The sequence below is a fragment of the Phoenix dactylifera genome, unplaced genomic scaffold (genome assembly GCF_009389715.1).
Source record: "Phoenix dactylifera cultivar Barhee BC4 unplaced genomic scaffold, palm_55x_up_171113_PBpolish2nd_filt_p 000975F, whole genome shotgun sequence".
Classification (NCBI taxonomy): Eukaryota; Viridiplantae; Streptophyta; class Magnoliopsida; order Arecales; family Arecaceae; genus Phoenix; species Phoenix dactylifera.
Window position 1 is genome coordinate 81,825 of NW_024068331.1, and position 52,203 is coordinate 134,027.

General features: G+C 43.1%; 2 protein-coding genes across 5 annotated transcripts; one reads left to right on the plus strand and one right to left on the minus strand.

Annotated features, from left to right (window-relative positions):
* Positions 1–4,197: 4,197 nt before the first annotated feature.
* LOC103699077 ((+)-neomenthol dehydrogenase-like) lies at positions 4,198–13,062 on the minus strand. The gene is made up of 5 exons (XM_039121113.1): positions 12,631–13,062; positions 12,313–12,556; positions 10,552–10,596; positions 9,467–9,640; positions 4,198–4,761 (listed from the first exon to the last, which is right to left on the minus strand). Exons 1-5 carry the CDS (start codon positions 12,747–12,749, stop codon positions 4,384–4,386), a joined length of 960 nt encoding a protein of 319 aa, XP_038977041.1. The 5' UTR covers positions 12,750–13,062; the 3' UTR covers positions 4,198–4,383.
* Positions 13,063–20,157: 7,095 nt separating this feature from the next.
* Positions 20,158–42,986, plus strand: LOC120107704 (F-box/LRR-repeat protein At3g48880-like). Of its 4 annotated transcripts, none has more exons than XM_039121110.1 (4): positions 32,462–32,760; positions 33,104–33,189; positions 40,986–41,359; positions 42,130–42,986. In XM_039121110.1, exons 3-4 carry the CDS (start codon positions 41,004–41,006, stop codon positions 42,734–42,736), a joined length of 963 nt encoding a protein of 320 aa, XP_038977038.1. In that variant the 5' UTR covers positions 32,462–32,760; positions 33,104–33,189; positions 40,986–41,003; the 3' UTR covers positions 42,737–42,986. The 4 variants fall into 4 exon arrangements, with proteins under 4 accessions (XP_038977040.1, XP_038977037.1, XP_038977038.1 ...); XM_039121111.1 differs by lacking the exon at positions 33,104–33,189 and having other exon boundaries at positions 32,462–32,634; positions 32,722–32,760; XM_039121112.1 differs by lacking the exons at positions 32,462–32,760; positions 33,104–33,189 and adding an exon at positions 20,158–20,175 and having other exon boundaries at positions 40,984–41,359.
* The last annotated feature ends 9,217 nt before the right edge of the window (positions 42,987–52,203 follow it).

Consider the following 52,203-nt stretch of genomic DNA (forward strand, 5'->3'; position numbering starts at 1 on the left):
TTAAAGGAGGTGAACACTAAATTCCAAAATCAAATTTTAGTATGAAGCAAATCGAAGACCAAATAAAAACAACTAACAAAAATCTTCAAGCTTCTAAAGAAATTATTGGGTTTGAGTGGTTTCTAGACAATCATAATGTCACAATTGATGATAATGTTTTGGGAGCCGCTTTTACTTTAAACGGCTAGTAACTAATGACTTATTTTTTCACCACAGCTCGATGCCAATGAGTGGTTGCCAAAGGTTAGCTTTTAATGACGACCAGTTTGCATTGGCTAGTTGGAATGGTTAATTGCTAATGATTTGTTTCAATAGCTACTTTTTGTGTTTTAGCCACTTTGTAGTGGTTAGCAAATGATTACTTTACAACTAATTTACAACCAATTTGATAGCAGGAATATTTCTTACAAAATTTTCCATGCAATCCAAACAGCTAGAATTTCCAAATTCTAGAGTGTTTTTTCATGGGAGTAATGTCCTGAATCCAAACCAACTTGTCCAGTTCAGTTTGGAAATTTAGAAATATCATCACGTTGCCTGTTACTGCGAGATGACAAATGAGCAAAATGCATTTAAAATTCAGCCATTATTGGGATTTTACAAGAATCTTCGAGTAATCGTGTTCAAAGTTTTTGACTTAATGTCCAATTCCGAGGCTATCTGAAGAGGTGTTTCCCTAGCAAAGTAACCTCATTGTAGAACCACTAGTCTGACACCAATCTGGGGCAGGGATATTACAGGATTGGTCTTACCTCTAACAATAAAACCAAAGGAACATTTACATATTTTGCATCTTCCTCAAGGGGTTATACAAGTATAAAGATGGCCGATCAAGAGGATAATAAAAGTTTCCTTACATGAAAATTTTAAAGAGGCTCCGCATTCACAGGAGGAAAAGATCTACAGGAGGAAGGGCACCTACATGAAGTCAGCAAATACAACAATTTTTCCATGCATTTTACTTGATGTACTGCAATATATGTGTAATTTTTAGGCCTTCTGGCTTATTTCTTGAATACAACTTTGGCAATTTAGTCAATTAGTCTATTAGATGGTTCGAAGACTGTTGCAGATCATTTTGATTGGTTAAAAAGAACTGGAAACAGCTTCCATTAAGGGAAGACATGTATGGAATTGTAGCAACACTAACATAAGAAAAATGTCAAAAAAGATACTCTAATTCTTAACTAGTTCTCTAGGAGAAAAGACTAAACCAAGATTCACCGTCTCAGTACGGGACCCCATACTGGTGTCACACTAGCACCATGTCGGTTTGATAAGGTACGGAATTTTTCGGAATACCGAATGTCGGTACATCTTTCATTTCGATACCGAACCAGTAACGATACGCCTTATACCATCCAGTTTGGGACGTTACGACGAACCATGGACTAAACCATTATTCATTCTTCTCAAATAGCTTTTTTTTTTCGTACAACGGCAGCTCACATGCGTCGGGCATGGATACAGCCAACAGAATTAGAAAAAAAAAAGAAAACAAAGAGACTGAAGAACTGACGCATGGTCGCCCCAAATGAACCCTCCGAGTGGTGGGCCGCAAATGAGGCCACCCAGTCGGCCGTACTGTCGCCTCCCTGTAGACGTGTATGGCCCACGAGAGACCATCCTCATCTAAGAGCTGCGAACATCGCGTAGCAGTAGGCTCGAACTCGTGCCGAGACCCCGGCCCCGTATCGACTCTATCACCATGGTCGAGTCACCCTTAAACAGAATACGGTCCGCACCCAACACCCGCCTCGCATAGGAACTCCCTCCCATGCCGCCTTAAGCTCAGCATAGCATCTGTCGAAGATCCGTCGGCCCTCCGCCGCAACCAGTCTAGCCTCGTGGTCCCTGATGATGAAGCCAACGCCTCCAGTACACCCTTCCTCACCGACACTGACGTCGAAGTTCACTTTGAGAAAGCCAGTGGATGGGGGCTCCCAGGAGTTCTGTATGGTCCTACACGCTATAGGAGGGAAAGAAGAGCCCCAGATTTCTCCGACCGTCCCAACGAGCAACGGCGTGGCAGCGCAAGAGATCTCCTCTGCATGAAGAAGGGCCCTGTCCGCAACCGATTTTGGATGTGCTCTGCTGTCCTCGAAGATCCGGGCATTCTTATCTAGCCAATAATGATAGGCTAGGTAGGCAGTCCTGATCACCGGTCCCTCCAGGCTTGGCCTCTGCATTGAAGTCTCCAGGAAAAGCAGGAAGTCCTCAGTCGACGACCACCCCAGCGTGGATCGTGGGGGCCCCAAGCACACCTCTAGATCTGGGCTGCCCTCGGGCATCCGAAGATAGCATGGAAAATGGACTCCACCTTCGGGCACACCAGGCACTCGGGAGAGACATGCATCCCTTGTTGAGCCAGCATGCCTCTTGTAGGTAAGTACCCCCAAGCCACCTTCCAGACAAACATGGCAACTCGTGGGTGGATGTGAAGCCTCCAGATCTAGCACCCCCTCAATCTATCGGGTCGGGAACCTCCCAAACACCCGGGCCTTCACCTCTGGCCTCCCGGTCATGCTCCACACCCTCCTATCTGCCGCCCCCATAGCAGGAATCGGTATAGATAGGATATGCTCGGCTAGGTGCTCCCCGAAGGTCTATCGAACAAGATCCTCGTTCCATGCCTGCCCCCTCGGGGTGAACAAATCATGAACTCTGCGCCCCTCCAAACAACCAACATCAATCAGGATAGGTCAGTCGTGGAGGGAAACCTTAGAGAACCAGTTGTCCTCCAAGACATCAATACCCCGGCCATCCCCAATCTCCCATCTGATCTCCAGTAAGACTACCGGAGGGCATGGGTGCAAATTTCCCTCTAAACAAAGGAGCTGCGGCGACTACTATAGAAGACAGTCGTGTCAACTAGATCCCCATACTTACCCTGCATTAGGACACCCTAGAAGCTACTCGGCTCCAAGAGAAATATGGCTGCTACTCTAGTCACGAGAACCTCCCGTCGCTCAATTAGGGAGTGGATCCCCAGACCTCCACTCCTAGTCGGGCCGACAGATCGTCTCCCAAGCTAGTAGATCAACACCACTCCTGCCCCCTGTCGCCCCAACAAGAAACTCCTGAACTCTCTCCATACACCGCAGCCCTACCATCGGCATCATGGTATAGGATAACAAGTAAACAGGGATCGAGCTTAGAACTGAACGTACTAGGATAACTCTCCCCAGCATGGAAAGAGCGTCGGCCTCCATCCCTCCAGTCTGCACCTAATGCTCTGCTCCATCTGAGGGCACTCCGCCCTACACAGACGTCTACCAATGACCGGGACCCCTAAGTAGCTCAGAGTATCCTCCTGCTCCCCAATCCTAGGATGCCCGTGATCGCCATCTTCACCCCTAGGTGAGCTTTCGGGCTGAAGCAGATAGTTGACTTTGACAGATTAACCTACTGACCAGAGGCCGCACAATACTCCTTCAAAATCCTCCAATACCCTGAGCCGACCATCTGGACGCCCGTGCCAGCCAGTAAGCAGTCATTAGTAAAAAGCAGGTGCGAAATCTGAGGCGACTCCGGCACTGGTCTATATGCCTCTACCTCCTGCAGCGCTGCGCCCCGCAGAGTGCTCTGGACAAAAAATCGGCACAAATGATAAACAATAGCGGCGATAGGGGCAACCCTGCCTTAGCCCGACTGAAGACTCAAAGAACTGCGAAGGAGAACCATTCACTAAAATGGCAAAGGATGGAGGCTGGATGCACTGCTGAATCCACCTAACCCAAAGAGGGTGAAATCCAAAGCTCACAAGAGAATGAATCACAAACTCCCACCTCATCCTATCATAGGCTCTCTCCATGTCAAGCTTGACTACCATCAAGCTCTGACCTTCGGCGCTCTCTCTCAAATAGCTTTAAACACCATTATTCATATCATTAAATTGTGAAAGTTGTTATTCTTTTCTAGTCCCTCATGCCATATTGTTTCAAATCAAAGTGTCATCTTGACCTCCAATCACTTCACATATTCAAATAGTGTGTATGTTGGCCTCTCGCATCCATTTGCATAAAGCTCTGAATGATAAATATATGATGTTCCATGTAATGAAAATATAGAGTTATATATACAAAATAGAGGCTAAAGAAATTGCCCTTATTTACCCTAAAAAAATTTTATGAAGCATCATATATATTATGTACAGAAATAACATAATAGTATGCTAAAATGTTAAAGACTTGATTGTAATTCAATTCAACTAATCACATAAATAACAATGGCAACACCATACACAAGGAAAAATAGATGGAGCAAAATATATGCTACTCTTACTACACAGTTTTCTGTCCTCTCATGGAGATAATTATTCCGTTTTTTGAGGTACAGAATTGGGCCAAAGCTCAATCCAAGTCTATAAAGATAATTACATAACTAAAAGGATGTCTCTCTAGTTTGATCATAAAAAAGGCCAGAAGGGCTGCCATCAGGAAGCAAAGCCAACATCACGGGGCCTTTAGCACCTTGTTCAACGGTTAAGATCCCAGAATTTCCATTTATGTCAGTTTTGACATAACCAGGATTCACACAGTTGACACAGATTGTGTGGTACCTCCTTGCAAGAATTCTTGTATAAGCATTCAAAGCTACTTTAGAGACTGTGTATGCAGCAAAGCTAGTTGGCCAGCCATTTTTGCTCAACTTTCCTTCCTTGAAATCATTTAGAAAGGAATGGACCAGTTCATCTAATTTCTTTTCGCTGAGCCTATTTACATCACCTATTTCTCTTTGGATGCTTCTATTGGGAATACCCTGAAATGAATATTAAAGAAAAAAAAACAAAGTCAAATTCTTTTAGAATAATTACTATTAGTAACAGAAGATCGGATATGATCAGGAGTTGAATAAATAAGAAGCTTGACATCAAATATCAAGTCATCAGATTTTATTTGATATATGTTGTATTGCATTAAAATATTCAATGATCATGAACAAAGACACGATTTATCTAGATAGAAATTATAACAGCATCACTCTAAAAGTAATGCTTGAGTGTTAAAGTGAGCTATTGACAGATATGCTATACTATCAGCAAAACTTTGGATCCCAGAGAAGTGATACACGAGACATACATATTCTAAATTCAACTTAAGTAGTTCATAGATTTTCGGACTACTAAGTCAAAGAGGTTGATGTGTCTTTTTTCTCACTTCTTTAAACTCACTTATTAAAGGTTGATAAGTCAAGAACTTTGGATTTCTTCATATTTTTCATTTTACTGACGTGCTGAACTTATCTTGGCTCAAGCTTACATGGTCATTGTTTTACTTTTGAAGCAATCATGTAACCTTTGAAGTTATCTAGTTCGAATTCTTTTCCTACATAGAGTGTATTCTATATGTTGGAAAACAAATCCACTAGTTTATATTGTGCAAAGTAAGAATTCTAGAGAAAGACAGAACCAATCTATTTCAAGGTTCTAAGCTTTGACAAAACCAATCTATTTCAGCCAAAATAGATCAGTTTTGACTGACACTGATTTGAAACTGATCCCCCATTTTGGGTGTTGATCAGCTACAGTTGATTTTAGACCAAACTAACCATTTCAGTGGTCTCGACCAGTTTGAGAAGAAACAAACTGGAACCAGCTACAGATCCCCTTTCAAATTTTTATTTACTTATTACTATCATATTGGAGTTTCTTAATTACATAGGTCATGACAACTTTTTGTAGATTTGTCCTTTTAGTTCTAGAATTAAAGAGGGGATGGGTTGATAAACATAACCCATGACTTGATGACCAAGGCCTCAAAGAAAAGGTTGTTATCATAATAACTAATGAAAAAAAATCGAATAAAAGAAACCATTATTCGCCATAATGATATTTTTAATATGCAAATAAATATAACAATGTACAACGACATGCATTCACTTAAATAGTTATTTAACCTTAAATATATGAAAAAGAAGTTATGAAGAAAATATTTGAATACACTAGGTACTTGAAAGCTTCCCACTTTTTAAATATTTTTAAATATTAGCATCTGATCAAGGTTACCAGCAATTCTGAAACTGCTAAAACTGAAATAGATTCAATTGGTATCTCTTTTCTGCATGATTCTAAATATCAGAAGGCACTAAAAAATTACAATTGACAATTTTTATTCACATTTCGATATCCAATTAATTTTCTGTCAAGCTAAGGTGCAATCTTTTAGCAAATTAAGCGCTTAAGTCATTGATTTATATCACTGAGGTCAAAAACCACAAAGACCCAAGTGATTTAGGGGATGAAGGAAAACTTTCTAAAGAAAAATAAATAGAGCCATAAAATAAAAGCATGTTACCAGTGATCACTCATCCAAGTGATAGCTATAAGCATAGTCGGTGGAACCGTCCCGAACCGCCTGGTTCGAGGCATACCGAGCAGTACCAGTGGCGGACCGGGACAGTTCTGGCAACTAAAATGAGAAACTAGGATGGACGGGGAGAAGGAGAAGGAAAAAGGGAAAACAAGAGAGAGAGCAGGCGAGGGAGGGAGAGGGAGAGGGAGGGTGGCGGTCGGCCGGCAGAGGGCTGGAGAGCAGTGCGGAGGAGCAGACGAGGGGTTCCGCCTCCAGTTTTTCTATTTCGTTCGAAAATAAATGGTTCGAAAATAACCGGAGGCGGAACCCCTCCTATGCCCCTCTGCGCGGCTCCCTAGCCCTCTGCCACCCTCCTTCTCTCTCTCCCTCTCCCCCTTCTCTCTCTCTCTTATCCTCTCTCCGGTTCTCTCTCTTTCACACGTCCTCTATTTTGTCAGTATGAGCTTGGCACGGAACAGCACGGGGGCGTACCGACCTGTGCCACTAGGCAAACCGGTCTGGGTCCAAATTTTGGCACAGCAATCCTTGGTTATAAGGAATTGGAAGTAATTATGAAATAATATATTATCACCATTAGGATGGCGATTTTTGTTTAGCCTAAGTCTTCTGACATTTACAAAGTCCATTGAATTAAAAGAAAGGGCAATAAACTAGAGTCCCAATCGATTCCTACATCACTGACTAATTTGTCAAGAAACAACTGAAGCTCTCACTTGTAACCAACACTTATTCGAAATAATGTGTTTGCCTACTCATGTATCAAAACTTGGTATGCCATACCGCCCCGAACCGCCTGGTTCAAGGCATACCAAACCGAACCAGGAGGGAACCAGCATGGTTCCCTCCCACAAAGTGAAAAAAGCATCGAAGCAATGCAAACCGCTCCGAACCATAATTCGGAGGAGAACCGGAGCAAACCGTCCGGTTTGCACCGATTTGGTGTTGTCCCCCCCCCCCCCTCCCCTCTTATAATTGAAGAGAGAGGCCATGAGAAGCTTCCGTTGCATCTCACGGCTCCTCACTTCAAATTTCTCGCAAATTTTCCACAAAATTCAAAAATAAACCCCGATTTCAATAATAAAATGCAAGATCCAAGCCTCTTTCAAGGTGAATCATTCTCCCCCTCTCTATTTCTTCCTTTTTTTCCATTTTTAGGCCAAAAATCGGCAAGAAAAATGAAAAGAATAGAGGTCATGCTCAAGTTTTTAATTTTAGTAAAATTTCATGCTGTAAATCTATAAATGATCTACATAATGACACTAAAATCTTAATTTTTGTTAAATCTATAATTTTTATATTAAAATATTAAATTAAAATTTAAAAAATAAAATAAAATGAAAAATATAATTGTAAAATTAGAAGCTAGTTTAGAGATATGCAAGCTACGGTCAACCTAAATTTAGTATCCATTTATTCAAAGTTGGGCACGATTATGTGCATGGTGGCCTAAGCCCGAGTTTGAATAAAATTGAGAAGGCCTTTGATGCATATCCCAAAGGATGAGAAAAATATACGTAGCACCCATGATAGGATGCTACATGAATCTGAGCTCAAATTAATTCTCTAAAATTTTTATAATCAAAAATATTTTTTTAATTTAAAAAATTATTAAAGATATATAATCAATAAAAAGTATGAAAATTAGTACTACATATTAGATAATTCAAAAGTATTTTCTGAAGTGGAAAATATTTTTTAAATTTCTGATATATAAAATTATTTTTAAATTTAAAAGTTATTAAAAATATATAATTAATAAAAATATAAAAAATAGTACTATACATGGATAATTCAAAAGTCTTTTCTGAAGTAAATAATATATTTTTTCATCATAGCAAAATTTTACTATTTTTAAATAATTAACAAATTGATATCTGCTTGAGTTTGCTCAATTTTACTGCCAGAGTATCTTACGAGTCGCATTTACTACTAGTGTCTTTCAATGGTCTCTCCACGGTCGTATTATTAGATAGATGATATTTCACAGAGCCAAAGCTTTAGTGAGAAATTCTACACCAATTATAACCTAGGGCACGTACCTTATGGGGTTGGGCGTATAGGACTACAATGCCATGTAGATAGAGGGATGAACTGATGTACCTTTTGATTACGTTAATGATCCTGACATTTATGAGACATCGACACTCCATCAAATTTTAGATACGGGTATGTATGCTACACTTAAATACATCTAATTCATTGTATCATTGTATATTTTGTATTTCATTAATTTTTTTTACAAATATACTGCTTGATCTACTTTAATTGAATTTCATGATATAATTATAGTCTATTTAGGATCAAAAGCATCATTTAAGATATACCAAATCGTAAATCATTAAATTAGGATGTTGACCCTAACAAAAACATCAAACGGCATCAAGAAATATCAAATTAGAGTTAAAATTATTCAAAAAACCAAAAAAAATGATTACACTTCATTAAATTTAAAAAAATAAAAAAAATAAAGAATAAAAAAAAGAGTGCTGGTCCACAGCGTACCGTGTGTCGGTACGATACCAAAGCAATACCATACTGAACCAGTGGTTGACCGGTATCGGCACCAGTACCAGTTCAGTCAACCTTGTACCAGATATTTATGACTGCAAAAATTGCAAGAAAATTAAAAAATTATCTCTTTCATATCTTAGTTTGGTCTTTCCTTAAACCTAGATTATTAGAAAATAATTAGTTTAACGTCATATAGGTGATGATACCTTGACAAAAAATAGTTGCAGCTACTTTATGGCATAACGTTCATGTGCAAGTGGATCCAAATTGATTTCTCAGGCCTAGCTTACATCAATTATCCTAAGCTTAAAGTAGTTTAACAGTTATCCCATATATTATGTCTTGGCCTCACGAATCCTCCATTCTCTCCTATGAATGGCTATACCATATGACAAATAGAAGTGCTTTAGAAACCCTCAAATCCCATGAAGCTATGAAGTTCATAGATATAGATAGAATTCTGATTAGGAAACTCTAACAAAAAACTTATCCAGTTCCATGCCATGTCATATCATATGATTAGAACTCTGGTTTCATTCCTTCCATCAAGGTAGAGTAGGCTATAGACTATAATGGTGAATATTTCATTATACATGCATTTATCATGGCTATTTGAAAAGAATCTCATGTTGTATTCATACCTGTAGCTTCCCATAAACTGAAGAAACATTCACTATCCGTGGAGATTGTGATAACTGAAGAAGAGGTAGCAGAGCCTCTGTGACTTTCTTGGCTCCATAATAGTTTGTGTTTAGACATTCTTCTGCCTTCTTATAAGTCTCTCGAGACATAAAGAAGCTTGAACCTCCACCACGCTGCTCTATGTGAAAACAAAGCAATTAATACTTTATTCGCAATTAATACATGCAGATATGAACACCGACAAAAACAAATAAAAATAAAAAGAAATATTTATCAGTGACAAACATAATATAAGCTGCTCCATTAGATCATTAAGACAATATTTACATTATTGAATCAAAACCACAACCATTATTGCCGCCGGAGCATCTAAGGTTAACCTGGGGTTGCACGGGTTTTAGTTCCACATTAGGCGCTACCCCACATTGGGCGCCAATTATCTATTTGGAAAATTTTATGTTAGTAAAATTTAGGAAGTTTTGATATTAGTAAACTTTTCTTTAGAGAACTTTTGATATAATTATAAAATTTTAATAGTTAAAGTTATACTAAACTTGGAGAAAGCCCAACTTGGAAAGGATTCCTAAGGTTCTATTGTATTAAAAATACCCCCATTCTGGAGTAATTGAGTTATTGAATTGGTGAATTATTGCCACCTCTTCTCTCTACTCTCTCTCTCTCTCTCTCCTTCCTTTTGGTAGATTCCTAGGATTTGTAAGTGATTGTTCGTGAGATTTTTATCCTTGGTGTGGCCGTCTTAGGTGGTGATTTGGCCTCAGAAGAGAGAGACCACTGTGCCTCCTCAACAGTCACCCATTGTCATCGGAAGCTAATAGGTGCGTGGATTCACCACTCCTGCCATTTAGGCTTTGACATCGCCGTAATGGAGTTTCTACCTCGCTACAATTGGCTCTGTCAACATCCTCTTCGTTTCATTTATTTTCAAGCTAAGTTCAACACCTCGTGGCATCAATTTTATACAGGAAACACCATAATATACTAGAGTAGGTATTATTATTATACTAGCCAAATCATAGTTTTAAGGAGTTTTAAAAGTGATGCCAAAGAAATTGACTGCACTTACTCTTTGAGAGTCTGATTCTGTTCCAAGAATCCCTGCATTGTTTACCTGAGGGAGTAGAGCAAAAAATACATTGTTTAGGCACAAAACTTTGGTAAAGGAGATCAAGAAGAAACTCAATCATTTGAACTATTTAATACATTGTTTATAAATTCTGTCCTACCATGTCCTGCCATCCTTATATATATCTGTTACGGGGGGTTCCCCGAATTTAGTCCCACATCGGCTAATCAGCGGGAAGGTCTGTGCCATATAATGGGGGGCTCAATCACCCTTCCCTTAGGAGGCGCCTTTTGTGGGGCAAAACCGTGAGGCGCCGTGAGGAGGGCTCCGAGTACGCTCGACCCCCAAATCGGACCCAAAGCGGACAATACCTTCTGAGGGACACTCTCTCTTCCCCTGCTCGGCTGGTGTGTGGGCTCTGCTGGTGACGGGGTGCAAATCCCGCATCAGATGGCGCTAGAAGGAGGGCCTCGGCCCTCCGCCTATCCAGCAAGGAGCCGACCCGGGCACAGGACCTCCCCGCTGGGGGGGCTGTGTTACGGGGGGTTCCCCGAATTTAGTCCCACATCGGCTAATCAGCGGGAAGGTCTGTGCCATATAATGGGGGGCTCAATCACCCTTCCCTTAGGAGGCGCCTTTTGTGGGGCAAAACCGTGAGGCGCCGTGAGGAGGGCTCCGGGTACGCTCGACCCCCAAATCGGACCCAAAGCGGACAATACCTTCTGAGGGACACTCTCTCTTCCCCTGCTCGGCTGGTGTGTGGGCTCTGCTGGTGACGGGGTGCAAATCCCGCATCAATATCCATGCCTTGTTGCCATGCCAAATGATCTTCTAGTACCGATGATACTATGTGGGCCTCACAAAATTAACTAGCAGATAGCAAAAGAAATGGAGCAGCATATTTCATGTTTTGGGTGGCAGAATAAGCAAGAGGTGAGGCAATGCTACTTGGGAAAACAAGGAAGCCTAGATTTCCTTTTTTTACATGTATGATTTTCTTTTATTTTATGATTACCGATCCCTTCATTCATCAGCATAACAAGAACCAAGCATGAAAGACAGATATGAGTTACTTGTAATATCTTGATCATCTCAGCAAAATGGAGATAGAAAAGAAGGTTGAGAGGCAAACTAATAGTAACACAGAATTGATATGTCACATATTCCTACCAAAGCATTATAAATGTCTATTTGACTTCATCTAACCACATACACACAGTTTCTTTTATAAAATAGTGCTCAACAAAATAGATATTTGTCCAAGTACCTTTACATCTTAGTTGTCTTCTTAATGGCTTTTAGCCAAGTCTAATACAACTGTCTGTTGATATTGTGGAATAAAACGCTCTGGTGATGGATAGACAAGCTTGATTAGCTATAGCATGATCAGAAGATATTGTTCCTTTCTCTTCTTCTTTTCTTTGACGGAAAAATGTAAGGTAATTCCATTCAACCTGTAAGAAGGTATCACAGTAGAGGGACAAGAAGAATAGCCCCTAGTTGAGGAACATTCATCATTAGAACTAACAAAATACAAACATATGCAGGAAGAGAATTAGTTCTCATGCAAAAATAAGAGAATATATGATTCGTATAGGCAATTGAAACTTGGAAGTTTTTGTGCCCTTCTAATATGTACTAAAAGGGCCATGGACATGTACCAAAAAAAGGGGAAAAAAGGGAGGGCGGCATGGACAAGCAATAAGCAAATAAATTCAATAGCTTAAGGCCCGGATCATGAGATATAATCTCCAATCTTACCAATATATCAAGCCTGCCAAACTGATTCCTGACAAAATCCGCCAAGGAAGAAGCATTAACTGAGTCAGTAACATCCAGCTGATGGAACACCACATCAGATGCTCCGGAAGCCCGAAGCTTCTCAACAGCTGCAGTCCCCCGCTCTTCATCTCGTGCCGTCAACAGCACCTGGACTCCGTTGGATGATAGCTGCCTGCATATCTCCAGTCCAATTCCTTTGTTGGCCCCTGTCACTACTGCAATCCTACAATGTATAGAAGTTGGGAATCAAAGATTTTGAAGACTGGGTTCAAGGATCATTCAAGAGAGAACTCTTACCTCTTTGGGGTTCCTCTGCCTAGAGCCTTTTCCATCGCAAATGAATTATTTTTGGGTTTAACACCTATCAGGTTCCACAAGAGGTCGAGGAAGGTCCCCAACTTCGCTTGGAAATTCATTTCTGTAGGATTCTCTCGGCTACTTCCTTAGTGGGTAGTGGGAGACCTGAACAACCCACTCCCTCCTTCTCGGAAAGAGATGCTGGCCGACTCGCTTGGCTCGCCTATCTCCATCTCTCGAGGACCAAAGCGTGAGACACCTGGCATCAGGATTGAGGACCACCGTCTCCTCTCCTGGCATCTTCAAAAGGAAGGCTTCAGCTTTACCAAAACAACAGGAGGCTTTCGTCATCGCTTGACGAGAAGAGAGCGATCAGGTGAAGACGAAACTGGTATCCTATCCGATCCACCAGTGCCAAGTCGGCTTGGGAATCGGTTGGAAAACCAGCGTAAGCGGGTCAAGGATGCTAATCGGCGCTGGTGGACTGGGGCTATGTATCGCCCACCCCTAAGGCTACAAATAGGTCAAGGTTTCCGGCCTATTTTAGAGGACCCAGACCCAGACCCGACCTGGTTAGACCCAACTCGATCTATTTTGGAGGACCCACGAGGTTAGATTGGGTTCTAAAATTGGACCAATTCCATTTTTCAAATCAGATTTGAGTTTACTGAATTCAAACCCGACCCGATCCGACCAATCCATTTGAATTTTGGTTGTTAATAACTTATTGACAATCTCAATGCAATATCACTCTACGGCCACTTGCACCAAAGAGTCTTGAGATATGAATAATGAATGGATATGCGCAACTACATCATTTTGCTTTTATCCCTGCTCAAATTTTATTAAGAGCAAAACCCATTAATATATTGCTGGTTAACCGGTTTAAGCCTTTTAAAAGGTCACCAACAAAAGAAAAAGGTATAATAGATAGGTTCCAAGGTAGCCAGTTTTGGAATGTTGCATACTATAATTTGAGACAACAGGAATGAGTCTATCCTTGAGGAAGATCTTAGCTTTCTTGAATGTCATTGGCTTTCCAAAGAGAAACAAGAAGAAGTGGTTTAACTCTGCCGTTATTAAGGAATTTGTACATGTCGCTGGTGAAAAGCTTTAGAATGGAGTTGAATCCCTCCAAGATTACATTTGTAGTGGTCCGTGGTCTAGAATTTGAGAGGAGGACAACTAGTTGGGTTTGTTCTGATTAAGATTGGAATGTCGCTGGTTCCTCAAGTTTGAATTGCCAACTTTTGATATATATATATATACACACACACACATTAGTAATATGTATCTTCATTGAATTTATAATGCTCTAAACACTAGTTTATAGCTTAAATTTAAGGTATTACATTTAGGTTTATACATGCTAGATTTGAAAAAAAAGTGTAATTTAAGATGTGTAATAGATTTTCCAAACTTACAAGATGTATGACATTACAAGAAAAAGTGTGAAACCCAACGGAAATTTGTCGACACTAGAAAGAAGAGTCGTTAAAGGATAAACCGCGCTAAATTTTGCTGACACATCTTATTAGCATCATGTTGTTATTAACTTCTGACGATACTTTAAAGCATCGGCAATCTAGAAAGGCTTATCCCGACGCATTTTTTAAGCATCGTTAAGTTATGACACTTAAAAGCATCGTTGGAAGCTAATAATAATAAGCGTCATCTTATTTTTGACTTCCGGCAATGTTTTCGAGCGTTGGCAAGATAGAACCGATTTTACCAACACTTTCTGTTAAGCACTATTATGTTATGATGCTTAAAAGCATCATCGGAAGCCAATAAAATCTCCTTACTCTAAATCCCTAGCCCGACTTATGTCAGCCCTTTCCTCTCACTCCTACCACCGATCGAGCTCCTCGTCTTACTCTGGTACCTTTGCTGGTTTCGTCTCCTCCTCTGCCTCTTTGCCAGCCCCCTCCCTCCTGGTATTTCCCTTTCTCCAATTAATTAGGGTTTCCTCTTACCCCATGATAATATGAGATTTATGCTGGCCCTTCTTGGTACACATTAAGCTTAATTTGCATTGATGGGATTTTCTACAATCCCTTTATATTGTTTATTTGTATTTTGATTCAGTAAGTCACAGCTTCAGTTATTCTTAACAAACTCTTTAGACAACCATCATTCTTTGTTATAGATTACTTGGGACTTTAATTTCCTCCGGTTCAGATCATAAGGGTGACTGAACCTTAGGATATAATTTAGCCGAGCATCCTTGTATATACTAATGTGAATCCTGCAGAATACCCAGCCAGGAAAGGCTTATTTTAAACCTTACAACAAATGATCTGTCTTAGTTCTTGTGCAATTAGGGAAAAGTTCTGGATCTGCAAGATCTTTATTTTTCTGTGGTCTTAAAATTTAGAAGAATGCTGCGTAGACAACTTGCAGTGCTGGTGATGGCTTTCGAATTTCTAATTCATCAGCTCTATGGTTCTGAAATGTGCAGTGCTTGGCCTTGAAAAGTTGCCAAAGCATATTTCACAGGGAAATTGTGATGTAAGGGCCTGCCAACCTGGATTTGTGGGCCATCTCGTGTGGTTCATTGATGACTTGTCATATTGTGTTAATCATATTATTTTCCTCCAAGATGGCAGGCCCACATCAGAAAATTATGCCTAATGAAGCCTAAATTTTAATATCTAAGATAAATGCATGTGGTTTAGTTTGAACGACAAAGCCATGTTTCAAGGAATGTAGAAGATGTGTTAGTGCATATACAGTCAGTTGCGTTGCATTTGAAACTGGTATTATACTTGTATTATTCTACTTTATAAAAAACTATCCTATCTGATTTTTTTTTAAAATTTGTAATATTAAATGTTTAATATTCACACTTGTAAATTTTTAAATGTTTAATCTAGAAAATGTGTTAGTGTATGTTCACACTTGTAAATTTTTCAAGATTGATACATATGGGCAGGCGTGTTATATATTGAAGGATGGTCCATTCGTTTTTTCATCTTAAGCTCGACAAGTATTTTTTATGCAAGACTCAAAAGATAAAAAAGGATTGTCATCGTTAAGATTAAACATTGGGACTTATATTATATAGGAAAGGGTTGGAACAATAGGATGATGAGACTTATACTCAGTATATGCCTTATAATATTTTTTTAGATTGGTTGCGTCGAAAGGTCAGTTGTGTCTGCTCAAGTATGCTAAGTGGAATGGTGAACTTTCTTCGTATAAGATTGAGCTGCTACAAGCTGTATAGATAAAAACATGAATTTGATATTGTATGTTAATTTGCTTACTATCAAGATTATATAATTTGATTTAACATTTCTAATATTTTTTACTTTGGTGTAGAGTAAGTTTGTGCTCCCTCCAGAGAGCCATGATTGGGTCCTAAAGTCCCTCAATTGTAAATGGAAAGAATTTAAGAAAAAGTTGAAGATGGACTACAAGGATGACAGAGGAGGAGGTTGCTCGTAATTGTCTTTCCGATGTATACCCTCATCACTGGAGAGAGCTTATTCACTACTGATTTTTCGAGAGAGGACAGGTTTTATATACTCTCTCAATTATCTTATATGTTATTTATTACTAATATATATTGCAAATATATACATCGAATATATTACATCGTTTACTTTTTTTGGTAGACATATTCTGATATTGGCAGAGCTGCACGAGCATTTTAGCTGATTTCTCACACATTAGGCTCGAAGAGTTTATGCGAGGCATAGAGATGAATTTGTATGTTTCTTTGAAACTTTGTCATATTTTAAACTACTCAATGAAATACTTATATTGAAACTCTTCTTAGAAGTTACTATTTCTTTTATATTGAAACACTTATACTTCTTAATGAAACTATGTATCGTGTACAATGTATCATTATACTTATGAGTTTTATTAAAACTCTTTGATTTTTTTACTTCAAATTGAAACTTTAATCTTCATATGGAACTATGTATCATGTATCATGTATCATATAATGTGTATCATGAACCGTGTATCTTCTATCATATATGATGTATCATGGATGATGTATTATATAACATATACTTTTTTTGTAAATTTATCAAAGCATGGGTGTTCATTGAATGGATGGGACTAGAGCGTTATAGTCGAGTGAGGAGTTATGTCGCTGGAGTTATCCCCACTTAGTTGTCTGTAGCGAGCAAATATACCCAGAATGCTAAACATAGTAGTAGCACTGTAGAGGTTCGAATGCTGGAGACGATTGTAGAGGACATGAGGCAGAGCCAACAAACAAAGATACAATTTTTGAAAGCTCAGCTTGATTAGATTGCATCCTTGTTGCATAGATTGTCCCTCAGATAAATAACTACATCTATTTAAATATTTTATATAATTATCATGTTGTCAGGATCAAGCGCTACCATTACACCAAAATCCGCAGGTGTTAGTGAAGGCGCAACTTTATTTCCTTAAACTAGCGCAGGGGCACATAGCGCCACGAGTCGACTCCGACCAAGCCTCGCCCAACTCCGGACTCCGACAGGGCCTCGCCAGTGGGTTCAGGGACCCCCTAGTGGTATAACCCACCCTACTCCTCCAGCGCATCCACGTTGGCAGGCGGCAGGACTGACTCGACCCTCCAGGCCTCCGCCAACGTTGACTCGGCCCCTCAGGCCTCCGCCAACAATCCCCCCCCCAACGTGATGCCTGGGTTTCGAACTCGAGACCTATGGCTCTGATACCAATTGTCAGGATCAAGCGCTACCATTACACCAAAACCCGCAGGTGTTAGTGAAGGCGTAACTTTATTTCCTTAAACTAGCGCAGGGGCACATAGCGCCACGAGTCGACTCCGACCAAGCCTCGCCCAACTCCGGACTCCGACAGGGCCTCGCCAGTGGGTTCAGGGACCCTCTAGTGGTATAACCCACCCTACTCCTCCAGCGCATCCACGTTGGCAGGCGGCAGGACTGACTCGACCCTCCAGGCCTCCGCCAACGTTGACTCGGCCCCTCAGGCCTCCGCCAACACATGTATATTTCTATATGAACTTAATAATTTATAATACTTTGTGATTTTTGTATTTTCAACTTCTAAAGTTTCTATCTTTGCCTTATTGGTTTCTAATGCTTCCGAAAGTTATAGAGATGATGATAATACTGCCATAGACCCCGATAGCCCTTAGACTATTTTTTTTAGAAGTTTTATGTATATATTTTTTATGTTTTCTAAAGTAAATTGAGTTGTAATGGACTAAGAATCAGGTTTGACAATATAAATGTAATCATATTTTACAATAATATTTTTTTTTTATGATACATGTATTATTATATGACTTTTGTTATGTATGTATTTGATGTATATATTTGTATACAATTTTTTTTTATTTTTTAAATATTTTTTTAAAAAATATAATTTATACTTACCATGCTATATAGCGTCGCCATATATTAAAGATAATGACACTTTAAAACATTGTTAAAATATAAACAAACAACAAAACTAAGCATCATGGTTGAATATTAGCGACGCTAATTTATTTTATTTATTAGTGATATAAATAAGCGTCGTTAATATAAGACGCTTTATTGCCGATTCTTTTTAAAAGCATCGGCAATTAGCAATGCTTATAAGCATTGTTCGTTATAACTAACGATGATAACCGAAAGCGTTGTAGAATTTTTTCCACATCTGTATTACCAACGTTTTTGCATCGCTTTAAAAAGTATCAGAAAGTTCACACGCCATGCTTTAAAATACGTCGGCAATGTCTCCTGTAGTATTGTTATTAATGCCTTCGAACTATTCTAATATCAGTGTCCTCTTGGTTCACATCAAAAAATATTTTCTTGGATCACCCGCTTATATCTTCTCATAGGTAAGTTACTTCGGATTAGACATCAATCAACATCGGTTTGCTCCATTTATCTTTAATTTGGTTTGTAGTGGAGATTTTTTTTAATAATTATGTATTTTTTGCTAAAAAATAATTATATATTTAACATATTTGGCGAAGAAGAACCAAATGATCGTATATGTTTTATAACATTGTTCATGAAAAATTGAAATATTCTAATTTTAGCTAGTTAATGTAAATCTTATAATATGTATGTTGTTGTATGCTCCATCCAATTTTATAGATTTACTATTAAAATGCTGATGTTATCTTTATAAATTTTAAATCTTTTTCATATAATATTGTAATGTTCCTTTATATTTTCTTATTATATTTAATTACAACTTTTGATTGTCTATCTTCCATTATCAGATGCTTAACACACCCCATTTCTAATCAAGTGAGCAAAGAAACCATACTTTAGAAAGAACAAGTTTTTTAAAGAAAGAAAAAAAGGATAGCAGAGGAGAGAGGATTTTGTTGGCCTACCTATGTAGCCTTCATTCCTGATCTGGCATTGTGTTTTTTAATTCATCAACAAAATAAAAGTTCTTTTTTTTGTTTAGAAGGAAACAAAAGCTTTTAATACATTTAAAAAAACTGTTTTAACACAATGACTATAAGATAAAAGAAATTTATATTAGATAAAACTAATTATATTAAGAGATTGCTTTTATTTATTAAAATATTTAAAGAATTTTATAGTTTATTAATTTAAATTTATAGTACAACTATGAATAGGAAGGGATTATGCTTACACGTCGAAACAACTAACCTTAAATGGAAACCAAAAATGTTCGACGGGAAAGTCTGTGGTGGCATGTAAATCCGACGGTCCTGATTTTTTTTAACCAAAAAGAGCCAAGCGGCCCCGACTCCCTTCCTCCTGTACCACTCGGACGTCACGTGAACGGAACGTCAAACGCCCGTTAAAAACTCCGCAACCGGATCCTATCCGACTGAACTGGGCCATATTCCTATCCGAATCTTGCCTATCTAGCCCAAAATATTTTTGGAACTTGGGATCAAACTTGGGCTTAATAATTTTTAAAAAATTCAAATCCAAGCCTGGCCCGAGCTTAAGCCTAGGCTTGATTTGAATATGATTGGACCGGTCTGAACTTGTGGAGTAGACTATAGTCCATTGAATTACAAATGGCTTTCATATTCATACTTTAGATTTCTAAATAGTTTAAGATGCCTTGAATCACGTCCAACTATTATGTCTTCAGAAGTTTCTATAGAGATCTAAAAATATTAATATTCAACTGTTCTCAGTCTAAAGATTCAAAAAAGGATGATGAAAAGTTTGAGACTTTTTCGGGCCTAAATTTGGCTCAATTTTGGATCTTATTTGAGCTCGAGCTTAGTTGGCCTATCTGAAAAAAAAAAAATAAAAGAGTTCTACATTTAAGCCCAAATTACGTTTGCAATCTCTCAGGCTAGCCTAACATAAAGTTGGCGGGCATGGGCCCATTTCAAGCATTGGGTCAGCCCACTATTGTACATTTACAAAAATACCCCTAATAGCAAACAGAGGACGAGCAACGGAAGGGCATTTTAGTAATACGACTTAGGCGACAGGCCTGCTGCTAACCGACGTTGAACCAAGGGTATTTAAGTAATTTTGGTGGAGCTAAGTCAGCTGAGTCACGTTACTTCCATAAGGGGGGGGGGGGGGCGGATCGAGGAAAGCAAAAATTATAAGTGTTGGGGGAATATAGTTTTTCCCCCAGTGACATAATTACTCTTAAGAAGTCGCACAACCGCCGACCTTGGGCAGCCGAAGTCGGCGTCCGACCTCGGAACGTCCGACCTCGGAACATCCGACCTCGGAACATCCGACCCGGAAAACTCCCGACACTCGAGGTCTATTCTTGTCAACCACCTACTACGGCCGTACCCCTCAGAGGTCCGGCCGAGGGCCATATCCTGCCACTGCCCCGGCATTTATTACGCATGACCCCTGCAAACCCCCAGTTCACTCAACAATTAATGCGGATCTCCGGCTTACTCCATATTTAATGCGGATCTCCAGCTTACTCCACAATTAATGCGCGTGGCTCCTGTTATCTACGGACTCGCAGCTCTCCACGGCAAGTCAGCCCAGCAGAGTCCAATCAACTATGATAAGTCTCTGATCTCGACCATACCTCCGACATCAATGCAATGATTCGCCCGATCGCGTGCCACCTCGGGTCGTACGACGACCTCACCTCCGACATCAATGTAATGATTCGCCTGATCGTGCGCCGATCTGAGCAACATGCCGAGCCGTACAATGGCCTTGCCCCATCACATCACAGGTAAACCGACCCCCCCTATAAAAGGGAGCCCTTGCTTCTCAGAGAGGGGTTGGAGACTGGGCACTCTACAAACACTATTCTTCTTCTTCCCATATAATTTGCCCCCCTTCTGACTTGAGCGTCGGAGGGCCGGCGCCGGAAGACCCGGCCACCGGCTTTTCTGCAGGCACCCGGACGGAGGACGCCGCCCGCCGACAGACCGCCGCTCCCTTGTGAAGACTCGCCGCTCCCTCTTCTCGACCGAAGATCGCCCCCGGGTCCAATTTCCAGCAACAGTTGGCGCTAGAGGAAGGGCCCGAGTAGCGATCATGAAGTTGAGAAGCAAGAGAGCCTCCAACGTCTCCCGGCGTCCCCCGCAAAGTCCTGGACGCTCCGTCCAGAATTCGCCTACTCCGACTGACCCGGTTCCTCAGGTCCAGCCGGAACAGTTCAATGCCCTGGTACAACAAGTCCAGACCCTGGCCGCCGCCGTTCAGGGCCTGCGACGCGAGGAGGCCTTACCAACGCTCCCCCCGCAGGCCCAGGTCTTGCCGGAATTCCCTCCCAACGGCCCAGTTCTCCCAGGCCAGAACTTGCATGGCTCCTCCAGAGCCAACAATGAAGAGCGGACTTCTCCCCGGAGAGAGCTACCGGGGGAAGATTTCAACAGAAGACCCCAACCCTCTGAGGCTGAGTCAGCCCCAGACCACCGTGAGCCGGCGCAGACCACGGTGACAATCCCACGGGCGGGGGAGCTCGACAGGAAAGTTGAGCATTTGGAGCGCCAAATTGCAGCGCTCCACTGTGAGAAGGCAAGGCAGGAGGGAGACTTTGAGTTCACTACCAAGTCCCCCTTTTTCCGCCAAATCGAGGATGAGCCGGTCCCCGCGAGGTTCAAAATGCCTCGGGTGGAGCCCTACAGCGGAATTACCGACCCCCTCGACCATTTGGAGAGTTACCGAGCCCTTATGGCTCTACAAGGGTCCTCGGAGGCCATACTTTGCAAGGCCTTCCCAGCGACTCTTCGAGGGACAGCTCGGCTTTGGTTTTCTGGACTAAAGCCGAACACGGTGTCCTCCTTCGAGCAACTCAGCAGGCAGTTCGCTACCAATTTTGCCGCCAGCCGACGCCACCGACGGACGTCAGACTCCCTCCTGGACATCAAGCAGAAGAAGGGGGAATCCCTCAAGGAATATCTGGACCGTTTTACTGCCGCCACGTGGGAAGTTCGCGAGCTAGACCAGTCAATAGCCATGTCGGCTCTGAAGACTGGGGTTCGCTCCTACCGATTCCTCTTCTCCATTGAGAAGAGCTTCTCGGCCGACTTCACCGAAGTGCTGGCCCGAGCCTGGAAGTACGCCAAGGCCGAGGAGGCAGTTGCCTCCAGGCGGGGTGCGATTGAGCCCGCCTCAAAGAAACAGAAGAAACGCCGCGAGGAGCGCGGCCGGCAGAGAAGTCGATCCCCCCGTCGAGAGAAGAACCTCCCTCGGCTGAGGAGCCCCCCTCGGCAGCAGGGGCGAGCTCAGCGGAGGACCCCACCTCGACCAAGATCTCCACCACGGCCTCGGACGTACCCAGGGAGGTACGAGAACTACACACCTGTCAATGCCCCCCGGGCCGAGATCTTGATGGAAATCGAGGGTCGGGATTTCTTCCGACCCCCGCCTCCTATGCAGAATACGGGAGTTCCCCGCAACCCCAGGAAGTACTGCCGCTTCCACCGAGACCGTGGGCACGATACGGAGGATTGCTTCCAGCTCCGGGACGAGATAGAGGCGCTCATCCGCCGGGGAGTACTCAACCGATTCGTGAGAAACCGACGCGAGGAAAGGAGGCCGGCAGAAAACGCCACGCTGCCCGAAAACCCTGACGACAACAGGCCCATCGTCGGTACCATCAATATGATCGAAGGAGTCTCGGCAGGAGCAGCAGCCCAGGGAGCCCCCCCGAAGCGCCTGCGTGCTGAAGAAGTCATCTCGTTCTCGGACGAGGACTTGGAAGGGGTTGAGACCCCCCACGATGACGCTGTGGTCATCTCCATGATTGTAAATAAGTTTGATGTAAAACGTGTCCTAGTTGACAATGGAAGTTCGGCTAACGTTTTGTACTACCATGCCTACCAAAAAATGGGGTTGCCAGAAGGACGTCTCCGGAAAATTAATGCCCCACTGGTTGGGTTCACCGGAGACTCGGTCCCAGTTGAAGGTGAGGCCAACTTCCTTGTTACAGTTGGCCTCGCTCCTCGGGAGAGCACTGTGAGGACGGACTTCCTTGTGGTCCGTCTGCCCTCAGTCTACAACGCCATCCTTGGGCGGCCAGGGCTAAACGCCCTTCGGGCCGTGGTTTCAACCCGCCATCTGCTCATGCGGTTCCCCACCGGCCGAGGAGTGGGTGAGGTCCACGGAGACCAGTTGGTTGCCAAGCAATGCTACATGGCGGCCCACAGAGTAAGGCAACCGACCGAGGCGCCGATTCAGCCAACAGGCCCCTCACTACCCATAGAAACTCTGGATGCAAGGGACACCCTTTGGAAGAAGCAAGTAGAGCCTGGTGAGCTTCTTGTTCAAGTTCCACTACGAGAAATTTTTTCTGAGCTAACTGTGCAGGTCGGCTCCGGCCTTGGCGCCCGCGAGAGGAATCACCTCATCAGCTTCCTGCGGGACAATGCCGATATCTTCGCCTGGTCGCCCGCGGACGTACCAGGAATTGACCCTGAGGTCATGGTCCATCGACTTCAGGTGAAGCCGACCAGCAGACCAGTAAAGCAGAAAAAAAGAGGCTCCGCCCCGGAACGGCAACGAGCTGCGGCCGAGGAGGTGGATAAGCTCCTTGAAGCCGGCTTCATTCGGGAGGTCTCTTACCCAGACTGGCTCGCCAACGTAGTCCTAGTAAAGAAGGCCAACGGAAAATGGCGCATGTGCGTGGACTACACCGACCTGAACAAGGCTTGCCCAAAAGACAGTTTCCCCCTCCCAAGCATCGACCAGCTCGTCGATTCCACCTCAGGGCACCAGCTGCTGACTTTTATGGACGCCTTTTTAGGGTACAATTAAATCCGAATGGCGCCAGAAGACGAGGAGAAGACGGCCTTCATCACCGATAATGGCACCTACTGCTACAAGGTGATGCCCTTCGGCCTGAAGAACGCTGGAGCCACCTATCAGAGACTGGTCAGCCAAATTTTTAAAGACCAGATCGGCCGAAATATGGAAGTTTACGTGGACGACATGCTGGTGAAGAGTCGAGCGGCGGAGCACCATGTAGCTGACCTCAACGAAACATTCTCCAAGCTCAGGAGATACCTAATGAAGCTCAACCCAGCGAAGTGCGCGTTCGGAGTCACCTCGGGCAAATTCCTGGGCTTCATAGTGACCCAGCGCGGAATTGAAGCCAACCCTGAGAAAATCCGAGCGCTGCAAGAAATGATGCCCCCGAGAACAGTCAAGGAGGTGCAGCGGCTTACCGGGCGAGTTGCCGCCTTGGGGAGGTTTGTCTCCCGGTCGGCCGAGCGCTGCCTCCCATTCTTCAAGATCCTCAAGCGGCCAAAGGACTTCCAGTGGTCAGAAGAATGCCAGCAGGCCTTCGAAGAGCTCAGAAGCCTTCTGGCCTCTCCCCCGCTGCTCACCAAGCCTCAGAGGGACGAAGTCCTTTACTTGTACCTGGCCGTCTCTCCAGTTGCAGTGAGCTCAGTCCTCATCCGGGAAGAGGATAAGCTCCAAAGGCCGGTCTACTACATCAGCCGGGTCCTCAGAGATGCTGAGACCCGATACTCCAAACTTGAAAAGACGATCTTTGCTCTCATTACTTCAGCTCGAAGACTCCGTCCTTATTTCCAAGCCCATACAATAACCATACTGACCGACCAGCCTATGAAGCAAATACTGCAAAGGTCGGATCGTGCGGGAAGGATCGCCAAATGGGCGGTCGAGCTCGGAGAATTCGACCTCGAATATCGGCCCAGGCCGGCTGTCAAAGCTCAAATACTCGCCGACTTCATCGTAGAATGCACCCTGCCGGACGACCCCGAGCTGCCATCTGTATCCATGGAGGAAGCCCCAAGGCTACCATGGGTCCTACACTCGGACGGGTCTTCAACTTCGGGGGGTAGCGGGGCCGAACTCATTCTCACCAGTCCAGACGGGGTGGTGGCCGAGCAAGCCTTGCGCCTCGAGTTCCCGGCCTCAAACAACGAGGCTGAATACGAGGCTCTCATCGCCGGGCTCAAGTTAGCAAAGGAGCTGAAAGTGGAAGACCTGACGGCCTTCAGCGATTTCCAGCTGGTAGTAAGCCAGATCCAGGGAGACTTCGAAGCAAAGGAGCCATCCATGCAGAAATATCTCCAAAAGGTGCGGGAACTCACGTCTACCCTGAACTCTTTCAGTATTCAGCACATTCCTAGAGCGGAGAACCTCAGGGCGGACCAGTTGTCCAAACTGGCGACCTCCCGCATGAGCGAGCTTCCCAAGGGAACAACACTCGAGTACCTTCAGACCTCCAGCACGGAGGAACCCAAGCCCGCCATGTGCATCGACTCCGAGCCAAGCTGGATCGACGGGTTCGTCTGCTACCTCCAGGACGGAACCCTACCCCATGACGAGACAGAGGCTCGCCGAATCAAGCGCCAAGCCCCCCGGTATGTCTTGTATGAGAATAGACTCTATCGTCGATCATTTACTTCTCCTCTTCTCAGATGCCTTCGCCCCTCTGAGGCGGACTATGCCCTCTGAGAGGTCCATGAAGGAATCTGCGGAAATCACCTGGGGGGTCGGGCATTAGCCCATAAGATCCTGCGGCAAGGATATTACTGGCCCACGCTCCAGAAAGATGCAACGGATTTCGTCCGGAAGTGCGACCGGTGTCAACGGAATGCTAATATCCAACGCCGACCTTCGGCCCTGCTGACTTCCATCATCGCCCCCTGGCCGTTTGCCCAATGGGGGATCGACATTCTGGGGCCCTTTCCCCTGGCCACCGGGCAAAGAAAATTTCTGGTCGTCTCAATCGACTACTTCACCAAATGGGTCGAAGCCGAGCCTGTAGCCCGGATCACCGAGCAAAAGATGCGGGACTTCGTGTGGAAGTCCATAATTTGCAGATTCGGACTCCCCCGTATCCTTATATCCGACAATGGCCGGCAGTTCGACAATGCCCACTTCAGGAAATTTTGCTCTGAGCTCGGCATCGACCACCGTTTCACCTCGGTCGCCCACCCCCAGACAAACGGGGAAACTGAGGTAACTAACCGTACCATTTTGCAGGGGCTCAAGGCTAGGCTTGATCGGTCCAAAGGACAGTGGGTCGAGGACTTGTACAACGTCCTCTGGGCGTACCGGACTACGTTCCGACTGCCCACAGGAGAGACCCCCTTCAACCTAGCATACGGCACTAAGGCCGTCATCCCGCTGGAAATCGGCCTCCCTTCTTCAAGGGTGGAGCATTACGACCCCGACACCAATTCCTCCCGGCTCCGGAACAACTTGGACCTTGTTGAAGAGACCCGAGAGGTCGCTAGGGTCCGTATGGCGAGATATCAACAGAGAACGGCCCAATACTACAACTCCAGAGTCAAGCCCAAGCTCTTCAAAGTAGGGGACCTCGTCCTCAGGAGAGCCGAGGCTTCTCAACCGACCGAGCAGGGAAAGCTCGCCCCAAATTGGGAAGGGCCGTATCAAATCGCCCGAGTACAACGACCCAGAGCATACAAATTGAAGTCCCTAGAGGGGACCCTGATTCCGCAAAGCTGGAACTCCGAGAATCTACGGATGTACTACCAATGAAACCCCTAGGGGTTCAAGACGATCAAGAATATGAACTCAGTCTCTTTTCTACAAGAATTCGCCCATTTCAATGATTATAATTCTTTTCTAATGTCGGGTCATCTGTGATCCTCAGATTCCCCGACTAAAATCGGGATGCCTCGAGGCCCGACCGTAGAGTCGCAAACTCCCTCGACCTCGGGAAGTATCGCAGAACGATGAAACATCGACTCGACGCAAGATCCCTCGACTAAGGTCGGGATGCCCCGAGGGTCGACCGTAGAGTCCCAAACTCCCTCGACCTCGGGAAGCGTCGCAGGTCGATAGAGCGTGCCCAGACCCATCGACCTGACGAACGATTCCTCGACCAAGGTCGGGATGCCCCGAGAGTCGACCGTAGAGTCCCAAACTCCCTCGACCTCGGGAAGTGTCGCAGGTCGATAGAGCGTGCCCAGACCCATCGACCTGACGAACGATTCCTCGACCAAGGTCGGGATGCCCCGAGGGTCGACCGTAGAGTCCCAAACTCCCTCGACCTCGGGAAGCGTCGCAGGTCGATAGAGCGTGCCCAGACCCATCAACCTGACGAACGATTCCTCGACCAAGGTCGGGATGCCCCGAGGGTCGACCGTAGAGTCCCAAACTCCCTCGACCTCGGGAAGCGTCGCAGGTCGATAGAGCGTGCCCAGACCCATCGACCTGACGAGCGATTCCTCGACCAAGGTCGGGATGCCCCGAGGGTCGACCGTAGAGTCCCAAACTCCCTCGACCTCGGGAAGCGTCGCAGGTCGATAGAGCGTGCCCAGACCCATCGACCTGACGGACGATTCCTCGACTAAGGTCGGGATGCCCCGAGAGTCGACCGTAGAGTCCCAAACTCCCTCGACCTCGGGATGTACCGCAGGTCAGCAGAGCGTCCTCAGACCCGCCGACCTGACGCAAGACCCCTCGACCAAGGTTGGGATGCCCCGAGGCTCGACCGTAGGGTCTCAAACTCCCTTGACCTCGGGAAGAGTTACGGATCAATAAAGCTTTCCCAGATCCTCTCAACTTCGGCGGGCGTCACCGGGTCCGTAAGAGGCTCGAGCCCCCCTAACAAGTCAAAGTGACTCCGAAAGTCGACGAGGAAAGGGAACAACCCACTCCGCCATGTGGAGCACAACTCTAGGAACGCAAAAGGTACATCCAACTCGACATTCTCCCTGTCATATCTTATCTACGCGCTGCTAGCGAAGTCCCAGTCAAAGTCGAGGCCTTATTTTGGCCAAAGTCGGACTACTCCTATGAGTCGGTTTAAGACTAATCTCCCATCAGCATTATGCGTACTCCGTCTGTTGAACCTTCATAACGACTTATGTAAGTCTTCGCAAACTAGGGCCCAACTCGGCCCCCATACGTAGTCTCCAATGTCGAGCTACGAAGACAACCTCGACCACGGACATACCAATTGGGTCCGGAAGGGCCGAGGTATCTTTTAAGGGTACCGACCCCGCTCACCGAGACCTCGGCAAAGTCCGAGGATGAAAATTATGGAACTCTGGCGACAGCTCGATTATTAGCTCATGCTCCCCCTTAGGGGACGGCACCGACCCTCTCTATGATCCTACGATCCGGGAGTCAAGTTTGGAAGCCCGACTAGACCCCTCGGATAGCGGCGTATACAAATCCCGCACAATTCCTGCTTGAAGGACTAAGGCCCGATTTCGGTGCCTCAAAAACTTAAAAGCCAAACATGGCAGCCCTGCCATCTTAGAATCCGAGCTATAGGACTTTGGAAAATTATCTAAGAACCTAAGCTCAGAGCTCCCTCTGATTGGTATGATCAGAATTTGAGAAAGCTAAGATATAGCCAAGGAAGAAGTGCGACTCTGTTAAACAGCCCGAAAGCCAAGACACACAGTTAAAAGTCAGTGAAACGATAAATTAAGGTTCCGGCCTCATTTACGACAAGAGAAGGAAAGATAAACACGAAGTGATAAAAAGGATCTTTCATTAATAGAGGGCCAGAAGGCCAAGTACAAAATTGGAGGTCGGCCATTCAAAAGTTGAGGAGCCGACCCCGATTACAATGAAAAGAAAAAAAATACATCCAAGTCTTAGGGGGCGGCGATCGCGTCAGCATCCCCCTCGGGGTCATCTATCGCGATGACCGGAGGGTCTTCAGCGGGCCCGGGCATGGGATCTGCAGCAGGGGCCTCGGCGGGTACCCTCCGAAGTGCCTTCCAACTCGGCCTCCGCCGTTGCGGGCTCGACGGCGTCACATTCATACAATCCCGCCTCGGATGTCAGAATGGCAGGAATGTCGTCCGAATCAGGCCCGTAACCCAGGTTCATCCTTGGACGAATTGTGGAAAGGTTGAACTGGGGGCAGATCCGAGCCATCTGCTTCCGGAAGTTATCAAAACCCCGGAGAAACCCGTCCACCGTCTCCTCCTCTAACATGTCGCGGAACTCCTCCGACTCCTTGAAGAGCTCCACGGCATGCTCGGCTCGCTCGAGCGCCCTCCTCTCCCGGGCCTCAAGCTGCTCGATTTTGAGGCGGAAGACCCCGCCCTCATATCTGAGGCCCGCGACCTCGGACTGGGCCTCCCCCAGTCGCGCCTCCGAGGCGCGCAAGGCCGACTTGGCCAGCGAATGGGCGGCCCTTTCCTCCTCAAGCACCTCTACCATCGCTAGGCGCCCGGCCTCAGTGGCCTCCCTCTGAGCCTCGGCCTCGGCCAGCGCCACCCCCAATTCGGCGATTTTCTTCTTAGCCAGCTCCAATTGCTGGCTGACTTGCCGGGTCTCTTCTTGACACCCTTGGGCAATGAACACCAGGGTGTCTAATTCGTGGATATGCTGCAAGAAGGAAAGGGCAAAGCAATTACGAGCTGAAAAACATAACATATTTACCAATAGTCTATGGAACATCGGAAAGTGGCTTACCCGAGCGGTATTGCGATAAGTACCGTCGACGATCTCTTCCAGCGGCAAGTTCCGGAACTCGGCCCGGTCCGCTGGAAGCATTGCGCGCCGAAATACGGCGCGCGCTACTTCGGCGTCGTGGATGGCAGAGCTCCCCTCGAGGATTGGGGAGTCCGGCTCAGCTGACTCCTCCCGGAAAACCCTGGAAGAGCTCGGCTCACCCAAGCTCGAGATTTCGGGGCCGCTCGCTTCGGGGCCCCGGGTCGGCTCAGGCCCCGGGCGCCGCAATCGGATTACGGCCGGCCCCTCCCGCTGGGCGATGGGGGCAGGACAAGAAGGGGCCGCTGGGCCCGCGTCACTGGCGGCCCGCGTCCGCCCCAGGTCAACTGCGGAGGCCCCCGCCTCTGGGCCTCTCGTCCCGGCCGATGTGGAAGCACCAGCCGACCTCGCCTTCTTCCGAGGCTGGGGAACAGCCCCCCCGGCCTCGGCCTCCCGCCTCTTCAGGCGGGAGAAGAGCGATACGTTGCTGGTCGGCATATGAGGAATATCTGAAATCAAAAATTCTCCTAAGTGTCAGACCAATGTTAGTAAAAAGAAAGAACAGACAAAAAAAAGAAGATAATGCAACTACTCTTACCCTCGGGGCTTGCCGAACTCAGGCCTACGCTCGCCAGGGCGTCCTCCCGTAGGAGCTCGGTCAGGTCGTACCCCTTTCCGAGGGTCCGTAAGGAGTCCAGGACCCTCAGCTCCCTCTCCGAGGGCTCGGAGAGCCTGTTGAGAGCCTTCAACCGAGGGTGCCCCCACCTCGGGTTGAACCCCCACGGCGCCTCGGACGCAAGAAAAAAAAATTTCCCCTTCCACTCATGAATAGAGGAAGGGGCACCATGAAAGAGTGACATACCGCCCCGAAAGGCGAAGTACAGCCACTCTGCGTCCGCCGGGTTTTTCTTTAATAGAAAACACCGACGGAAGACGCTCACGGAGATCGGGATCCCATGCCCGAGACACAAGGACAGGAACCCGATTATGGTCCTCCACGAGTTCGGAGCCAACTGTTCCGGGACGAGCTGGTACTCGACCAGCAAGTTGTTCACGAACTCGTGAACAGGGAACCGCAGGCCGGCCCAGAGCGTCTCGCGGTGAACCGCGATCCGACCTGGGGGCGGCCGCGTCGCCCTGTCCTCCGGTCCCGCAGTTTCAAGACGAAACCCGGGCTGGAAGAAGAACCGGGAGCGGATTAACTCCAACTCCTCTCCCGACAAACTCGACCCTACCTCCTCAGGACCGAGACCCATTTTACAGAAGAATGAAACGAGACTGAAAATAGAGGAGGGAAGAGGAAGAGGAACCCTAGCAGTTACAGGGTAGGAACCTACGGGACATCGCCGGAAATCGCTCCGGGCACCGTCGGCAAAATTTGGTTGAAAGGTGGAACGAGGAAGAAGACGGCAGAAATACAAGGCAACCAAATAGAACTCTTAGGGCAGACTTGTGGGGTTTATATAGACCCCCCTGACGGCCCAGATCGACAGAATCGGTTTCCATCCCCCGACCGGATTGCGCCGCGTGTCGACCTCAGAAGTCGAGGCACCACATTTACTCCGGATTAATAAATCGGGTACAAAATCGAAATGCTGTCCCATCGGATCTCGCGGCCTCATCATGGGTCCGCAGAATCGGATCACCTTGAAAGACGAGCGGACGTCACCCCCGCTCCCCTCATTTAATAAGTCTCCGGGACACGAGGAGCACCGATGTAGCCTCCACCTCATCAGATCAGTGATCTGCTAATACGAGATCGGAAACGTCCGACCTCAGATCACGCCGCGTGTCCATTTTGAAGCACGAAACGGCATACTCATTGATATGGGGGGGAGCCTCGACCACGAGAACGAGGCGCCGCCGCATCGGGCCCGGGGACCCTCATCATGAGTTCGCCGCACGAAGCAATCTCGGAGACCCAAAAGGCGCCATCCCCGTTGCAGCTGCTTCGGAAAACGTAAGGACACAGGCCCCGTTATAAGCTCGCCGAATAAAGCGACCTCGGAGCGCCAAAGGGCGCAGGTTCCGTCATAAAGGCTCCGAGAAGCCTAAGGGTGCGGACGTGATTCCTCCAACTTTGATAATAATCTCTACTTCCCACGTCCGAGCCTGCAAGCCGCTCGAACTCGGAAGTCGGGGGGTAGTGTTGGGGGAATATGGTTTTTCCCCCAGTGACATAATTACTCCTAAGAAGTCGCACAACCGCCGACCTTGGGCAGCCGAAGTCGGCGTCCGACCTCGGAACGTCCGACCTCGGAACATCCGACCTCAGAACCTCCGACCCGAAAAACTCCCGACACTCGAGGTCTATTCTTGTCAACCACCTACTACGGCCGTACCCCTCAGAGGTCCGGCCGAGGGCCATATCCTGCCACTGCCTCGGCATTTATTACGCATGACCCCTGCAAACCCCCAATTCACTCAACAATTAATGCGGATCTCCGGCTTACTCCATATTTAATGCGGATCTCCAGCTTACTCCACAATTAATGCGCGTGGCTCCTGTTATCTACGGACTCGCAGCTCTCCACGGCAAGTCAGCCCAGCAGAGTCCAATCAACTATGATAAGTCTCTGATCTCGGCCATACCTCCGACATCAATGCAATGATTCGCCCGATCGCGTGCCACCTCGGGTCGTACGACGACCTCACCTCCGACATCAATGTAAGATTCGCCTGATCGTGCGCCGATCTGAGCAACATGCCGAGCCGTACAATGGCCTTGCCCCATCACATCACAGGTAAACCGACCCCCCCTATAAAAGGGAGCCCTTGCTTCTCAGAGAGGGGTTGGAGACTGGGCACTCTACAAACACTATTCTTCTTCTTCCCATATAATTTGCCCCCCTTCTGACTTGAGCGTCGGAGGGCCGGCGCCGGAAGACCCGGCCACCGGCTTTTCTGCAGGCACCCGGACGGAGGACGCCGCCCGCCGACAGACCGCCGCTCCCTTGTGAAGACTCGCCGCTCCCTCTCCTCGACCGAAGATTGCCCCCGGGTCCAATTTCCAGCAACAATAAGGTTTTTGAGATTTTATTCCCATTTTGGTGTCTAAAGATCTCTTATATTTGGTGAATTTCGGTTTTAGTGGTTTTATCAATGTTAACTTATGTCCTTGGTGATGCTCTAGAATGGGTTGATGGTTGGAGAAGAGGTCGAGAGGAGGGGAGAAGGAAAGGTGACTTGTTGGGGAAAAAAGTTATGTTTTTGTTTTTCTAATTATTTTCTTTGGTGCGTTGAGGGATTTTTCCTTTTGAGATTTCAGGCAGTTTGAATTCTTGAAAGTGGAAAGGGCGTAGAGAAAGTATGTAATTTCCTCCAAAGTCTCTCTTTTTTTTTTGCAGAACTTGGAGATTTTTTTTTTCCAATTTCTTCTCTTGTTCTCTTGGTTAAAGTAATCAAGAGAGTTTTAATGTCAAAATTATCTCGAAATAATCTGAGGCAAAGTTTCTTTGCGAATAATCTGGGAGATTTGTTACCCTTTTATTGATGTGTGAGTAATCATGTTTGAATACGGGCATCATCTGATCTTTCTGTTTCTGATATTCGGGATTTAAATTTTTAGTTATGTGTGCTGTTAATGGTTGCGATTGTTTTATTCTTTTATTTGCTTTGTTTGATGTAAGATGTTTGAGAATTTTCAACAGGAAGACATGATTCAAGTAGATAGACAAGGTTTTGATATTTATATTGCAACAATAGCTGAAGTCTCAGGGAAAATTTTGAAGATCAGGTACTATTTCTGTCAAATTATGATTAATATGTATGAACATTCCAGATGAAGGGAATTGTTATGAGAATGAAGTTATGTTGCCATTTTTAGAGCCCCCCAATAATTATAAAGCAGCACAAAAAGGAGACTTGTGGCAGGGAAAAAATGGAAAATTTGCTGCATAATATGTTCTCCACGTCCCATAGATCGGACCTCATTCAAATTCTTAACTCTTCAGAGATGATATGGGGTGGCATATTAACACTCTTATTAATAATCCTCATAGATATTTCAGAATCGTGAGATGTATGGGGCTGTAATTACGATGAATAACTCAAGATAGTTAGGGCTTAAAGCTATTTACATCAATGAATTTAGCTGCAAATTTGAGTATACTGATTGCCGAACATATGCAGCCATATCTCCTTCCATGATCCATAGCGTAATTTAAGTACTGATTTTAATTTTTCAGAGGTTGCATGACATGTATGTCCTTATCTCCATGCATGATTGCTAGCATAGTCTTAATCAAATGTCATGTTAACAAGTCATAAATATTGTCATTAGGATTTTTCACTCCATGATCGATGAATTATGACATATTAAGCCATTTATATAAAGGTAATTAAGATGATAGATTGATAAGTGATGCTAAAAATTTATAGAGATGACTTTTATTAGACATGTAGTAGTTGACAAATAATTTCCATCATACTTTTGAAGCGTGAACAAAGAATGGATTATTTATTTTGAACAAAGCAATGTCTGTAGTAGCATCTGAATCTTTAAAAAAATTATGGAGCAAAACATTAACAAAATATATGTTGACTATCCACCACAAGACCCGATTACTAGACCCTTTTAACAGAAGTAAGGATATTTCTAGTTTTAGTAAGCTTAATTGCCACTGTGCTTGTGGTTTTACTAACACAAGTAATCTTTTTTGGAAGGATGAGAAATTGAACCTAATAGAGATGAACAAGACAAATTAACAGAATTAATTTTGTTATTTGAGAGATAATATCCATGTGCTTGTAATTAAATTTTGTGATATGATTGATGAGCAAAAAAGTATGGCTACTTTATAGGACTTTACTATCTCTGTTTGACTTCATTATGGTTACCTAATAAATCTTTAAGAAGAGATTACGGCTAATGGCATCCTTTAAACAGGCTAATTCCCCAACATAGAAGATAGACATATCCCAATATATCTATTCAAGTGTTGTTGATAGACATTATTCAAGTAGATAGACAAGGTTTTGATATTTATATTTCAAGAGTAGGTGAAATCACATGGGAAATTTTGAAGATCTGGTACTATTGTCAAATTATGATTAGTATGAAAGAGCATTCCGGATGAAGGGAATTGTTATGAAAATAAAGATATGTTTCCTTGTTATAACCCTCCAAATCCCAATATTTATAAAGCAGCACACAAGCCATACTTGTGGCAGGGCAAAATGGAATTTGCCGCAGAATATGTTCTCCACATCCCATAGATCAGATCTCATTCCTATTCTTAACTATTCAGAGCTGATATGGGGTGGCATATTAGCACTCTTATTGATCATCATCATAGATATTTTAGAATTGTGAGATGTATTAGACTGTAGTTATGATGAATAACTCAAGATATTTAGGACATAAAGCTTGGCTATTTACGTCTAAGAATTTAGCTGCAAACTTGAGTATACTGATTATAATCCTTTATGTGGTGCTGAGCATATGCAGCCCCATTTCCTTTCATGATTAATAACATAATTTAAGTATACTGATTTTAATTCATCAGGAGTTGCATGACGCATACGGTCTTAAGCCCTTGCATGATTGCTAGCATAGTCTTAAGCAAGTGTCATGTTAACAAGTCATAAATATTGTCACCAGGCTTTTGCACTCCCTGATCAGTGCAGAATAAAATATTTAGCTATTTATATAAGGTAATTACGATGATGGATTGATAAGCGATGGTAAAAATTTATAGAGATGACTTTTATTCGACATGTAATAATTGACAAAATAATTTCCATCGTACTTTTGAAGCTTGAAGAAGGAATTGATTATTTATTTTGAAAAAGACAACATCTGTAGTAGCATCTGAATCTTTAACAAAATTAATGCGAAAAACATTTACACAACTTGATATACTTTGACTATCCACCACCAAAGTCCAATTACTAGACTCCTTTGACAGAAGTAAGGGTTTCCTAGTTTTAGTAAGCTTGATTGCCGCTGCACTTGTGGTTTTGCTAACACCAGCAATCTTTTTTGGAAGGATTTGAAACTTGAACATAACAGAGATGAACAAGAAAAAATAACATAAATTAATTTTTTTCTTTGAGAGATAATATTTGTGTGCTTGTAATTAAATTTTGTAATATGATTGATGAGCGAAGAAAGTCTAGCTACTTTATAAGACTTTACTGTCTTTGTTTGACTTCATTATGGTTTCCTAGTAAATTTTTAAGAAGAGATTACAACTAATTGCCTCCTTTGAATAGGCCACATCCACAACATAGAAGATAGACATATCCCGATATTATCTATTAAACTATTGTCTCATCGGGCCCACATGCTTCGTCACTTGAAATAGTTGCCAACGAGCTTGATCACCAAACGCTATATCTTCAATTTCTTGCCTTAATTTCTTGGTTAAGTACTTGAGAGATTTTTAATGTCAGTATTATCTCAAAATATTCTGAGGCAAAGTTTCTTTGCAAATAATCTGAAGATTTTTTTACCCCTTTCTTTATGTGTGAGTAATCTTGTTTGAATATGAGCATTATCTAATCTTTCCATATCTGAATTTCGAGCCTTAAAGGTTTGATTATGCATGTTGTCAATGCTTGCAATTTTTTTAGTCTTTTATTTGCTTTCTTTGGTGTGAGATGTTTGAGAATTTTCAACAAGAAGACATAATTCAAGTAGATAGATAAGGTTTTGATCAAGGAAGATGGTAGCATCCTGAACTGCCCAGTTCAGGGTGTATCGGACTTTATTGAGGGTGAAATGGCTTGGTTCCGCTCCTCAGTTTAAGAAATCAGATGATGGAGGGGGAGAGGGAAAAAGAAGAGAGACAAAAGAGAGGAGGGAGGGAGAGGGCGATGGAGGAAGAGGGGGAGAGAGAGGGAGAGGTAGGGGGGAGAGGGGGAGAGAGGGAGAGACATGCTGAGAGAGGTCCCAGTCTCTTGGAGAAAGGAAGAGAGGGCTTGGATGCCCTCCCTGTTTTCGAAATGAAATTAGGATCTTTTTTATTTTTGCTGTTTCTCAACAGAAGTCGGCAAATAGTTTGCCGACTTGCTATAGTGAAGTCAACAAACTATTTGCCAACTTCAGTTCAAAAAATTCAAACAAAATTACAGTTTGCAGCGGAACGGCACGATACGGATCCCTACCTTATCATTCCGGTCGCCAACCGGTATGGGTTCCGGTGCCGGTTCGGTGAACCTTGGTTTGATATTTATATTGCAAGAATAGGTGAAATTATGGGAAAATTTTGAAGACCTCCTACTATTTCTATCAAATTATGATTAGTATGAATGAGCATTCCGGATGAAGGGAATTGTTATGAAAATAAATATATGTTGCCCTTGTTATAACCGCCCAAATCCCAATAGTTATAAAGCATCATGAGAAGCAGACTTGTGGCAGGCCAAATTGGAAAATTTGCTGCAGAATATGTTCTCACATCCCATAGGTCGGATCTCATTCCTTTTTTAGCACTCTTATTAATTATTGTCATAGATATTTTAGAATTTTGGGATGTATGGAGCTGTAGTTATGATGCATAACTCAAGATATTTAGCACTTAAAGCAAGGCTATTTACAACTAAGAATTTAGCTGCAAATTTGAGTATACTGATTATTGTCCTTTATGTGGTGCTGAACATATGCAGCCATATTTCCTTACATGATTCGTAGCATAATTTAAGTATACTGATTTTAATTCTTCAGGAGTTGCATGTCACATACAGCCTAATCCCCTTGCATGATTGCTAGCATAGTCTTAATCAAATGTCTAGTTAACAAGACATAAATATTTTCTTCAGGCTTTTGTTCGCCATGATCAATGAAGAATAAAATATTAAGCTATTTATTTAAGGGTAATTAAGATGATTGATCGATAAGTGATGTTAAAAATTTAAAGAGACACTTTTATTAGCAAGGTTCGTCGGATCGACTGTACTGGCGTACCGGTGAGCACCGGTTCCGGTTCGGTACCGACTTCGAATAAAAAAAAGGCAAAAAAAAAAACAACGCGTCTGCTGACATGCGCGGACGCGTCAAATGCCACAGAGTGGCATTTAATGCCACTCTATGGCATTAAATGGCCCACGTGGGCTGGCAGCCCGCGTGGGCACGCTGCCCCGCTCGGGCGCGATTCCCTGCTGGGGAATCAGCCACGGGCGTGGTTCCTGCGCGGGGAATCGCGCGCGGGCGCGCATTCTCTGCTCGTGCGTCCGCACGCGATTCCAAAAAAAAAAAAAAATGCCGCGCACGGACGCGTTAAATGCCAATGTCACTCTATGGCATTAAGAGGCCCACGCGGGCTCCAGCCGCATGGGCACTCTTCCCCGCACGCGGGCACTCTTCCTCGCGCACCCACGCGTGGAAAAAATGTGGTTGGACCGGTCCCGGTTCGCACCGGTACAAGTACGGAACCAATCGATTCCGATCCAGTTTGGGTCGGAACCGTTTTTATACACTGTACCGTACCGGTGCCTGTTGGCACCGATTCGGTATAGGCTGAACCGACCGGTTCCGGTCGGTTCAGCATACCTTGTTTATTGGACATGTGGTAATTGACAAAACAATTTCCATCATACTTTTGAAGCTTGAACAAAGATTAGATTATTTATTTTGAAAAAGACAATATCCGTAGTAGCATCTGAATTTAAAAACAAATTAGTGACAAAAACATTTGCACAACTTGATATATGTTGACTGTCCACCACAAGAGTCCCAATTACGAGACCCCTTTAACAGAAGTAAGGATTTTCTAGTTTTAGTAAGCTTGATTGCCACTGTACTTGTGGTTTTACTAACACTGGTAATCTTTTTTGGAAGGAAGAGAAAATTGAACATAATAGAGATGAACAAGAAAAAAATAACAGAATTAATTTGTCTTTGAGAGATGATATCCGTGTGCTTATAATTAGATTTTGTAGTATGATTGATGGGCGAAGAAAGTCTGGCTACTTGATAGGACTTTATTGTCTCTGTTTGACTTCATTATGGTTACCTAATAAATCTGTAAGGAGAGATTACCACTAATGGCCTTCTCTGAACAGGCTAAATCACCAACATAGAAGATAGACATAACCCAATATATCTATTCGTCTGTTGTTGCATGGGCCCACATGCTTCGTCACTTGAAATAGTTGCCAATGAGATTGATCACCAAAACACTATATCTTCCATGTCTTGCCTTAATTTCTTGGTTAAGTACTAGAGAGATTTTTAATGTCAGAATTATCTCGAAATTATCTGAGGCAAAGTTTCTTTGCAAATAATCTGGAGACTTGTTTACCCCTTTTCTTGATGTGTGAGTAATGTTGATTGAATATGGCAATAGCTAATCTTTCCATTTCTGAATTTCGGGCTTTAAAGTTTTGATTATGCACGCTGTTAATGCTTGTGTTTGTTTTTAGTCTTTTATTTGCCTTCTTGGTGTAAGATGTTTGAGAATTTCAAATGGAAGTCATAATTCAAGTAGATAGACAAGGTTTTGATATTTATATTGCAAGAATAGGTAAAGTCACAGAGGAAATTTGAAGATCTGGTGCTATTGCTTTCAAATTATGATTAGTATGAATGAGCATTCCGGATGATGGGAATTGTTATGAAAATAAAGTTATGTTGCCCTTGTTATAACCTCCCAAATCCCGATAGTTATAATGCAGCACGAAAAGCAGACTTGTGGCAGGGCAACATGGAAAATTTGCCGCAAAATATATTCTACACCTCCCATAGATCAGATCTCGTTCATATTCTTAACTATTAGGATGTGATATGGGGTGGTATAATAGCACTCTTGTTAATATTCATCATAGTTATTTTAGAATTGTGAGATGCATGTGTCTGTAGTTCTGATGAATAACTCAAGATATGTAGGACTTAAAGCTAGGCTATTTACAACTAAGAATTTAGCTGCAAATTTGAGTATACTGATTATAATCCTCTATGCGGTGCTGAACATATGCAGCCATATTTCCTTTTCGTAGCATAATTTTAGTACTGATTTTAATTGTTCAAGAGTTGCATGACACATACACCCTTATCCCCTTGCATGATTGCTAGCGTAGTCTTAATCAAATGTCACGTTAATGAGCCATCAGTATTGTCATCAGGCTTTTGCAATCCATGACCAATTAAGTATAAAATATTAAGTTATTTGTACAAGGGTATTTGAGATGATGAATTGATAAGTGATGCTAAAAATTTATAGAGATGACTTTTTATAATCAGGAAAACAAAGTGGAGAGTTCTGATGTAAAACAACAAGGACAAGCTAAACTAAATGCTAGGTTATACTTGCTTTCATGATTCCAAATGCTGGCTGTAGCGATCAGCACATAACATGCTGGGTCCTTATCAGCACCTGGAATTAATTGGTGTGACACTATGAACTCTTTTTTGATATTTTTCATTTGAAAAGGGATTAATTTTTCTTTTTTTTTGTTTGGGCACGGCAGCAGCATGTACTGCACTAGTACCCACAGGCACCGATACTTGAAGCCTTGCTTGTTTTTTATGAATTCTGATGTGGACGATTTGCATCACTGGCATATGCTCATTTTAAATGACCGGGAACTTTATCTGATACCAAATTGGTATTACTTAAAATAAGAAGCTTTCAGGAGGAGGAAAGTCTAGAAGGTATGATGAGCAGTGCCTTAAAAAAAGGGGGGGGGGGATATGATGGGAGGCCCAACAGATATTTCAAAGTATTGAGTTTCCATCTAGACATGATATAATGAGAAAGGAAAGTTTATGTGTAGGTATTGATAGGAAAGAAATAATAGATGGAACATTGACTTCTTTAAAAGTAGATGGTGGAGACCAAAAAAAAATGGTGAACAAGAAGCATTAGAAAGAGAAGAATTAGAAGAGGAAAAAGAAGGTAAAGAAAAAAGAAGACAACGAATAGATAGATGGATAGATATGTGGGGAGAAAAGAGGGTAGAGAGAGAGAGAGAGAGTTTAATCAATGCCACTGTTTCTAACTAGTTCATATCATTATTAAGATCTGGAGCTTTATAGAGACTATATAATGATTTGAAGCGAAATTTACCCAATTAGATTCCTTGTGACACTAATAAATCCTGCTTACCCCAAAAATTTAAATTTCCGAACAAGTAAAGTCTCAACTTCTTATGTTTAGGAGTTTTAAACTAACCATATTTCTTGGATAACTATTCAAATTTTTATCACATTAATACACTAATACATGTATAAATAAAAATAAAATTTTAAGATCTAGGCTTATATATTCAGCATGTAATTTATTTATGCTTAATTTTAACTAGATCTGTTCAGAACTGGTGTTGATTAACATGGATATAGTTTGCTATGACTGCATGATTCATGGCTTCTTTATAGTTGGTGGTTTTTTAAACTGACAGACTTTTGTTGCTACCAATACACTTAATATTTTATTCACTGCGATAGCTATATGCATGTTAAGTACATGTAATCATTGTGCTGAAATATACTTTGGCATGTTGCTGATTTGTGATGCTTTCGGTGAAAATTGGTTGTTTAACTTATAGAATTGATGATCTATGAATTATATTAATGCTTTTCTTTTGCCCTAGATTCTTAGGTTGTCAAGGATGGCAGACACTAAATCTATTGGTAAGAGGTGGGAAGACATGGACATTGATGTCCTAGTGAAGATGTTCAAGGAATTGAACATGATTGAGCTGGCTCCAGTTTCTCAAGTTTGTCGGTCATGGCGCTTGGCTTGTTCAGATCCATTGATATGGAACACTCTTGATCTAGGGCTTTTGAAATCTAATTTTATTCCAACCAGGGCATCACCATACATCTGGGTGAATGAAAGGTCTGACCGGAGGCTGACACAAGTATTGAGGATTGCAATGGCGCTCAGTCGTGGAAATGTGACCTGCATGATATACCACTATAATCTATATATGAACGATGAGCATCTGAGTTACATTGTTGAGAGGTAACAATCCTAATAATTATGTACTGTTACCATAAGAAACATTTTTCTGGTTCATAATCTCTGAGAGAAATCAATATAAGGTCATAAGCTTCTCATAAATATTGTTTTTGGAATTACATTTTAACAAAGTTGTATGTCGCTACTACAACCAGAAAGTTTTCCTTATCAGTAGCTGGCCTTTTTCTCTTTTTACGTCACATGTCAGAACAGTGGTTTGATGCTATTTAATTAGATAATTACATAATATTGTATTAAAACAATTTGTTTTTATTTCTCTGCTTTTTTGGGTGAACTTTTATTTCTCTGTTTCATTAACTTATTCCTAGCAAATTTTTGAAGCGTGCCCTAAAGATTATGTATAACAGTGTAAGTTGCCTGTAATTTTCGAACCTGTGAAGAAGAGCATGACTCCAGGAAACAAAGGAAACACAATAATCGAGAAACAGTATTTACCAGGGACAAGCATCAAGATGCGTGAGTGATTTTATGTTCTCTTAACTGTAACCAATTTATGGTCAAACGGCAAGTGTTCATACCATATATGAGCACATATTATCTGTTCTTTTTATAAAAGAAATTATGACATGGAAATACCCATATCGGTCGCACCAGTTGTAATGGTTATCTAGTGCAAACATTGTTAAATTCCTGTCAGATGCACTACAGTCAACATTGACCAGAAACAAATTTACTTACTTTATTTGTGGTGATTTTATCTTAGATTTGAATGATAATTATATGTTACTAAAATTGATATGTTTTCAAAACAGGTCTCCTCATCTCAAACGACTAGTTATGCCAGCTTGGAACCGCATCACTAAAGCTGGTATCCGTCGGGCTATACAGAGGTGGGAAAAGCTGGAATCGCTGACAATGCCTGCAATCGCTCATCCCCCTTATATCTTGGAAGCAATAAGCAGGAGCTGCAAAAACTTCTCAGAACTCAAGATCATGGGTACTTTTGATGTGTACTTTGCGTCAGCTATTGCTTCCAGTCTTCCAAAGCTGAAAGTGTTAAGCGTGCGATGCTCTATAATTTCAAAGGAAGCCCTGCTGCTTATTTTGAACGTCATGGATAATCTGGAGGTACTCAATATATCTCACTGCCTTCTGGAGGGCCACACAGCTGCAGGACAGAAACAGGTGTTCAGGGAACTAGACCACTCCATTTGTGAAAGAGCTTCCAGGTTACGTGAATTCTTCCACTGTCAGAGCAGCTCATGCACTACATGTCGGAGGATGATCAAGGATGAAGGTTTTATGAGGTGGTACCAGTATGAAACCTGGTTTTGGCGCCAGGATGAGGTGAGCTCTCTTGATTTGGGAGATTATGGAAGGTTGTTTGATGAGGACATGAGCAAAAGGTTGCAAGACTGATTCTCAGTGATAATGCAGAAAATATTTTGAGGATGCCAACCTTCATCAGGGGGGTTTCCAAGTAGTTGTTCCTAATGAGCATACAGTCGTAACAGCTTTAAAACTCTTACATCTAGAGTTGTTTTAGGGCCTTCTTATATATGAGCAGCAGCATGATTTTGATGGTGTTTGGTATACTTGAGAAAGTAGGTATGGGTGGAGTAACTATTGCCACTATTTCTTATGATCCGAATGAATCAGTTTTTGAACAGAGGTAAATCTTTGCCTGCTAGGCAAGAGAATAGCAAGTTACAAATTCTATCTTGGTAGGATATATATTTCTATTATTATTAAACTAATAAATGAAAGTCCAAATTTTAACAAAGATATGAAATGAAGGAGAGGAGATAATTGTATAAAATAAAGGAAAGATATGAAATGAAGTCCAAAAGCATCCTAGAATAGGACTATTCGGATAAGTGCAAAATGTGAAGGAGAGGAGATAAATCTATTCCGATATTTTAGTGTGAGAGTTTTCCCGTGGAGTAGAGAAAATTGACCCTCTCCAATTAGTCTATTTGTCTTCATTCATTTTTTGAACACATCAAAAAGTGAGAGCAATTTCTTTATTATATGATGAAAACAAATTGTTGTGTAAATGAATGTACTCATTTATTTCTTGCACTTATCCCTTTAACCAAAACCAAAAGAAAAAATATCCTGTGAAATAGCCTATCCTTGTTATAGGGGGTATCCCTTCAAAACTTATATCCTCTACTACACACAACCTCTCCTCCACAAAAACATCCTTAGAGTTTGTCTAGGTGACGATATAAATCATAATGCTAAGAGGTTGGAATCTAAACTAATTTTACAAATAGATAATATTTGGATTTCAAAAAAATATTTTTGGCCCCTATTAATTGAATCTTGCATTTTATAACTCAAACCTTACGATTCAAAGCTTCTAAATCATAGAATGATTCTATTGGAACCCATGGCAGGTCCGGGTGCTTCTTCAATTGCTACATAGTTAGCATGTAGTTTGTTGTTATGTTGCGGATGCCTTCATAACTCAGGCTTGGGCTTGAGTGGTGGGCACTTTCAACTCCCAGGCCAAGCACAAGTTAGAGAGAGAGAGAGAGAGAGAGAGAGAGAGAGAAAGAGAGAGAGATCACGTCTTCAACAAATTGTAAAACTTGCAGAATCTGTGTCAAGACCCCAGCATACGGAGCCATTGAGGTTGGGATACGAAGAAAATAGCAGCAAAAAATTCTAATTGCAAATCATTGATTTTTTTTTTTTTCTTTTTTTTATAACATAGATCATAATTGTAGTGACCTAGAGGTGCAAATGAATTAGATTAGACCGGATCATGAGTGATCCCGACCTAATCCGGTTCCTTGTTCGGATCCTAATGTTGGACCCAGATTTAACTCAATAAAAAATTAGGTCGGCTCGGGTTGTCTCTATGGCCAAAATTTTTGACCTAGCAGATCATTCGAGTAGGATCGGGTACATGTATAACCTGGTCCCAATTCGATAAGTTCGAATCTGGATTGGGTCCAGGTCGGACCTAAGTCACGCGTATAGCAATGAGTTACAAATTTTAATTTATTCACTTTAAGGTTTATTTTTTTCCATGCTTTTCTCTCATGATTTGGGGTTTGGTATGTTCTTCAGAGTGGGAGATACCAATCTTGTTCAAATCCATTGGGTTTTTGAGATGATGTTACTGGATCCTCTGAATTATGTTGCTCGATTGTGTCAATTTTCTTGGTTTTCTTGATGTTCTTCAACTTCTGACCTGATTTGGGTCCCTTGGTTCGGTGTTCCAAGGAAATCTAGACTTTTTATTTGATAATAAGTCCATTCATTAATAGGAAGAAAGGCCAGAACCTTGTCAAACATTTTGTAAAATAGCTCCTAAAATGTCTTTTATTAAAATTATTATACTTTCATTTTAGGCTTGCACAAAACTTATCTGGATTTCTTGTTCAAGCATGTTTAGCTAGAATGTTGTCTGGTTTATATAATTTTAGAAAATATTTTTTGGAAAAATACTGAGGGATCTATGAAATAGGTTTCGAAAAACTATTTGCCTCAATACTGATTTGGTCCTCCAAACTCATGATCATATCAGGAAGTACATGTATTGCCTCCATCTTCCGTATTTTTTTAGTGAGGCACTTAGAAAGCAACATAGGTGTATCTTAAGTATCACTTAAAGATAAACCTTACACATGATCATCATGAGTAATCAAATGGCATCTGTTCATAATTGCAAGGCTTAACTAAAAAAAAGGAAATTAACATACCTAAATCAGCATCATCATTAGCCATTTGAACATCAATTTTACCATTAAGATTTTCTGAATCACTATCCGTTGAGCCAGACTAAATCTCCTGTGCCTTAATAACAACATCCATTGAATGAAATATCTCTTCACTAAATAAAGTTGGAAGCCCAAATTATTCTCTTTTCTCACCCTTTAAGCACCAATAGGCTTATTTGCTTAACACCACCCCCCCCCCCCCCTTCGGGTGAATGGGTATTTTGGGTTCAGATCGGACCACGTCAAAACTCAATAAACTCAGACCCAACCCGAAATATGGAACGGTTCTAAATTTGGGACCCGACCCAGCCCCATAGGTCCTGAAATCGGGTTTGGATCGGGTCTACGCAGGTCGTTAGGATCAAGTCACAAGTCAGCCCAACGTATTTGCAGCCTTATAGTAACCTCATCAAATAATAATGTGCAGCACAACCAAAGTATGCACATTTCTGGGACACACCATTCTACTTAACTCAAACCTCAAAAAAAAATTAGAAAAGATAAAAAAATTAGTGAAAATAGGGTTTAGGTCCTCACTAACTTTCAATTCAAGTGCATCAATCAGAAAATTTTGGGCGAATTCCTTAATCAGTCTGTCGGAATGAAATGCATTTCTCAACTATGGTATAAGGGCGAAGAACTGCAAGTGATTTTCTTGGCATTCAAACATGGAATTTGCATCTTTGATTGCACAATTTCCATGTCGGATTGTAAATCTAAGCAGCTGCTATGACATCCTATTTCTAAGCTCTTACCTCTCCATCTAGCAAATTTTGATTACAATAATTATATGTGTTGGGGGAAAAGTATGTCACCACGCTTGCCCGAGCAGGGGCCGACCGAGCTGACCCCCTCCGAGCAGGGGCCGACCGAGCAGACCCCCTCCGAGCAGGGGCCGACCGAGTCGACCCCCTCCGACCTCTTCAACCTGGAAGCACCCGAATAGCTCTACCAACCCAAAGACGCCCGACCTGCGCGCTGAGGTCACATCCTCCCACAGCACGACCGGAGGGCTACATTTTGCTTTCGTCAACGATTAATGTGTATGGGTCCTGTAGGCTTCCGGTTCACTCAACAATCAAAGCGCATGGCACCTGCAGGCCCTCAGCCTACTCAACAATTAAAGCGTATGGCTTCCGTTGCCTGCGGACGTCGCGCCTCTTACGGCAAACCTGCTTGGTTACGAATGATGGAATGACTCCACGACGACTTAAGAGCTTTGGCCTAATCTCCTACAGTAACAGCATTGATTCACACGATCGAGCATTAATTTCTACTGCATGCCCAATTGTACGACAGACCATTTGCTCCATCACATCACAGGTAACCCAGCCCCCTCTATAAAAGGGGAACTTCTCCGTTTTAGGGAGGGCCGGAAGATTTGAGACCTTGACTATTCATCGCTACAGTTCATCCAGATACTTGCTCTCTCTGACTTAAGCATCGGAGGGCCGGCGCCGGAAACTCCGGCCACCGGCTTCTTGCAGATCCCCTGGAGGACGCCGTGCACCATCGGACCGCCACTCCCCGATTCTCACCGGAGCTCCTCCTTTCTGGCCCTTTTGTCGCCCCCGGGTCCAAATTCCAGCAACAATATGTAATAATCTTTTCCTGGCATATAATGTATTTGCTCTGCACTTTTCAATATACCACGCCATGCAAGAAGCTTGCATGTGAGTTGCTACCCTCCATGAACTGGTACTCCCTTGATTGTCCTTGCCTGGACTCCAGCTAGTTACGAACAGATGTCCCGGGAGATTTAGGAGGAAATTATTTTAAATTTTAAGGCACACAGGTCACCTGTCGGAGTTGCATGCATATCTAAATTTCACCTCCACGTCGTACGTACTTGATACATCAATTTGGAAATCAAATTCTCAATCGCCATTCAATCTGATAGAGAGTTCGGATCCGTTAAATTCTGTCTTTTTGTCTAAGTTTATCTTGGTAATTCACCTACCTTCCACTTAAATGGGTCCCATTAATCAATAGCGGGTGGTCCAACAAGCCATAGACAGGATTGAAGTGGATGATTTACCTGAAACAAATGATGGATTTGATTTACTAGGAAGAGATTGAACCTAGCTATAAACATATTAGAAAGGATCCAACATCAGCATAAACACCACCATAGCTGTAAATAATCCATTGCTTTTTTTTTTTTTTGCTTTAAAAAAGGAGGAAGAGGGAGGAAGGGACAAACCCACCCCTGCATAGCAGCCTCCACTACGCCAGGAGAATATTCGATGCGGATAGAAATGACCATGTGTTGGGCACCCCGGCCGGTTTTACTCATACCATTTTCATCCGTGGGCCGGCTTAGTGATCCCTCTAAGTTCTGGCACGAACTTTTCATGTGAGTACGTCACACCTGGCATCACCGAAGCTGCCAGTGGACTAGTAACCCTTCCAAATTCCGTGTCCAAGCAGGGTGCATCCGGTCTTCTCAATTTAATCGACGCCGTTTCGAAATCGGAACTACTTGGTTAAAAGTATGGCTCCATTCTGCTAAGCTACCACCTCAATGGCATCCATTGCTCTTCGGGAGCATATATGACGGTGGTCGGAAAAAAAGATTTGCACTGTAAGTTCAAAAATTAAGTTCTAAACTTTTAGCCACCGCATCCATGCTCGACCATCTTCCCGACGTACGAAACAACGTATTCTGCTGTCGGGTCTGCATGTCGGTGAGTTTTATTGTCTGGGACACAAGTGCAGACAAAATGCATCACTGCTGACGTTTCTCCGTCCACGAGAATCAACCACCCAAACCCATGTGGCCTGCATAGAAATTATATCGGCCTTACCAGCCGGCGGCGAGCGAAGACGTGGACGGAAGCAAGATTCAGAATAATGACAGTTGTTGATCGGTGGAGCCGTACTACCACGTAAAATGAGTAACATAAAATAAAAAAAATAACCAAAAAGTAAAAAGACGTGAAATCAGCTAGCCTCACCAAATTATAGCATCCTGGGATCAAAAAAAGATCTTGCCCAAGGCACGATTTTGACCGGCCCATACTTAGAATAGATGATTCCGGCATCCACTCAAAATTCTAGGAAAGTTGCACACCTCGCTGTCCACCGCGTGACGCGAGACTTCCGATCCAACTCCATCCAGAACTTTCATGCCACGCAAATGGACAGATAATATTCACTTAAATCCACTGAATTTATCTAAAGATAGATACAAATTTGAATTTATGATTAATATTTCTATTTGTATTCATATTTATCAAAGAAAATCTGATATATGTGTGAATAGACCACTATCTGATTTATATCCAAATATTCGGTTCTATTTGTAATTCTATTTAATATATTTCTGAATTACTTTAGCTTATATTCAGTGACATCTTTAATTTTATGGCCATAAAATTTAACTATCTGACTTATATCCGTAGTTATAACAATACTTTCAATATTCGATACATATCTCTTTGCAAGCTTTCCTTTCTGTTTGAGGACGGGCGTGCCAGAAATTAAGCTTATAACAATTCTAATGGCTAGGGATAGATATACCAGCACGCCACTAGTATTGGACTAACCATAAATAGGATGAATAAAGGATGATGATAAAGTAGAATGAGTTTAGATATCTTGACTTTTAAAAGCTTTCGCTACCACCACACTGCCTATTTGAAAGAAGGATGCTAGGATACGATAGGATGTAGTCATGGCTATGATCAGAATACTTTATTGCTGCTCCTAAGGATAAATAAAAGTCTTACTAGTAAAATACAAGCGAGGAAAATTAAAGATAAAATAAAAATAATTAAAGATAAGATGAAATGTCGTTTATTTGGATTATATCTACTTATTTATACTAAAAGACAAACAATATATTAACTACCCACTATGATGATGGCAACCCATGTCTGGCCTTTGCTTTCTTGACAGTTCTGGTAACGACACCAACTGTCCTCCATTACTCAATTCCATCCTAACAGTCAAATTTAGTATCTTCTATCAGATCGATTATCAAACTTGATCGCCCTCGATTTTGTTACTAGTTTTTCTTTGGCCTAGTCCATTTTCATTTATTTGGATCATGTTTACTTCTGTATGTGGCCTGGGCCATAATGTCTTCTAGTCAACATGACCAGCTTTTCTATGATCCCTATAACCCCAGCCTTAGTTCACATCGGGCCCTTCAACGGAAGCCCTATTGCACCCATTATGTTCGAACCCCACTATGTAGCTAAAAGCACATGTCTCTCAGGTGGCACCTTGACTAAAGATATAGTGTAAACAATACCCCCCACATCCTATCGGCCATCGGTCAGAGAGGGTGATGAGATGTACCAAACATTACCATACGTAGTATAAAATGTCGATGTCCAACTCAGCAAGGTTTTAAAGTGGTGACCAAAAGCAGCCATATTGATATAATAGAGCCTTTATCATCAATCCCTTGCACTAACCCGATCCTAGAGTCTTCGTCCAAACCATTGTTTTTGAGCTCCTCCAAGCATAACCAAGAGGCCAAGGTAAATAATCATCTTTATTTTCTATTGTTTGGTCTCAATCTAACAAATTGTTTTCTTTTCTAGCAGACTGGCAATGGTTGTGGATGCTCTGTCCTTAGTTCACTAGTCAAGGTGAGGGCCAAGTTTGCTGCACACTCAATAGTGCCTCCTTCGGTCAAAACTCCATCGATTTCTTTAGTTAAAATCCTAGTGGCCAAACAAGCAATTTAGGAAGTTATTGGCTTGGAACTCAATGGCCTAACTAGCCCACGGAGGATGGCCCAAATTTGAGGTGCAATTGATACTCCACCGCATGCCTTTGATCTACCTATTGGCCAAGTGGCAAACTTGACTAGTCTAAGGAGCCAGCTTTCTAACTTCTCTGAGATGCATCAAGCTATCGCCATACAGCTAAAGAAACTAGGCAAGGGACCTCATAGAAGGAAGAGTTTGAACTTGATGTAGCAACGTTTGAGGGCAAAATCATCATGTGCAAGAGCTCTTGTGATAATCTCCAAGAGGAAGTCACATTAGCCGAGTAGCTATCACTTTCTATAGTTTCCAATGGCGGAGGCTCGCATCAAGTTGAAGGGATTGAAGATGAACTTAGCTGAGGAAGAGATGATAAATGAGGCAAAGTTGCAAGCACTGGCCAAAAGCATGCACCTGGTTTCAAAATTGCATGTCCTTATTTCCTGCTCTTCTGACCGAGGTATCTAAGGCTGATAAACTGGCTAAATGAGAGCATAGTAAGAAAATATCTAGAACTTTGTAAATCTATATTCACTTTATAACCCATAACACAACCTTGTATTCGGCCTTAAAAGCAGCGGATGTGCCTTTGCCAATCAACTTAAGGAATATGTTCTTACTATTACCAACCCTACATTATTTGTACCTTTTGCTTCTAGATTGAATGAACCATCCATGAATATCCAAGAGAAAACTCTCTCATTCATAATCAACATGGGGATCTTCCACGACTCATGTCCCTTAGTCCTAGTTTGAACTGAGCCTTCCATTGTCATGTTAACTCCGGCATATAGAATTAGAGCATGCATCGAGCAGAAAAACCCTGGTGGCATCCATTAGAAAGGATGCCTTTGAGCCTTCATGATGCAAATGGTTAGTACTGTGAGGCCGCTGCAATTTTGACCCTTATTCCTTGGAGAGTGGTCGATTCTGTTATTAAGGACTCTTGTTAGCATAGATTCAACATATTTACAAATAATCATTTGTAATTCACCATGACTGATGGCTCCAAGTGCCAGTGTGGTGCTGACCGAAGTATCAACTCTTGGTTTGATTTGTTGTAGCCCTACACTTGCTAATAGTATTTCCTCATTATCTTGGTTAGTAAATCCTAAGGACTCCTAAGATAGTCTTTGATTGTTTTCTCTTGATAAGTTGAAATCTTAAAGTCAATTCCTCAAAGACCTCAATATTTCTATACAAAAATTTATAGGTTGATTCATCTGCCTTGAAGACATGATCGGCTAATTATTTCACAGTATACACTAGAATATGCTATGTCTTATAATATTAGCCATCGACAACAAAAAAAATCTTTTGACCTATTCAGCACCAAAACTAAAGATGCCACATATCACTCCATGAGTGGCCCTAGCATAGTGGCCACTTTACCTACAATTGCATTATTGATCTTTCTTCGCAGTGAAATGATGATAGCTATGCCACAATATCCTACTGGGTGTGCCAGAAAACTTATTTGCATGCTTTTCTTCCTGTCTGGAGATTGGCGTGCTAGAAAGCTTGTGATAAGTCTCATGGTTAAGGGTAAATACGTTAGTATACTACCAGCATTGTACTAGCTAGAAATAAATTTTTTAAAGGATGATGATAAGGTAGCATGGGTTCAGATGCTTTGACCTTCGAAAACTTTTGCTCCCATCGCACCATCCTTTTGAAAGAAGGAGGATATGATAGAATAGGGCATAGCTGGGGTTATAATTAGAGTACTCCACTGCCACTCCTAAGAATAAAATAGATTCATACTAGTAATCTATAAGCGAGAAAAAGTAAAGATAAAGTAAAGATAATTAAAGATAAGCTATATTCATTGATATGTCAAAAGGTCTCTTATTTGGATTACATCCATTTATGTATATTAAAAGATAAAGTAACTACCCACTCTAATGATTATAGCCCACAACTGACATGAGACAGACACAGCTGGCAGCCCCAACGCCAGAGGACGCCTGGCTGCCGAAGGGTCGCTCGCGCCCCAAAGGCGAATCGACACCATTAAGGAAGGATGTCCGCCGAAATCCTCAGACTGCCAGGTCAGCAATAACCGCCATACGCCATAAAAAGGGCGGGGAGCTCGAAGCGCGCGCGCCTCTCCGAGGAACGGCGGCAATCCCGAAACATCACTCCCTTCACCTGTTCCCCTTCTGGTTCCAGGCTCGGAAGTGGGGGGCTACTGTTACGGGGGAAATAAGCCGCCATGCCCCACGTGACCGGCACGCGCGCCCAGGAAGACTACGGCTGCCCTTTGATCCAGCAATCCGACCCCGAGTCGGACATCCTCGGCTCCGCAGCCCGACCCCGGGTCGGCTGCCCTTTGATCCAGCAATCCGACCCCGAGTCGGACATCCTCGGCTCCGCAGCCCGACCCCGAGTCGGCTGCCCCTTGATCCAGCGCTCCGACCCCGAGTCGGAG

Coding starts and splice junctions, on each gene's coding strand:
- LOC103699077 (XM_039121113.1), bottom strand. CDS start 12,749: ATGAATTTCCAAGCGAAGTTGGGGACCTTCCTCGACCTCTTGTGGAAC. Junction 12,557..12,630: donor GGCAGAGGAACCCCAAAGAG/GTAAGAGTTCTC, acceptor TATACATTGTAG/GATTGCAGTAGTGACAGGGG. Junction 9,641..10,551: donor CAGAATCAGACTCTCAAAGA/GTAAGTGCAGTC, acceptor CACATAGAGCAG/CGTGGTGGAGGTTCAAGCTT.
- LOC120107704 (XM_039121112.1), top strand. CDS start 41,004: ATGGCAGACACTAAATCTATTGGTAAGAGGTGGGAAGACATGGACATT. Junction 41,360..42,129: donor CTGAGTTACATTGTTGAGAG/GTAACAATCCTA, acceptor TTTTCAAAACAG/GTCTCCTCATCTCAAACGAC.